Source organism: Corapipo altera, unplaced genomic scaffold (assembly GCF_003945725.1).
Source record: "Corapipo altera isolate COAL_440 unplaced genomic scaffold, ASM394572v1 22b, whole genome shotgun sequence".
NCBI lineage: Eukaryota > Metazoa > Chordata > Aves > Passeriformes > Pipridae > Corapipo > Corapipo altera.
The window spans coordinates 1,276,029-1,348,117 of NW_020884876.1; the positions used below are offsets into that span (position 1 = coordinate 1,276,029).

At 39.4% G+C, this 72,089-nt stretch overlaps 2 protein-coding genes across 2 annotated transcripts; both read right to left on the reverse strand.

Moving 5' to 3' along the window:
• Positions 1-2,727: 2,727 nt before the first annotated feature.
• Positions 2,728-22,069, reverse strand: LOC113943642 (tyrosine-protein kinase TXK-like). Its single transcript, XM_027635721.1, is given in 16 exon segments — positions 2,728-2,796; positions 3,996-4,153; positions 4,606-4,724; positions 6,736-6,800; positions 7,718-7,934; positions 8,650-8,704; positions 8,707-8,823; positions 9,788-9,862; positions 11,041-11,168; positions 12,565-12,644; positions 13,452-13,506; positions 14,182-14,247; positions 15,300-15,505; positions 16,334-16,436; positions 16,658-16,706; positions 20,310-22,069. Coding segments are annotated over 16 exon segments (1,578 nt in total). The 5' UTR covers positions 20,326-22,069.
• Positions 22,070-22,174: 105 nt separating this feature from the next.
• Positions 22,175-55,219, reverse strand: LOC113943720 (tyrosine-protein kinase Tec-like). Its single transcript, XM_027635899.1, is given in 18 exon segments — positions 22,175-23,263; positions 26,582-26,739; positions 27,076-27,194; positions 28,234-28,298; positions 28,822-29,038; positions 29,203-29,374; positions 30,151-30,225; positions 31,180-31,313; positions 31,857-31,936; positions 32,099-32,153; positions 33,894-33,959; positions 34,869-35,050; positions 35,518-35,558; positions 36,869-36,997; positions 38,493-38,574; positions 39,576-39,677; positions 54,900-54,971; positions 54,973-55,219. Coding segments are annotated over 18 exon segments (1,893 nt in total). The 5' UTR covers positions 55,039-55,219; the 3' UTR covers positions 22,175-23,185.
• Between the last annotated feature and the right edge of the window lie 16,870 nt (positions 55,220-72,089).

The following is a 72,089-nucleotide window of genomic DNA, read 5'->3' on the forward strand; positions in this document are numbered from 1 at the left end:
AATAGGGTTTCATTACTTCTTAGTTAACGTAGAGGATACTGTGGTTTTATTGGCCAGATTCAAGCTTCAAAATCTTTGTAGTTAAAAACAGGTAATGTAAATAATAAAAAGACTGAAGATGGAGTTTTTATTACAGTTTATCTGTTAACAAAAACTTGAATTGCTTTTCATTGTGAATTACTCCATTTAAAGAATAACTGAAGAAAATATTTACACTAAAAAGAGAAAAATAATCCCTTTCCATAGCTTGTGGCCCCTTTATTTGCTTATACAGTCATCACTGTGGTATGACCAAATGGGTTATTAGTAAGAAAAAGCAACCAGTCCAGTTCCTGAATTAATATATTGGCATTTTTTAAAGACAGGTAATATAATTCCTTTGAGAAGGGTCTGGACATTATAAGAACTGTTGACAATCAATTAACTTGTACCGAGCAAAAATTCTGTTATTTTCTACTGGACCTGTCTATCTGCTTTTATACATAAATAACAACTACTAGTAAAAGAATGTTATTTTCTTACAATGTCAGAAAACCAAGTTGATGCTTATTTTCATGGTGTACAGGAAGTCTGTCATGTTAAGAAGTAAATTACTGATTAAGTTTTTGTATAAAAAATATTTGCTGTAAGAGATGTAATTTTTTAAGTGTTTATATTTAGTTATTAGTTTGGAATAACTGATTTTTTAGTGAAATTATGCTAATATTTCTCTTGTAATAAATTATTCATGGCTTATATACTAAATTATCTGTATTTTTTAAACAAGGGATAAAAATTAGTGTAATTCATATTTTTAAACTAGAGAAGAAAACCTGAGCTGATGTATTAGGCATCTCTTTCTCACAGGCAGTCACAATGGAGAGTATTTCAGCGAGTTGTCAGGTTTTCCAGGCAGTGAAATGAAGGACATTATATAAAGTAATTAGAAGTGTTTTGGTAAGTAGGGCAAATGATTAAGAACAAGAACAAAGAAGCCTCAGAGACAATACATTGCTATCAAAATTATGGCTTTTAAATGCTGATACAAAACAAATCTTGGCAGCTGCTCATTAATTACCATACCTCCAGACAAATTAATGGGCAATTAAGTTCATTACAAAGCTGCACTGACTAAATGTAGGTAGGTCAAGAAGATTTGAATAGGTTAAATAATCTGTCCGAGTTTAGAAGGAGATAAACCAGTTATTAGTTTCTATAGAAATCTGTTCTCCCATCTTCCTCTAGCTGCCTTTCCAGCCACGCTTGAAAGAGCTGTGATGTAAAAAATTTTCATCCCAAAGAATACAGATTCAAAACCTCAACCTCTGCTCATCAGAGTTGCATCCTAGAGCTATATGAGGAATTACATACTTCTAGAAAACATCGTTCTCTCACTATTTAAATTCCTGCAAAATAAAACTGGCAAGTGTGTTAGAAAACATCCTTCCAGCAAAGCAGGTTTCCCATAGCTGACTCCTTTCTGGCAGATTTTAAAATGATGCTGAGGTTCACAACAAGGCTGGGAGGCTGAGCAGGATCCAGGCTGGTGGTGCATCGGGGAGGAGTGCTAGTGGTGATGTGCCTTAGTGTCTGCAGGGCCTCCCTGTTTGTGAAGCTTTAGAGTGGCAGGAGACAGGGGAGTTGGTCTGAAAACTAAGTAGCACTGGAGAGAAGTGTCACCAGACCTGTACACACAAATTATTGATCTGCATTGCTCCTCGGGAGTACCTAAACAAGGAAAGTAATTTCACTTTCTGAAAATACATTTCAGTTTGTCAACAGTGTGGGTTTTTTGCAGAGATATATCCTAAGTGCTGGCTCACAGAATCTCAGAGTTCTGCCTTTTTTCCTCCCATCCATAATACAGACTTGCTCAGGTTTTCTCGTGTTTGATCAGGAAGCATCAGCTAAATTTTTACGAATGCTCAGCACTCCTACAGCCTTTGACCAGATGTTTCCTTTATGGAGGTGTTATAGTGTCTCCTTCTAACCTTTACTGCTCTTCTAGGTCTCATTTTTATCACACAAAATTTTGTTCTAAAAAAACAGCAGACATCTCTTTGTGGTCAGTGACAAGGGTGGCTCTTGCTGTTCACCCATTTTTGCCTGTCTGAATACGGTTAGAATTTGACCTAAGCTCACAGATGCCACGTGGACTAAGGTGGCCTACTCAGTCTTTAATTATGGGTGTAGCTGTTCCGGGAAGTAATTACACTGTAGATACCTGACCTTTGTCCTGTAGACCTTTCTTGCTGACAATTAAGCACCAGTTTCACTGAAGCATGTTCTAGTGCATTTTCATTTGTTTACTGCCAGTGTGATGATAGCAGCTGTTAAATTTATCTGAGTATTAATAACAGCCTGCTCATAATTTTCCCAGAGCCACCTACAGAAAGATTTTATTGAGAAGTGGAAGCCTGGTAGGCAAGCATTATTGGCTCTGTGTATTATACCAGCGTTTCAAGGATGGGTGCATATTCACCATGGGACAGCTCAGTGAAAGAGGCATGATCAAGGTGCTTCGATTACATAAACAGAGTCTAGCTGCTTTTTACTGCACGATACTGCAGTGTATTACAGATCAACTTGCATATGGCAAAACCAGTTTTACAAGAGCTATTAAAAAAGATGCCTCATATATTATTCAAAGGCACCATGTACTTTATATCGCAGAGACAGTTTGAAATTTGCATTACTGGCATGCTTAATGCTAACCTTTCAGTAAATATATTGGTATAAAATCTGTGATTATCTCATCTCTGTTAAATCTGTAAGGGTCACTATTAACTCTGCAAAAGTAGGACGTCCTTCAGGTTTCTGAAAAGCAGAGAATAAACTTATATTAGCAGATTGGTCAATTATAGTACCAGACTTCAGAAGACATATAAGTAAGTACATATGAGATACCATTTTAAAATTACATTTTATTTTATTAATACAGAAGAAAAGATCAAGTTTGTCATCTGAGAGAGAAAAATAATCTGTTATTCATGACACCAGCAACATGAGCACAGGCACTTTTCCAAAAATTCCTGAAATTTCTCTATACTTGTTTCAATTCTGGATCAGAATTCCTTTAGGATTTCCCCCTGCAGTGGGTCTATGGAAAGCTCTACCTCTCAGGAAACCATGATACTTAGGAATGTTTCCTGGGTTGTTGAAAAAGGATCTTCCTGGATGTATTATTTGATGTGCTGCAGCTCAGTATAGAGCAAATTCCTACTCCTGTGGTAGACAGAGGGGACAACTTCTTCCCCATCCTCTCTCTGCTGGATGGCATCCTGATGGATGTTTGCAGTAAGCAAGAAAGCTGGACACAATTTAGATATTTCTCTTAACCTTTTTTTTACTTAGGGTTTAGAAGTTTTATATAGAGTTAAAAGGTGAGCGATAAAGGAGCAACCTCATTTCCTGTAGAGACTAGAGAAGGAGGAACCTTAAGAGATTAATCAGATGGAGAAGTTGATGAAATTAGTGTTTTGATACCAATATAGGAAGACTAGGAGCAGGAGAAACAGAGAAAGAACATCAAGTACCAATTCAGCTTGGAGAGGATGGAAGGGGTGCAGCCTAGAAGCTGAAGTGATGTACAGAGATACTGATGTACACCTGAAAAAGAGAGTTCAAAATCTACATCTACTGGGCATATCCACTTCGTATATGGATGTGTTAGGGTCAGAACAGAGCTAGAGAAAGCTACGCACGATACAAAGGAGTGAAAAAGGTATCACATTGGATGCAGTAGAGAAGCAAGGCAATAGTGGCATATTCAAAACCAGGGATGGGCTAGACCTATTGAACTGATAGTGTGCTTTATATTTATTAGCTGCAACAGTCAAAAGAAGCAGAGGCTTGAAAACTTAGGTGTGATTTGTAAAAAACGTAGTCAGAGACATGGAAGATTTCACAGACGTGAAATAAGGATTTAATGCCTCCATTTACTAAAAATGGCTTTTATATCCACACTGACAATTAATAATAAAATAATATCACAGGGGAAAAAAAGGGCAACAAACCTCGTGCCAGCAGCTGTACCTGACTTTGTACGCAGTATGTGATGCCAAATGTGGTCGATAAAGTTGGTTACCTTGAGAAATCGCATGGACAACTTTAGAATTGGACTTATTTTCAAAGGGCATTTTGCCTTCTGTAAAAATTTCCCACATCAATACACCTAGAAGTGAACCAAAATATATAGTTTAGGACAAAACAAAAAATGCCAAACCCACAACTTTTCAACATTAGGAGAACAAAAAACACTCCTGATCTTTTGTGTGTTGAAAAATGCATGAAAATATGGGCAACATGAACTGGAGACAAAACCATTTTCAACTAATATAATTCTGCTCTCTTTTAAGTCAGCTAAGGTTGTGGTCCATGAAACTCAGAGGAATATACATTTGGTTAATGGGGACTTACGAAGAATGCACATTTCAGTGCAAAACCTAATTTTTAGGCACAGAGCCTTTCTATTGAAAAACATACTAGTCAAATACAAGCAAGATTTAAAAATGGGAAGTACTGCAGCTTAAGATAGGTAGCATGAATAAAAAGTTACACTTTCCTAAATCACATTAGTAGTTTTAGGGAAGCACAATATGTTGCACATGCACCTAATCAACTCACCGAATGACCAGACATCTGATTTCCTGCTGTATTTTTGGAAATGAAGGACTTCAGGAGATGACCATTTGACTGGAAACTTGGCACCTGAAGAGCTGATATATTCGTCATCAATGATGTACCTAAAGAATAAGAGGAAACTTCATATATTTGAATGAGTGACATTTCCATAGAGGGGTTATAATTTCATAAATATACAATGTCAATGTAGAAACAAGGAAATGATATCACTAATTTAGTATAAAATGCACACAGAAACCAATACTGAAAGCTATGCACTTAAAGTGATTTCTGTTTAAATGAATGATTTGGATTGTTTATGTTGGAAGAAAATATATTGATACCATCTGTAAGACTGACAGGATGGTTGTTATTGTCATCTTTTGAGTGTATATTGATAGGACACCATGGGCAGGAAAACCAGCAGCAATAATTAGTCTTCTTTTAACAGGATCCATTTTTCCAACCACTCGTTCCACACAAATACTACTGTTACTGCCCATTTTCACAGATGTAATATCTAGGACATTGTTACCAAAGCAACACAGAAAGAAATGTTCATCACATTTGAGGCAAAAGTTTTTGTAGGGGCACTAAAGTAATTTTTTTTGCCCAGGCTTATAAGAGCTAACCTCCCAGATAAGATGAAATTATGTGTCTAATGCAGGCCTTTATAGGGCAACACTTTAAAAGGTTACTAGTCTGACCCCTACACACTGACAAACTCTGTGCACATTTTCTTGGTATTAACATTCCTGAGCCCACAACAGATGGGCAGTTCTCAGGGAAAGCATAATGCTTTATCATCTTTTAAAGCACCTTTAGCACCTTTTAAAGGAGGTCACTTGAAATAAATAATCTCTTTGCCTCGTTTTCTCATTTTGGTGCAGGCACAGAAACATGGGAGGCTACTGAATAAGGAACATATGAAATACCAGCACAAAATAACCTGTAGAGGCAGTTGTGTGGGCTCTGAATAATTAGGCTGTGTTCCCATCACCTCTTCACAATTTCCCCAGAAGAGTGAGTACCTGTCCTAGAGCCACACCACTGATCTCCACTTTTTGGCAACAGTTCAGGTCCATTATTCTTAGGCTGGACCTGACCGCCCCTTGGTCTCCTACTGTGTTTTCTGACTCATTTGGATGAGTCCAAACCCCTGATACTGATCTTTATCCTTTTGGAGAACAGTGCAACCATGGTACAGGACAGACCTTTGAAAAACAAGTATTTAGTTATGAAGTGCTAGGGTGTTGTAAGCCTGAGATTAGAAACAGGAGGCAAAACCAAAGGGAAAGGTAAACAGCATGGCTGTGCTGATCTTGTGATTTGTAGCCACAAGGTAGATGTCCCCACCACCTCCTATTCTGAACCACTCACTGCCTTTCAAGTTCATCTGCCTCCTAAGTAAGCTGATTCATTCTACTAATCCTGCAGAAAAAACAGCCAGTAAAACTCGAAAGTGGAGAGCTTTGTGCTGGGCTTGCAGGAGTAAAGAAGGAAGGAGACAAACTCTTTGGGTAGCAGTCAGTCATTTGATCAGCTCAGCTATAAAATATGGCATGTCCTCTGAGAGAAGACTGTGAGGGCAGAGCTATGTTTCTCTGGCCAGTGCTTGTCAGAATACAGTGTGCTTTCTTTCCCCACTTTGGCTGCTGCTATCACTAATGAGAAAAACCACTTCTCTGCTACAGCAGCATGCATCACACTTCCTGACCACCCTCCCTGCATCCTGCCCTCCCTGCGTCTTACCACAGCTGCCTCAAGAGCTCATCACCAGTTCCTGGTTCTGTCCCTAGGAACCTTCTGTCTCCACCCTGCTCAGAAAAGTCGGGGGAACTTCTTTCTTCAAGCTTCTGGCAGCCCTGTGCACCCTGGGCATTTTTCTGTCCATAAACAACTCTGAAGGTTACCCGGCACTTTGTTTACCTGTCTTGCACTCACCAAGAGCAAGAAGAGGACACAACATCCAGTTCATGGTACATGGTTAAACAATATTACAATTTTTATCAGAATTCAAAAATTAACCGTTGTTAATTAACCACAGTGAAGCAAGCAATGTAGTTAACTCAAGATGATGCTGCAGCTGTCTGAGAATAGGTGCTCATGAAACCTGTGTCAACGGCCTTGTACCTCACCATGCCGAAGTCGGATACTTTAACAATGTGCTCTGCATTAACTAAACAGTTTCTTGCAGCCTGGGGAAAATGAGATAAACATATCTGAAATCTGTGCTTAAGAGTTTTAAGAAAAATACAGCAGTTGATTTTATTTCCTTGAGCTCATACTGTTTATATCTGGAAGGAGATTAGTGTATTGGTCAAAAATATGAGTGAATTTCTGGCTCTGAGTCAGTGAACATATTTCACTACTGTGTAGTAACATATACATAGCAAATATGAGCTTAAATGCATGTAGTATGAGTTGCAATATGTTCACATATGCTTGAATGGTGAAAGAATTTTAGGCTGCAGTCTAGTCATCCAACCAGGTATTTTCCTGAAACACCAGCACTAGGACACTTAGTGTGAATTTTTAAAAATGTTTTTGACTTTTTCATTACAGAAATCAGAAATTCCTTGTAAATTTTCAAGATTTTACATTTCTTCAGGCAGCTAGATAGGAGAGCAGGAAAATTTCCTCTCTGCATCCAAATGTGAGCATGGATAAAGTATCAAGAAGTTCAGAAACAAGCTACTCTCCTATGATTCCCTGCCCAGAGGACAGAAAAGTCACTCATATATCCCAACATCAAAGTATGGCAGCAGGCAGCTGAAAAAATATAAATAGAAAAAGATATTCAATTTTAAAAAATCCTCGTTGTTGCTGATCTTTTGTATTGCTGTGATTTTGGATCACTCTTCTATTGGGATGTCCTAACACCAGCCTGCTCCATGCCAATATCCCAGTTTTCTCTGATCTCTCAAGTGTTTATTCCAGTGGTAAAAACTTCTTTTTGTTTGAGCTGTCCATGGACAAAAGAACAGCTGAAAAGTTTTATTTTGTCGTATTAGATCCTGCAAGGCTGAAGTCTTACATAGTGTCCCATAAAATCAGTGGCATATTCTTTACTGCAAATGTTTGTCAAGAACCTCAGAAAACCTGTTGTACTTACTAAATCACGGTGAATAAAGCTATTTCTTTCCACATATTCCATCCCTCCGCACACATCCTGGCACATGCTCAGCAGCACATCTCTGCCAAGTTTCCCCCGCCTTTGCCACAGGTAATGGAGCAGGCAGCCATTTTCCATGAATTTAGTCACAACATAGAGAGGCTTGTGATGTGTGCACACTCCGTAAAGCTGGAGCAGCTTTGGGTGGGAGAGTTTCCTGTTTAAAATTGCATTTTAGACAGGCTAACATTTGTCCTTGGCAGGTAACTAGACCTTTGATTCTCATGATAGTTTTGAAAAATACTTTCAGTACTCAATAAACAGTATCCAATTCAACTGGCTTCAGAGTTCTCCCACTACCTAACACATTTCTGTCTACAACTTCCTCCAAAAAGTTCACTCTGTGAATTCATAATTGTTCATCAGTTATATAAATGCAGTGAGTGCAAAGCTTGATTTGGATGATGTAAAATGGAAAGGTCTAGTTATACCTGGCTTTCAGGCAGGGGACATGACCCTACAAGGGTTCTTCTTCTCTGGGCTTTGCCAAGACCTTATCTGGATATTTCCCTAATTTGCGAAATTTGCAGATATGGTAATATAGTTTCTCAAAAGCTTTAGTTAGATATAAGCTCTGCCAGTAGTCCTAGAGACACTGAATTATGGATGAAAGAATAGTTGTAGGAGTACATTTATTTATCAGAACATTTACTCCCCATTTTGCTCCATAGCACAAAGCAGTGAACACTAAAGAAAGAGTCTGGTGATAGGCACAGGAAGTATCTGTATCAGTTTGGTTCAGACCTTTATACCAGTCTTTCTCTCCTGCACATCTACCATTGCCACCAAACTGCTTTGTCTATTTGTTTAAATGGACCTAGGTTATATTTATTTCTTGGGCAACTGCCAGATATAATAGCTTTCGTACTTACATCATCAGTTTGGCCTCCTCCATAAAATCTTCTTCAGACATTACACCTTCATTGTTTTGATGGCAACCTTGATTGTTGCTCTGCATTTACCGAGATAAACAACTGCAAACTGCCCACGCCCAAGTTCTTTAATGAAGATGAGTTTAAACTCAGATGAGTTTAATCCCCACTCCTCTACAAAAGCAACCCAATATGTTACAAGAGTCAGTCCAGTTTTCCAGTTGGCCTCCTAACTGTGCTCCAGGAGACATGCCTTGCTCTTTGCAGTTAATGGATGCAGCGAAGCATCACACTTGTTCATCAGCTACAGCATGAGTTTTAAATATCTGAAAAATTCCACTTGCTCACATATGTTTAAATGTGTTATTTTACAGCTTTTAGAATCTGATCAATGCTTAAATTGCTTAATGTAGGAATGTCTGAGGCAGGAAGATAAGGCAAGTGTTTAGCTTTGGTTGCACATGAGAACTTTTTTGGCATTATGATAGGTGATGTTATTAACAGTTCCAGATGGATAGTATAGCTACAGAAATAGTTACTGGCTGCTTTTATTTTAATAACCACTATAGTTTTACCCTTCAGAAATATTAAGGCTTGAGATTCTTGGAAGATAAAAGATACTCAATTTTGGAGGTTCCTATTGTCAGACAGATTGTATAAAATTCCTGATCTATATACACAAAAGTGGCATTTATACCTTGTTTGATATAATACCATGTAGGATTCCATTCTTATTTCTAAAACTTGCAGAACTGACAAAGAAAATCTTCTCCATAAATTCTATTCATTTCATATTTCAACTTTCCTAAGCATTTAAATAAACCAAATAGCCTTTTAAAAGCTGTTAAATGTCTATTTGAGTCTTAGGTTCACTTGGAAAAGTCCAGATAGCTCTGAAATGCACTGGTAGTTGTATTAGAAGCACAGCAGCCACTTAACAGGAGCAACCGAGTCAGATGTCTAATTTGGTACTGACACCTTACAGGAAATTAGTTTGTTTCTGGTGAATATGTGTCTGTTTATGTGTTTCTTATTACCAAGGCGTTTCACAGGTACAGTTTAATTATAGGTGAATACAATCTAAATTCTTGCCTAGGTAGATAGCTAAATCTCCTCCAAGAGAAGATAAAAAATTTACCATAATTCAGTCCTGCTGTTGCTGATGAAGAACATCCATCTGATCCAACTGGATATCGAAGATGTGTGATAAGACCTGTAGGGAATAAAACAACAATACTGTGTTGACCAATTACTTAATTTTTAAATATACTATATCATATCTCTTCTCAAACAAAAATATTTGGAATCTGATGTACATTTCTTATTTCTTGAAGTTACTTTTTCTTACAGCTTCTTCAGATAAAACACTACAGTAGAAGAAATGGAGAAAGAATATTCAATAGGGGTCTGATTACAAAAAATCTATACTTTCATAAAGCCAAGAGTTATAGTATTGTTTGTTTGTCAGTGTGACATTAGTAATCCTAAATAAATGAGTTCTAAAATACTGTATTACCCACCTAAGTGGCATCTTCCAGCATGATGTCTAAGGTTTGTTTCCCATTGCAAAAAATATCTTCATGTCTGTCATTCATTTTCTTTGCATTCATGAGCCAGTACTACCAGTGAATACATCTCTTACCAAGGATTCTCTGTGTTCATTAATTCTTCCCACTGTTACTTTCAGATTCTTTTCTGCTACGTTTTTCCTACAATCCTCCTCCCACCAGCAGAGGGCTCTGTCCATTCCCATATTCTTCTTCTCACTAGTGCAATGGATGTCTGTGTGTTTTCTCATCTTCACTCATTCAGAATAAAACCATTTTATATTGTATTAAAATTATGGGCAGAACGAAGGTGAAGGATATTTTTCATGCTAAAAATTATAAAAATCTGCCATCAGCCAACAATTAGATGTAAGATGCAAGCCAGCGTTGAGTCCTTGTGCTTCCTAATTCTGCCTTTGATTGTTTGTGATGTAGTTTTGCGTTCTTTTTTTTTCAAAATTAGTGGAATGCTGCCTGCTGATGCACAGCATAGCTCCTGCTTTTATTAAACTGCATGCATACAAGTTCTTGTTGTAGACAAGGAAAGAATTATGATCAAATTTCATTCAAGTCCCATTCAGTCAAATATGAACCAAGAGAATACAAAGCAGGCTTCTAACTTTGTTAAATTCATTTAATACATGTAGATGAGTTTGGTAGTTTCACTTTCCTCTTTGGTATATGCACACTACAGCTGTGACTTTGGCAGAAAGGATACAGCTATATGTGAATTCGTTAGAAATAGAAAAACTTGTGTCTCTTTTTACAGGAAACTATTAGACAAGGAATGATTTCCAATTTCTTGAAGTCCAGTTACAAAACCATATCAGCTCACATGCATTACATGCAGCATTGTGTTGATGATACTCAATGAGTTCAAGAACAGATGAAAAAAGATATTTTTCTGCTACATAATACTGTCCCAAGGGGTTTTGTTTAATTTGATAATGTAAAATATTTACATTATGACTTCTGAAATCAACAAAGCATTATAATTTTCAGTAAAAATAATTTATACTATAAATCTGCTAAAATTTGAAAGCATGGTAAAATCTGTAAACTTGGAATATAACTCAAAATGGCTATGTGTAGCTGGGATACTGTTTCAGAGGAAAAAAAAGACTCCTTGAATGGATCTTTCTCTGAACTTTGGCAGATGTTTTTTATTGCCCAATTATTTACCCGTATATCTTTGCATCCATAAAAAATAGCCATAGTGTTTAACAGATATTCCTCCTAATTTAGCACTTATTTGAATATAACCTTTTAAAATTAAAGTGTTCTTAATTACCTGTTTTCTCCCAAAACTTAAAAATATATTAAAGTGTAGCATGAGATTAAATTTTCCGTTATACTTCTCCAAAGGCTCTTTATTGGAGCTTTTATTGGATACATTTGCTTTTCTGTATTTCTTCACATTATCTGTCCTTCTTGCTTTCTGTATATTTTACTCTCCACCTATCCCTGCTTTCTGTGACACTCAAAACTAAGTTAAGTTTGCATTTCAGGCTGGAGGTGGTTGCTGAAGGTTAGTACCCTAAATTGTGGTCACATGTTCACAGCAAGCAAAGATTAGAATACAGAAACATTATTGAGGCACTGTCAGAAACATTATTGAGTCTAAAAAAACTGTGAGCCTTTCCCCAGCACAGAGGGGAGGGCTTACCCCACCTTTCCAAGAAAGGGATGGAGGGAGGAAGAGGGTGGTGGTAACAACAATGCCTTTGCCTTGCTCCTCTTGTCTCTGGCTTGCTATAAGAGATAGAGAAGGAAAGCAGACACAGTTGATGCAGGAGGATGTAGGAGGGCTGATGAAAGGGGTATACAACAGGTTGACATGGGATAAGTCAGTGCTGTAGGTGGTTGCTACTGATATGGGAAAAAGTGAGTCCTGTGGCTGTTGTCTGGCGAGTAAGACAGACTGCACAGTAAGGGGATGAGGTGATTTTAGGAGACAAACAGGAGAAGTCAGGGGACAGCAGAGTCTGGGATGAACTTACAATGCACAGAGCCTGCAGAGAAGGAAAATATTTTGGTGCAGTGGCCAAAGGTTCTCGTGGTGTGGTATGGTAGCCATGGCACTTCATGTTACATGGGTGAAATGCACAGCTCCCACAACAGATTATTTGAGGATTTCAGTGAGTGCAGGTAATCTTGTTATGACAGGACATTTGTGTCCTGATTCCCAGATCCACTGCCCACCATCATCTTTTCTGCACACAGAGTAATTAACTCTGCATGAACACCACTCCAGTGGTTCTCTGCTCTTGTGCACTGCATGCCCAAACTACCCAATTATTCTGAGGAGTTTGGGAGAAGCTTTTCCATCACCCCTTGATTCAAACCCTAACCATTCAGAGCAACTCACCCTTTACGCCGTGAATACATGGACAGCATAAGAAGACTCTGTCAACTTGAATCTCTGACAACAAATGCACCTTCTTTGGACTGAAAAGAAATCTAGGTATAGTTATTTTCCACTTTTGAGATTGAATAATCCTTCCTTGAGATGCGACTTGCAGCTGATTACCAAACTCTGTGGAATACCTATGACTATTTGAGAGGGAGATAAAGCAGTGGAGAACATGAATGGATAGCCAGGTACATACTGGAGCAAAATTAACCAAGGGAAAATACTAAGTGCCATGCAATTTCTTGGAGTTAAATAATTTAGGTGAATTATACTCTTCAGTGTGAAGTAGTGAAAATGCTTTGATTTATTAAAAAATCAAATTACACAAATCACTAGAAAAAAAAGTACTGCAAAACAGTTCTGTCTGAGATGTTTTTCCCCGGTCTTTCTTGTCCCAGGCCTGTGATAGTCCTTGAGCAAAGACCTAATGAGTTTAACTGAGCTAGGCACCTTGGTAACTGACAGGGGGTAGAATGCAATAGACATGGTTTACTCTGAATATAAGGAAGATGCAGTGGTTTTGTTAACCTCTGCTAAGCTCACTAATTTGCTTACTACATGGATTTCAGTCTTCAATGTCTAATGCAAAAGACAAGCACAGTAAACCACAAGTAATTTGATTTATCTAGCATAGAAAATCTGCATAGAATTTGCTGGGGGTACAATTTAAAACTCTGTGAATAGTCTGCATTCTACACTTACTCCAGAAAGCTTTCTTATTTTAAACTACTTTCTCTCTTACAACATACAAAAAGATTTGGATTCGACTGTGATAATGCTCTTGATGCCTCTACTGATAGATCTTCCTAGGTATTGTTAGCTCTGTGTATAAGCTGAGTTACCTTCTGGAGCAAGAGAAGTTCTGCCTGGCTTCTGTTTATGTTTTTGCAGTACCACCTGCGACAAGGAGATAACCTATCCTTTATTCAGCCAGTAAAAATGAACGTTTGCTTTGTTTCACAGCTTAATAGTTACATTATTCCAAGTAAAAAAACCTGTCTAGAACTATAATTGTAAATAAACATCTCTTAATTTGGAATGACTTTCTTAGACATTTTTTTTTGGAACATCTTTCCCTGATTCACTGTGATTAAATATTATCTCAAACAAAAGAAACCCCAGGGAACATTTATGCCAAACTGTGATGAAATTTACAGTCCTGGATGATGTGTCAAACCTTTCTTCTCTACAATTTTTCAGAATTTTACTTTTCTCTCCTGTAAATTAGATTGTAGTAATTTGATCTAGCTCCATGGTCACAACAGGCAAAGATCAGAATACAGAAACATTATGCATTGAGTCTACAGAAATAGGAAGCATCTAGGTTCTGACATTACAATTCATGCAAATGAACATTGTTGAAGTACTCAGTAATTTTACAATCTCTGAGAAAATAGTTCCAAATCTAAACACTTAATTCATTCTAAGAATAATGTTTTGCTACAAAAAAAGAGAGCTTTTGATAAACAGATGTTTGTGTCTGATAAAGATTGAAGGATTAAGCATTAAAATATATTACTGCAATCAATTTTTAGAAATGAAAGCACAATTGTAATTTTCAAGGGTACTTACTTGTACATTTCTAAATTACTTTTCTTGTTCTCAGTAACATAGTTGCTGGGAATTAGACCTTCACTCCTGAAACAACATATAGGGAATAATGTTCTAGTATGGTGTAAAATATTAATAGGATAAAGATATACATCATCCTTTTGTTGAATTACAAGGGTTCCTTATACTAGTGGCTATGTTGTTAGACACTGAATCCCAGCATAGGAACTGAGTACAAATTTGAGTCCTTTCATCCAGGCACAACCTTTTTGCTCCACAACTGTGGATGGCTACTCAAATGAAAAAGCCAGCTGAGATAGGTATTTATTGAGTGCTGAGGTCAGCATGCTAATAAGTCAAATCAAAAGCAAATTTAGAAAAAGAATTGTATTTTTTTTGAATCAGAAGCCACCCTCTTCATTTCTGGCCTATACAATGCTTTTATATGAAGAAATATAAAGTGTGTGCTTGCTTGTATATACAAAACACAATCTGTATACTTTCGCTAGAAATATGAGTTGAGAAAAAAGCATTTAAAGTATTTAAAGGAGAAATTTGAATGGAAAGGAGATGGTTATTATATAACATATAACCACTCCCAACATCAGAGTACAAGATACACTGAAAAAAATGCAAAGGAGAAAGGGGAATAACATGAAACAAACATAAGTGTGAAAAGGAAGTGTGAATTGAAGTTATCTAGCTCTCTAAAATACCCAGGTATTTTGGACCAGAGGTTTTATTTCAGGCACATCTTCATGATCGCTATCGTTTTACAAAGTGTTTATACACATACACTCCATTGTAAAACACGAAGTATAGAAAGCTGGATTTGCACATGGTTCAGAACCCAGTTATTCACATGGTCCTCAAACACCCTTATGTTGCTTGTGAAATTACCGAGTCTAGGGCTTAACTCTGAATTCCCAGAAGATTCTAGATTCCCTGTCCATTTCTGGGATGCCAAACACTTCTGAAAGCCTGCCCAGTCAACCTGTGTGCCTCCTACATAGCTGAACACTTTCAAACCTGTCCCTAAATTGTCTCACATCTCGTTCTATGTGCCTGCATTTGCAGAGGTTGTTTTAGGCTTTTTTCTTTCTGTGTAGGGAGATTGAAATAGATGCCCACTCTCTTACCCATGTTGGTCTCTCGCCTTCCACCAGTGGGGATCATACTGTTCAAGGATAAGGTATTCTTCTGACTTCTTTAGAGGTAAATCTGAAGGCCCTCTAGCAAAAAAATCACAGAGTGCAATAACTCTGGGTTTCTTGGTGTAGTCTTCCAAGGCCTCGGCAGGTAGAGGAGGTAACAGCTTGTTCTTAAACTGCAATTGCCTCTTGTGCTAGAGAAAAATAAAAGTATCTTTCATAACTAGTCTTTTCTCTCTACTATTGTTTGCTTAATTCTCCTGGTATTATCATCATGGCTAGGCTTCACGAACGAAGATTAAGGAAGGCTCTATCCACATTTATTACATTACTCTCTCAGTAAATAAGAGGAACTCATCATGGTTGTTACTTCCTCTTGTTACTTCCTCTTTTGCAGAAGCAAAAACTATAATGGAAAGTACAGTGAATAATAAATAAGCTATCTACCTAATGGGGGTGACTTCTACACAGTAGGAATGCTGGGACAACTCCTCAGCTGGTGTTAAAGCAGAGCAGCATTAAAGTTACAATGTCTGGAAATTCAGTCATTTGTCTGGAGAATCAACACAGAGGACACTGCAGACTTTCTTAGTAAGTTATCAGAAGCTTAGCAAGTTTTCTTTTGCATCAGGGGAGGTTCTAACTTAGCACTCAGATATGATTTGAAGACTCAGATTAATTCAACTTAGATCTAGTAAAACTGAGGTGAACATTTCACATACCAGCTGAGCAAGGCGAGCTTGCATCTGCTCATCAAGGCAGTCCCACCCTTTCCATCTCTGTGACCCAAACCAAAAAGTAGGAGAAAGAACCACCTTCTTCATGACAGCAAGCTTGGGAAACCTCACTGTGACTCTGTATTTACATCAGTATGAATCTTCAGTTACTTTTACTCTGTAATTTTTATGCGACGAAGTACCTTATGTGCTTAAGTTAGTTCCTCCCCTGCTTGCTCTGGTACTGAGCCAGTGTATGTCAAATCAGCTCAATTCTCCCTTTTCACCTCCCAAAACATTACTTACCCTGCACTTCCAAGTAGATGCATAGGAAACGTCTGGTTGTGAGGCTGAGTAATGGATCTCCAGGCCAGTGTCAGGATCCAGGTTCACTTTTGTTCTCTTTGCTCTGCTTTTGACAAACATGAAGCTTTTATGTGAATGCATATCTATAAATATAAAAATATCCAAGGACATACATGCCTTCCTTCATTAAGGATATTCAGAGTACAGTGTCTTTAAACTTCTGCATATTTCATTCCCACTGAAAATAGAGGGATTTTAAGAAGTCCTTTATGAATAGATATTCTGATCATCATAATCACTGAAAAGATTAAGCATTTCACATACCTTTCTTGCACTGTGCAGCAGCAGCAGAAAACAGACTGGATGGTGTGATCTGTGAACAAGAACATTTTCCATATTTTCCGTGTTTCTGTTTGTTCACAGAATGTACAGAATTAAGAACTACCATATGTGCTTAGCCCCACTATTAGCTCTGTCTTCCTGTGAGATATCTAGCAAATATTAAGGCTGAATTTGGAGCCATCAAAGACAGCAGAGCTTTCCTACTACCCACTGTCTTCCTTACAATGTCTTAGCAATTATGAGGCCACGTGTATGATTTAAATCATCTTACTAAATCAGCAAAAATAAAATAAAAAAGAGACCTTGTCAGTCAGATTAGTACTGATCTGACTGATCACACCACCCTGCACAAGCTCCATCCAGTGCAATGAGGGGGATGAGAATCTCATCAGGGACAGAAAGTGGAGAACTGTCTGCTTCAGCACTGACATAGTTTTTAGATCATTCAAGCCAAATACAAAATAACACTTGCATGACAAGCTTTTCTTTATTGCAAGGTTTATTACAGGAGACACACTTCATTCAGTTCTTTGAAATAAAACTGATTTTCTGTTGCTGACATTAATATAATAAATGCATTAGCCCAGGTTTAAAGTGCTGACAGATATATGCTTTGCTCTTACATATCAAGTGTCTTATAATCCTGAGAAAAATACACTGGATACATCATCACAGACATCAGACATTTAAAGAGAAACCAATCCAATATATCTTGTATGTGCAGCAGGGAGGATATGATATTAAATAGGTCAGAAGGCATTAAGAAGATTAGAATGAGGTAAATAAATGGTTCACATCTCTCTGGACTTCTGCTACTCAGACTGAGACCTACTTTCCACAATCTATGTTCACACAGCAATTTGAGCCAAGTTGTAGCAGTTATGGTCCCATACTATTTCCTTCTACACTGTTGTTCATCTCATTTCAACATGAGCAAGACAGGATGCTAAACCAGCAGGTAATTCCTTTCTGCTGGCTCAGCTTCCTGAACTGTCTCACCATCATGCATTGCCATGGGCAGGTGGAGGGCAACAGCATCAGCAGGACAGGCTCAAGCTCTTGTATGCAATGTACAGTCTCTTAAGAAGCATGAGAGTCAAGGCTGGAGAGACAAGGTTCCTCTCATATTCAGTTGTACTAACAGAAAATAAACTTTATATCCCACTCCAGTGTGTCCTATTTTTCTCTGCCACAGAGATCGTAGTTTGCAAAGAGGCCTCAGAAAGTTACTTGAAATAGGCTTCCCAAGGTTTCAGAATTTTGCTGCTTTGTGTTTCACATATTTCTTTGTGTGGTCCCATTAGTCTCTTCCACTTTATTTGGTTTTGCCTTCTGGCATTTTTGTGTTGTTGATCCCAATGACCTAATGCAGCCTGGAATAAACAGTGTCTCTTCTGATGCCTTGTGAAACTTTTTGCCAGTGCCTGTTACCAACTGAAAAGCCAAGTGTGGTGAGACTATGCATCCTAGCATTCAAAACATTAAGCAACCTTACTGCATGATGAAAATGTAATTATTTTCTCTATTAAAGTATGTAACTTAGTAAATCTTGCACAAATAAAAGAAGTGAAAATCATAGAATCATAGAATCGATTGGGTTGGAAAAGACCTCCGAGATCATCGAGTCCAACCCTTGGTCCAAATCCAGTCCATTTACTAGATCATGGCACTCAGTGCCACGTCCAATCTGCGTTTAAAAATCTCCAGGCATGGTGAATCCACCACCTCTCTGGGCAGCCCATTCCAATGCCTGATTACTCTCTCAGTAAAGAATTTTCTCCTGATATCCAACTTAAATTTCCCCTGGCGGAGCTTAAGCCCGTGCCCCCTTGTCCTATTGCTGAGTGCCTGAGAGAAGAGACCAACCCCCACCTGGCTAGAACTTCCCTTCAGGTAGTTATAGACGGTGATGAGGTCACCTCTGAGCCTCCTCTTCTCCAGGCTAAACAACCCCAGCTCCCTCAGCCTGTCCCCATAGGACTTATGCTCCAGTCCCTTCACCAGCCTCGTTGCTCTTCTCTGGACCCGCTCCAGCACCTCAATATCCTTTCTGAACTGAGGGGCCAGAACTGAACACAATACTCAAGGTGTGGCCTCACCAATGCAGAGTACAGGGGAAGGATCACTTCCCTGGTCCTGCTGGCCATGCTATTTTTGATACAATGTCAGATATCAGACTGATAAGACCAATTCCAGTTCTTAGTTGGAAGAGACCTGTCTCATAAGTGTTTTGTTTAGGACTGTCTTTAAAGCCGTGGCACAGTTTCCCTTAGACTGTTGCATCCTGTGAAGAACCTATCATATGGGAAACTGGTGAGCCTACAGTAATCAGAAGACACCATCAGTTTTTTTTATAGAAGTTCCCACTGACAGCTCTGCAAAATGCAGAAATTTAAAATACCACCGCCAGCTGACAGGGACAATTTTCTTCAAAGAAACGAGGCTTAAAAGATATGAGTAATGCAGTTTATTTGCTGCATAATTTTCCAGTGTACATCAAACTGTCCCTCAGCTGTTTAAAACTGTGTTTCATAAACGTTGAACACTGTGGGTGAAAAAATTCTTGGGTTTGTTTACTTCAGCCAGTGACATGAAGTTTAATCAACGTTTACGAAGTATTCAGTTATTTGTAAAAAGGAATATGGCATTTGAAGGCTTGTTTGTTTCTTCTAATTGAAGCTGAAAGCTAGTCCCATAAGAAGAGAGAAGGCATAGTGAAAACACATCCTAGCCTAATACAGTCCCACAACACCCACAGTATGCTTTGGGCTGATAACACTGTCTGTATATGTGGCCAATTCCCACACTTATATACATACTTATATACATACAATCTTCAGTACTAACTCACTTTAATTGGCAGCTTCGGAGAAGTAGCATCAAAGATAAAAGCAACAAGTTTAGAGATCAATTTTTATAATTTGGATTTTATCATTTTATTATTTCACAGTTTCTTGACTTTTCTTTTTCTGAATCACTGTTTCTCAAAGCACTACTAACGTTGAAAGTGCTGTAGTCCATGTCTAAGGCTTGCACTCTTCTAACATGTTTTGCAAGAAACTCTTGCTCTTGCAGTGAAGCAGCACGTTAATTGTGTTCAACACTACAAACTCAGCTTCACCCATCAAACCCAGATCTTTGCTGTAACACATGGTGTGCCTCCTGATCTGGTCTGTCAATTTTCAACAGTACTATAAAAATCAATAATCTGATAGAAAGCCACTGTACAGTTTGCTTCTAAAAACAATTTAAAATACAAGCTTTCAGCTTTTCATGTGTGCAAGCTGAGGCTTTGTTTTATCTGTGAGTTAAGTCTGCACTGGAGGAAAGAGAGCTTTAGTTCTACCAAACTTTTTACACATGTCTATGCAGTTCCTGCTTTTAAGAACTGTATGTGGAAATATCTATCAGTATGTAAAAGTAGTAGTTGCTTTGTTGAATCCATAGTACAATGGATTAATATTTGTGCATTAATTTTGAAAGTCAAGACAAGCAGTCTGAACAGAGATCACCTTAGCAGTGCAGAAAACAGGTTCGTATTTTTACGGTAATATTTAAATACTTAATTGCTAAGTACAGTGCTGTTGTACAAAACAAAACTGCAAGATCAAAACATGCAGCCAAGTTTACTTACAGGTAGAAAGAATCATTTCTGGTTTATATTCAAATGAAGATGGAAACCTCTCTTCACGAGCTGTGCCAGTGAAACAGCCCAAGCTGAGCTCTTTGCTCTGATATGAAACATGGTAAACCACAAGTATTGCTTGACCACGCCTACTTACCTTTTATTAAAAAAAAAAAAAGCCCCAGAAGGGGGCCCTAGAAGGAGAAAAAAGTGACTGCTTTCTATTAGCAAACATTTTACTGGAAAAAAAAAAGTTATTAAACTGTTATCATAGGTTCAAGTTTTTCTTTTAAAAAAAGGATAAAAGCCACAGGAGATGTAAATAACAGCATTTGGTTCTGTTCAGATGGATTTTTGACACCAACATTTGAAAAAAATCAGTAACAATAAGAAGGGGAGGAAGGACTGAAGTTGCTTAAGGGTGAGTGAGCTCATCCAGAAGAAAGGATGGTACAACATTTCAATCTGCCTTTGAATACATCAGGAGTCAGCAAGACAGCTACCTCCAAAGGCATTCTGATCCTTTCTAAAATTAGCCACCTAAGGCTACATTCAACTAAAAAAGTGCATTCATTGATACAGTGGGTCCCTCAGAGTTCCTGACATCCTAAGTATCAAATCCAAAAGCAGGTAGGCAGAAATTATACTCAGGTACTGTGAAAAGGCAGGTGAAAGTGCTGGATTTGGAGCACTCCCCCCACTGAGAAAACTACTGCCAGAAGTCCACATAGTTAGGGTGTGTTTTATCATACAAGGTAATGATAAGTATTTAATTACTTTAAAGAAACAGGCTTAAGGTTTATTGGAAACTATTCATCTCCTGATTTTCTTATGATTCATTTGTGTTTTAAGAGAACAGTACTTACTACTGTGAAATTCTTCATTATTTATTGTTGAAAGTGTTGGCAACACCATACTTTGTAGGATCACCATGGTGAATGTGGGGTTCAAAGGAGTAGTTAGGGAAGGAAAGATGAGCTTGGCTTACATTAAATGTTCCACATCGTTTTTTCTACTACATGTAGAAACCCCTAGATTTTCCCTCTTAACAATACATGCTGTTGATACTGATTGGGGAATGGCTTGGACTCAAAAATTTGACAGATTGGATTGCATAGTTGGAATAATCTTCTGAGACTTTTTCATTAAGAAAAAAGAGATAGACATTTAAACCTTTTCTGACAGTCTGTAACTTTTCAATGGAATACTGTGAGAAAAAGAAAGCACTTCTTCCAAGAGAGAGGAGGCTTCCTCCTTCTGAACATAAAGGTTTAGGCAAAGCAGTGGAGGGATTTAAGCATCTCCAAAACCGATTACAGAAATACTCAAATGCAAAAATGATAGAATGCATTAAGCTAACTATAGTTACCTTTAATAATTTGATTGGAAATAAAGTCCACCGTACTCCTCTCTGACTACTTGCAAAAGAAATTAAAAAGGTTTTGTGCAATATATTTCCTATTACACATGGCACAAGAGTACAAGTAGCAAAAGAAAAAGAAAGTGTAATAGAGCTACTCAGGAGGTAGCTACAGCAAAACTGGAGTGTAAATACTCCTCATATCCACTTGCACAAAGTCAGATTAACTGAAACAGGCTTCAGCAAGGCTGTGGAGACACTGGTTTCTAGCAGAGGGGACATGGCAGGTAACTTCTAAAGATAGTTCAGGCATTTCTGCACTTAACATTTCACCATGGCCAAATTAATTTAAATATATATCCATTCTACCATTTATGTATTTAGTATAGAGTAGTATACACACAGAAATATACACATACATGGATTATCATAACACTATAATCATGTGAACAATGAGTTTGACTTCTGATGTACTGACAGTAAATTATTTGCTACAAATTAAGTGGTCCCAAACAATAGTTAACATTCAGTTTATTTACACATGTGTAGTATGACATTTTTTTGTTATGAACAGAAGGGTTAGATCACTCTATGTACAGATGACAGAAGAGCTCTCCTTAAACACACTTGAAAATTTACTTTGTTTCATTTACAATCCCACATATAGAGTTGTGTATTCAAGTGAGGGTAGGTCAAATTTAAAGACAACCCCCTTCACTTTATATAAATAAATGCATTGAATTTATATATTTACATTACATACAGCATATAAATTATTTTATAATTAATTCAAAACTTGGTACTATGGTACACTGACAGCCAGTTGTGCTGAGTCTTGGACTTAGTTTTCATTAGTAACATCAAGACTAACCATGGGAGGTCTCTGGTTGACCAAACAGCTTAGAATGACTTTGGAATATCCTGGCTCAGTTCTGAAGCAAGGTTTTTAGAGTGTTACACTAAACTGAAGACTGTGCTCACAACAACCTACTATGTGCAAATGAAAGAGGCATGTTTTGTCTTCTTGATGTGCTATAAAACACCCATCAACTGAGAAAAATAATGTTTCTGGAGAATCTCTGGAAAATTTTCCATGTCAGTAAATAGTAATTTATAGATACCTTCCATTTTTAAGCATGCAAATCACTACTAATACTACTGTCTGTGTAACGAGAAACTCAGAAACGTGGACTGTATGTACATGAAACCAACCCACTAAATGCAAGTGAGGCTCCTGACCTTTGGTCACATTGTTTCCCTCCATAAAGAGTTCAACTTGCCAGCTAAGCAATGCTGACTTTTCAGAGGAAATATAGAGATTGTTAATATTGCTGAAGACACTGTGCTCATTTCCCAACATCACATAAAACTCTCCTTTGTGCTTGAGTGGATTAGATGTTACAGGTTCTCCACATTGTTTAGTGACACCCAGCAGCTTACAGGATCAAGCTCTTTAAAAGAAATGATGTAGCCCCAGCTCTGGAAAGTGGCTTTTTTTCTCTGCTTATGCTGCTGTTATCTTTCTTCAGAAAGCATCTTCCCCCTCTGCAATCTCAATGATCGCATGAAGCAACTCTTCAAAAGTTGGGCGTCCCTCTGGTTTCTAAAAATAAAAAGCATGCACAGAAAAAGCATGATCAGAAATCAATAAAGTTTTGTTGATTTTGATAAAATATTGGTCATGATATCATTCTGTGGCAATGAATTTACCATTTCATTAGATATGAAATGCAAAAATATTTCCTTGTCTGGATTTTGGATCTGCCACCTAATATCAGTAAGCAACACCTTTTCTTTATGCTTTGAAAAAGCATAAATAGGTCTTGCTGGACTACTCTTCATATAGTTTATTATTTTGCATAGTTCTACACCTTTTTATTTTTCTTCCCCATCCCCACCTTTCCCCAATGAACAGCTCCAATCTTTCTTTATGCAAGTTTTTTATGCTCCTAAGAACTTTGAGTGTCATTCTCTGATGCCCCATTTACATCAATTTTATTTTTAGACCTCCAAAATGAGACCGTGTCACAGACTTACACAAAAGTATTTTTCATTTACTCTGTTTTCCATACAGTTCCTCAATGTGTTTTATCATCCTGTTTGTTTTGTTTATTTAAATATTGAATCACCATCCATGGAAGTATTTAAAAGACATGTAGATGTAGCACTTACGGACATAGTTTAATGGTGGACTTGGCAATTCTGGGTTAATGGTTGGACCTGGTGCTCTTAAAAGTCTTTTTCAAGCTAAATGGTTCTATGATTCTAGGACTGTGGCAATACACTGAGGTAATCTCTTTGCTGACTGCAGGAGCAGCTAGACAGACAACATTGGCCAGCTGGATGATAAAAGAAGAAGAATAAAATACTAAGGCAAAAATATTATGGTCCTGAGCCAGCCAGAGCTAAGATTAGTGTGTGTGAAAAGAAAGACAAGGTCAAGCTGGAAAGCCGCTTGAGGCATGATTGTTCTTTGTGACCGAAAGCAGTCACATGCACATGTGCTGATAAAGAAACATCTGGCCTGGCTTGATAGCTCTGACCATAATATGTTTGCTTTAGTATTTTATTCTTCTTTCATCATCCAGCTGGCCAGTGTTGTCTGTCTGGTTGCTCTTGCAGTCAGCGAAGAGATTACCTCAGTGTATTGCCACAATCCGAGAAGCTGACCTTCCTGACACAGTTAATTTCACACCTCCTGAGTGCCTGGATAGCTTGCACTTTTCCTCCATTTAGTTACATTTAGGTTTGTATCATCTGATGAATTTTAAAGCCTGAGTATTCATTTCAGTCTACAAACCATTAATAAATTTATTAAATGAGGACTGAGGTACCTACAGTTAGTCATATTTCATAAGAAAGATTGAAAGAATCTTGCCATTACTTGTGCTCTGTTGGTGATTTGCAAAGATCCTTTCTGTCCCACGTAATGACTGCTTAGATTTTAATGTTAATAACCCTTTCTGAAATGAACAAATTTTTAACCAATTTGTGGATGTTCATATAAGTCCTATAAATACATTCAAAGAGCATTAACGATAATAATAATAAAAGCATTAGCAATAAATTATCATTGTTTTCCTGGTAATTTATTATTCCATTTCAAGCTGGTTACCAAGTACAAACAAAATGTAATGTTCTGTAGTTTCCTCGCTCCTTTGAATAGCTTTTTTGAATCACAGACATGTCTGTCATTCCACAACTCTCTAGGGCACTGTTGCTTTTAATGTATTTTTTGCTGTGTAAACCAACTGGTTCATAAGTTTTAGATCTCCACCAGTTGGTGCAGTAAGTAATTGCTCTCTATTCCAGCACCTTCTTCTCCAAGACAAGTCTCAGAGAGTATGTCATCTTGATTATTTGAAAAGAGCATTTTTTCCTCAGCTGACCCTGTGGCAAGGACTAACTGGAAAAAATTAACAGAATGGATAAGGTTGGAAGGGACCACAGTAGAGTCTTATGAACCAACCTCCCTGCTCAAGCAGGGCCATCCTAGAGCACATTGCGCAGGATTGTGTCCAGATGGCTCTTGAATATCTCCAGTGAGGGAGACTCCACAACCTCTCTGGGGAATCTGTTCCAGTGCATGGTCACCCACACAGTAAAGTTGTTCTGCCTCATATTCAGGTGGAAGTTCCTGTGCACCAGTTTCTGTTCACTGCCTCTTGCCGTTTTGCTTGGCAACACTGACCAGAGCCTGACTCCATCCTCTTGGTATCCTCCTTTGAGATACTTATAGACATTGATGAGGTCCCCTCTGATGTCTCTTCTCAAGACTGAACAGTTCCAGCTCCCTCAGCCTTTCCTTTTAAGAGAGATGCACCAGTCTCTTAATCATCTTTGTCACACTCCACTGCTCCAGGAGCTCCATGTCTCTCTTGCCCTGAGGAGCCCAGAACTGGACACAGAACTCCAGATGTGGCCTCACCAGGGCTGAGTAGATGGGTAGGATCACCTCCCTTAACCTGCTGGCAACACCCTTCTGAATGCACCCCATGATCCCACTGGCCTTCTTGGCTGCAAGGGCCACTGCTGGCTCATGGACAGTTTGTTGTCCACCAGGACACCTAGGTCCTTCTCTGCAGAGCTGCTTTCCAGCAATTCATCCTCCAAGCTGTACTCATGCATGGAGTTATTTTTCCTCAGGTGCACAACCCTGCACTTGCCTTTATTGAATTATGTAGCTCTCTACACTCTTGGTTTCCTCGATTACTCTCTCAAAAATAGAGACAGCCCATTAACTGCACCTATCTTCTTAGAGATTTTCTGTTTCAATACTACAAAAGCTGTTCCATTCTAATTTAGTTTCTAAAGTATTAAATTTGAGTTAGCTGCCCCTTTGACTTCTGTGAAAATTGTACATTCAGTATCTTTCTGGGTTAGGAAAATTAGTAGTAGAGTATATTTTTATCTTTCCTTATAAACGTTGAAATTTGTATTTACATTCAACTGCAAGTTAATCTTTACTTCCTACAGAATTCATAATCAGGTAATGAAATATTCCTTTAAAAATATTTTCAGTCATTCTAACTTGGTTCTGTAATGACTAATAAACTGAGGCAATACAAAATCAGATTCTCCACCTCTGGGCCTTTCTGACCTTACTTTTTTTGGTAGCACTATTTGAATGCACATATAATTGCTATCAGCATAGATTTAGCAATTACTTAATTTTGTTACTAAATGCCTTTGCATACTTAATCTGACAGTTCATTTATTTCATAAAAATGTCTTCAGTGTTTTTTCTTATCACAGTTCTAGTTCATCTGCAAACCAGGAGGAGATCTTTGTCTTATGAATAAACACACGAATAGCTCAGAGAGCTGGATACACTCAGAATGCTGCTTTAGAGAAGATTAACTACTGTTGCTAGATTGACCTTTATTTCAATTCAAAGACAAAAATATTAAAAAGTATATACCTCCTGCCAGCACATCATCATCATTTCATACACCGGCTTACAGGCTAGTTTGGGCCGATACAAACGATGTCCTTGGCTAACCATTGTTACCACTTCATAGTTGGAGCTTTTTTCAAAGGGCATTTTTCCTTCTGTAAATACTTCCCACATTAAAACACCTGGAAAAAAATTAAAGAAAATAAGAAAAGTCTTACACATATGTGTTTATTTTGAGCCCTGGACTTAGAATTTCTGATAGATAAAAAGTTTGAGATCCATATTCTAGAAACTGTTTACATTTGTCATTACTGAAAATGCCTTATTCTAGTAGCACAGTTTTTAATAAATAACAGTACTAAAGGTGTCTGTGGAACTTTATCTGATTGTAAAACCATAGTAAATGGTTTCTCTCAGTTTCTTCTCAGTTGTCTGATTCCTTCCCAATAACTGGAGCTTAATGGCTATAGATAAAATATAAAACTAGTGCTTTCTCTCCATGATGAAACATTTCTTACCAAATGACCAGACATCTGACTTGCTGCTGAATCGGCTGTAATTAAAAACTTCTGGGGGGCACCATTTCACAGGAAATTTAGCCCCCGAAGAGCTTGTGTATTGGTCATCAAGGACATATCTAAAAAAAAAAAAAAAATAATGCAGACATATCCTTCAGTCAGCCTCCAAATCTGCAAAAAACCCTGAGATGAGCTCAACTGCTTAGAGCCCGGTGCTAATAATACCAAGGTGAGGGGTTCAATCCCCCTACAGGCCATTCACTTCAGAGCTGGAGTCAATGATCCCTGTCTGAATCCCTTCCAATTCAGAATATTCTGTGGTTCTGTGAAACTATAATTTAGTTTTGGATTGGAGTATTAGAAGCTCACATTGCCACCTAATGGCCATGATTGTTAGCATCACACAATAAAAACAGCTTCCCTGGGGCAGTACTAAGGCTTAAGTCAAGACACAGTTCATTTTTCATATAACCTCAGAATCATTTCTTGTGATTTATTAGCTACACAGGTCTAAGTTGCCTGCAATTTAAACATCTGCATTACGAGAGAAAATGAGGCAAAAGCAGAAATTTCTTGTTCTTTTTTTCGCCAGCCAGTGTGAGTTCAGATGTCAGGGGACTTGCAAGCTTAGCAGCACAGAGAGGTGGCAAAAGCCAAGAGCATGGTCAAACCATGGTGCTTTAACACCCTTCTTGGAAGAGCTGCTCCCCACCACTGCCTCACCCACACATCACCCACGCTGTGCCAACAAGGGCAGGAAATTAGCCTCCCCTCCAGATCTCAACACCTCCCAGCCCTTCAGCTAGCACAACGCAACTCTGAACCATCTACCCCCAGAAGATCTGAAACTCACTGAATAGCCTCTTACTGACATTTATTTACCAAAATACAGATTAACCATTACTTCTGCTGTCTGATAAAAGCTCTAATATGCCTTTTTTAAAATGAGTAAGGAAATCAGCACATGATCACCTACAAAACAAGTTTTAAAGACACTGAGAAAAAGAAAAAAAAAACACCAAAGGTTGTTCCCTAGAGAGGTCAAAAAAATCATTTTTGCAAGTAATTTTGCTCAGCCTGTGTTGCCTTTGGGCTAAATACAAGGGTTAGGTGAATTTTTCCAAATTCCCATAAATATGTTGGCACACTCAGACATACCTTGTCATTCCAAAATCTGACACTTTGACCACTCCTGAGTCACTCACTAAGCAGTTCCTGGCAGCCTGCAAAGCGAATGGTTAGAGTTGGATGAAAACTTACAGTCTTTTGCAGACAAATTACAACAATATTTGTCCTCACTGCAAGTTCACACATTTACCGAGTTCAGTGGTGTATTTTCACTATAAAAACTACATGTGCATCTCCTCTTGATAGTACTATTTTGACAACTAGACCATTTTGTAAAAAATCACCAGAAAAAAAACTATTACCTCAAGGGATTCATGAGTGGTGAAAATGGCACCAATACAGAACAGAGGCTATTACATTAGCACAAATAGCGACTAAGTCTTTATAAAAATTTCAGACAGATTTTATTCCATTTTCTTGGGAGAGAAAAATGTCTCATCATTTTCTGCACAGAGCAGTTTTAGAGACTTGCTTAGACCCTAAAGAGCCAACTTCAGCCACTTAGAACTTTCTGCAAGAACAAAAGTAGTTGTTTACAAATAGGCTGTTTCAAAAAGGAATAGTAAAGTTCAAAAATAAAAATTTCAAAGAGGAGTATATTGCTTAATGGGATGTTACCAGGTCTCTGTGGATAAAGCTGTTTCTCTCCAAGTACTCCATTCCCTCACATACATCTTGGCACATAGTGAGCAGGATGTCTTTACTCAAAACTCCCCGTTTTTGTCTCAGGTAATTGAGAAGGCAGCCATGCTCCATGAACTCAGTCACGATGTAAATGGGTCTCTGTTGTGTGCACACACCGTACAGCTGAACTAATTTAGGATGTGTTAACTTCCTGAAAAGATTGAGATCATGTCATTATTACTTCCTCCACACAGTGCTAGCTCTCCACCCCACAAAACTGCAAAAATACCACCTACCCCAAGTGTTTAATTTATAATCAGTATCTGGCATCAGAGACCTAGAACTGGAAATAAAAGTGCCAAGCACACAACTCACATCATTACTTTAGCTTCTTCAATGAAATCCTCTTCGTACATCGCCCCTTCCCGTATTGCCTTGATGGCCACTTTATACTGTGCCCTCCATTTCCCAAGGCGCACTACTCCGAACAGACCACTCCCCAGTTCTCTCATGAAAGTCAGTTCCGAGGGATTAATTTCCCATTTTTCTATTAAAAAAACCAAGGAACAGCTAAGGAACTGGTAGGTGATAAGGAAGAGGAAAGGGAAACTGGATTAGCAGCAAATTAAGGATTTTAGGGAGAACACATTAGAATTAACTTGAAAACCGAACACTCCTACACCTCACAAAAGAAACAAATTTTTAGGTAGACATGACATATAAGGAACTTCTGACCAACACAGAAGCCAAAATTCAAACTTTCCCCGAGGCCAGCAATTATATTCTGATATTTTCAGTCGATTTCAACAAACTGCCACCATAGAAAATTGTGCCAAAGTGTAGAAGCTGCTCACATCTGAGGTGGCACATTTAAAAAAAGCTTATTGCAAACTTACATTTTAAAAAATTAACCCCTCCACAAAGATCAAAGGTCCAAGACGGAGTCAGAAGTCTAGAGGCTAATGAAGGAAGTAAAGGCACAGACAGCTCTTTAATCAGACAGAGCTCAAGGTATCCACAAAAGCATGAAGGAAGATACCGAATTCCCCTGGAGCACCAGTGACACGCTCTGCCTCTCCTCACTGCTCCCCTTGGCACCACACACCTACAACCAGCTGTGGTGCCTTTGCATACTGATACTCCATGCAAGGGCTCAAAGATACACCTGGACCAGTGTAAGTTAGTATAGCCAATCACAGTACAGAATTAGACCTTTTCAAAATGTTTAGAAGATATTTTAGCATCTTAACATAAAATCATAGAAAATCTTAACAATAAAATCATTAGAAAATATATGTATAGATGAATACAACACGCAATCACCATAGCTGAATCCTGCTGTTGTTGGTGCTGTCGTCTTCTTTGGGGTCACTGGGTAACGCAGCCTGGTAACAAGACCTGAGGTTCAATGACAAGACACAGTTTACTTCTGAAATAGTGCCAGGCAGCAACTCGGCCACTTGTTCACTGCAGACTCCAACACTGATTAACAGTCAGCTTATTATTATATACAGCTTTGACCGTATTTTCTGTTATTGCATTGTCTTGATTCTAAGTGGTTGTGAGAATTACACAAACCCTCACTACATCTAACTTGTTGCATCTTCTTTACTGGTGAGAGATGGATATGGATATATGCATACATATTTGTGCTTTACAGTTATGCTGGCACCAAAAAAGGCTGAGAACACCTTTCATAAAGCAAATCAGAAAGATTATCTAAAATGCACAATGTTACTTGATCATTTCTCTTTCAGACATATAAATCCCACATGTTTCACACAGGGATTTTATATGTCGCATGTTGAATTAGCTGAATATTCTCCTAAATATATTTTCAAAACTTGACACAACAAAAGGAATGAAGTAATTAAAAATATGTAGAAAAATCATTTATAATAAATGAAAAGTGGGCTTGTGTTTTTGTGGTATATTTTTCAAAAAGGCATTTTCCAGAATATCATCAGGAAATGCCGGGTCATCAGAGTTTGATGTAAAGATCTGGAAACCCTAGGTTATGAGGAGCTGATAAAGGCACTATATGGGGCTAAGTGAATAATTCCTGACTTGATACAGTATTCTTCTGTTACTCTGGGGACAGTAACATATCTGTACATTTTTTTATATATATATATATTTATATGTGTATATATATATATATACACACACACACTTTTACATAAAACCTTTCAAATTATTGTCTGCATTGAAATAATGTGAAAATACAGTGTTCCATGACTTCCCTGGAAAAGAAGGACCTATAAAAACCTAAAAATTTTCATTAAAACCCTAAAATGCCTCACTCTCCTTTCCAAATCAACCCTAAGTGACAGAAAAATCCAGTCCATCTACCTGCTGCATTATGTTGATGATACTCAATTATGTCTGGAATGGAGTTAAAGAGATGTTTTTCTGCCAGGTAGTACTGCTTTGGTGATGTTACTGTTTCTTTTATATGATAATGTCTTACTCCTGATGAACCTTCCCTGGAAAAATAATAACAATAATATAAATTAATAATAATATATTGCCATTTGTTGTGACTTTTTTAAGAGGAGCGCATTGACTAGGAAAACGAAACTGAAAGGGCCCACAGAGATGCCCAATGTCACACACTTTGAGAACAGCTTGAATGTCAAACATCCCAAGCACTGGTGACTCGCCTTCATCTCAATGCTCAAAGCAAGTTGAAGATTAACCCAGAATAGGTTAATTTTCAGCCCGGCAAGCTCCCCAGTCCAGCTCACACACCTGACACAAACACAGGCTGGAAGGAGGGAAAAGACCAAATAGGCTGAGAGAGAAAAACTTCCTTCTCTGGGTAGGGGTTTAGGTCTCCTCTGGTTTAAACCAAATGTGGCCTAACCATGGAGTTGAGAATTTCATTTTAATCACCCATCTTTTCTATCACATCAGCCCTTGTTTCTTTATTGAGTTCTTTCCTGGGCTTTCCCCCATCCAATGGATTTAGATACAGATACAAATAGATTCGGGCAAGACAAGGTATGCAGAGCAGAACAGAAACTCACCCTCCAAATTTTGTATAAAGGGAAACTGTATACAGGCCAGGTTGACTGGAGTCTCTCACCACAAAACCACCTTCTTTATCCTGAAACACAGGCACGTTGACGGTTTTGTAAAACTGCTTTTAAGCTACGTGACTCTTTTACTTGTTCTAGGATATGCACTTGCCAAAATAAGCCTCCGCTTTAACAAAAGAAGCTATTTGAAGCAAAACACACAGCTGATACTGCAAGGCTGCTGTGCTCACCTCATTTCTGAGGAGCTGTTCTGCCTTGCTTCTGTTCAGGTTTCGGCTGTACCACCTGCAACACAACATCAGTAAATAAAACTTCTCCAAGGTACATGACTTACTTAAAAAGCTTCTAGCAAAGTATTATGAAGCTACAGATTCAGTAATTTTATGATTAATGAAGATCAAGAATTCAACCTTTGACAATGTGTAAAAATCAGTGTCTATTACACTGTGCAGTTATCCCATAAAAATGCCCTGAAACAAATCCAGAGAGATCCCACAGAAGCCAATAAAACTCAGGTAACTGACACACATTTTCAGAAAAAACATTTTTTAAACATTCACAGGTTGATGGCAGTAGTTGCTGTGAACAACAATCTGAGGGCAGGCTGGCAGCCCTGAGGAAGCAGCTGCCTGCACACTGGTGAAGCCACCTGTGGAGCTGGCTGCTAGACTGCTATGTCATTCAATAACTCCATGGTTGTGGGCTTCCAGGGAGAACCCACCTAGCAAAGAGGAGGCTGAAATTAAGTGTCACAGTTACACATCCCTGAGCTCTGTGCTGAATGGGCAGGTTAAAGCAGCCACAGAAGCACCAACATGTCAGTCAGTCGCAGAGAATATTAAAAAAAGGAAAAACAGGCAGCTTGCAAATGATGTGGTGCAACCATTTTGAGCTATGCTGTCATGGTGGTAACCAAGCAGGGAAGTGGCACAGCAGCCTTTAATCAGATTCTGCCTGTTCCGGAGATAGTGGTTTCTTGCAGTTGGTAGATGACCTGGAGTAATGCTCCCTGGATTGCGCAGTGACTCAGAATTACGGCCCCAAGTTGGTAAAAGCACAAAGTGGCTGGACCAGATAAGGCAGCCCAGTTCCTTCCTTCCCTTTCTGCTAGCCCTGAAGCCCAGCCTAGAGCAGAGCAGAGGTCTTATCAAGAGTCTCTAAGATGAGAAAGCAACAAAGAATTCCCTCTAGTGAAGCTGAGGGCAAAATCCCAGACAAAATTTCACCTTCTGTCAAAACACAGGAGTAGGAGCCATATGTAGCTGAGAGTAGAGTTTTGGAGCTACTAATGCAGTTTTCTAAACTGATTTAATTATTATTTTCTTAGAGCTCCATTTTATCTACAAGTTATTAAATACGTTGTAAGTTCTCAGGCACAACAGTTTATGCTGTACTGACATTTGAATATCAAGAATAACAGGCTCGGATACTTTGGTGTTAAATTTTATCCAGATGTTCTTAAGTAAGTGTTCCATGATTAAATATCAATGGGGAAAAGCACTCTTTTTTAAAAGCTAGACATCTATAGCTGTTAAGTACATACACTGAGACTTAAAATGCACCAAATTACATATTTTCTTGAAAATTTGAGCTGCCTTCCAAAATCTCTTATGCTTACTTTGAATGATTTCCACTGTTTTCTGCTCTACTATCTTACTGCCACAGACTTTGGATAGAGATGTCACTTTAATATTAAAACAACATTCAGCACACTTACAATGGGTGAATTTCCTTTTAAGTTTTCCTTTGTCTACCAGAGAATTAGGAGGGCTTTCTTTGCTTTAACAGTGATAGCCTAAGTACTACATGCCTGATGGCCATCTCATTGACTTGATCTTACATTAAAAATCACAACATAATCAATGAGGAGAATCTCAAAAAAATATATGCCTATTTCAATTGTTTAACCTCTAAGTTCTATCATATGTAAACAATTGCTTCCAAAATGTTAAAAATACATTGTCATTCTTGAAGCATGGGTTTGACCTTATGACATTCCAAATTTTAATGCAAATATTCACTTACTCATATTGATCAAGGTTGTTGGACTTCTTTTCTGTTACATAGTTGCTTGGAATATATCCTTGTTTTCTAAAAAGATATATGATATATAATCTGAGCGAAAAAATGTGAAGTTGCATGCCTAGAAGACAGTGTTTCATTCTGCTAATAACCAGAGGTCTCTCAATACAATTTATATACTACTGACCCACCCACTCTATTACTGATTATGCAGAAACTAATTTTCCACAGCAGCATTTCCACATTCACTTTCAGCACTCCAGGAGAAGTGACATGGGAAGCAGAAGTGTCCAACAAAACCAGCAGAAAGGGTGAAGGAGAGTAACCCTCAGCTGCTCTGTCACTTCTGCACTCAGAAGTCCCAGTCAGTCAAGGGAAATATGTTTTGGAGCCTGCCATAGGCTGATAACTCATAATTACCTGTACCACAAGGCAACAAGAACCTGATACATATTGAAGCATGAAAACTTTCATCTTTAAAACAACAGGGAAAAATTTTAATTCAGGGAATGTAAAGTTGTAGTCATTACAATTGTAACTCTCGACTCATTCAAAGACTGTCTCTGAAGATACAGTTATTAAATAAAACTATGATGATTATTCAAATCTGGAAGTCGGAGCCTGCTGAGTGTTAACCATATTGCTCCCTAATGAGATGGTCCTCAGGGAAGCAGGAGTACTGTACCAGTCTAGCAAGGTTTCACAGGATGGCTGGTGCCTTAATTGGGAAACCATAAAGTCAGATAGAAAACATAACTGGAAAAGCATCCAGTTCTGCAACTGTCTTTGCACACAGGCCCCAAAACCTATCGAGTACCGCACTTTTTAAAATTGGTTTCTGTGTGAGAATATATGGATGAGATTTCAGGACTGGGGTCCAAAGTGCAGTTATTTGTTGACATATAGTCAATATGAACTACTACAACACGGAAATAGCCTTATGAACTTTATAAAAAAAAATAAGGAACTCGTGTTTACCCATATTTGTCTCTCGCCCTCCACCAATGAATGTCATTCTTCTCAATCACTGTATATTCTTCACCTTTCTCTAATCTTAAATCATGATGTTCTGTAGGCTCAAAGTCATACATTGCTACCACTATCTCCTCCTCTTCATTGCCATTTTCTTCAACTGGAGGAACAGGTGGTGGAGGCCTTCGCTGAAAACAACACAACATTATTATCATCCCACTCTGCTCCATTTTTCCACCCCACCCACCTTTACCATCACACCAGTGCATCCTGGAGGCAAAAGCTGGGATATTCCTGAGTTGTCCCAGGGAGGAGCTGTGGTGGCCCAAGGAGGCAGCTGGATGCGTGGCAGTAAATCACGTAGGTGGGTGGCACCTATGGGGCTGGTTCGTGCTGCAGCCCCGCAGATGTCAGTAAAGGGCAAAACTGACTGGCATTTACTTTTTGGCCACATCTTCCACCAGCAATACAGACACAGTTAATAGATACAGCTAAATTTCAATGGGATTTTTTTCACCCTGTGACAGAGCATGATGCCCACTGATGTGTACAGAAAGAGACCTTTGCTCCAGAATATGGAAAGAATCTCAAGAAATGTAAGCACTGTTTCAAAAAGCAGCAATTATCTATTCAATATTTTAAAGACTCTACCTACCACACTTTTTTCTGGCATTGGAGAGGACAATCTCACTACATCTAGGAACAAAGCACAGAAGAGGATTTATGTCTATCCATTTTGCTATAAATTTAAAAATTAAATAAAAGGTTTAAATTTCAGATAAGGTTTTAATACCTCAACAAGCCTCCAGGATGGCTTAGAAAAGCAAAAACAACTCCAATTAAGCAAGAGGAAAAATGATTAAATATTCTTGTAAAAACATCCTAAATGAGCCAGCAGGTTGCATTCACCACAGATTCAGCAAAGTCTGTGCCACACCACAGCATGCCAAAGAGAGCTTTGAACTGCTCTTCTAAAAAAATAATATGCCTCTGACCCCTGCTTTGCTAAACAAGGCATAACAATTGTATTTTTTTATTACATCTCTCTGATTCAGAAGTATTTTTCTCCTGCACTGCTTTTTTCAGCAAATACAAGGTTGAGCTGTATGTCATGCTCTAAATTTTGCTGAATAAGAACAGCCATGAGCCACTGTTTATGCTTTAGTCTTTTACTGCAACTAAATCCACAGGTCCCCACCCACTACCATTTAAGGCACTGACATAAGAAATCATTGAGTGCCACTGATTTAAATGGAAGATAAGCAATGGCTCAATTTCTTTTCCTACTATGGAATTTTCCTTAAACTAAGGACAAAATAATTACTATATCCTTTGTAGGACAATACTGCAGTGTTACAGCAGTGCATGCAGGAGCATCCACTGTTGAATAACCAGAATCTGCAATTTGGATGCTGGAAGCTGCACATACCTACAGAAGTCACAGCTCATCCCAGTTAATACTGGGACATTTACAAACCTCTGAGCATAGGAACATTTACAAACCTCTGAGAAAATTCAGTCCTGTGTCTGTAAAAACATTAAACCTTCTTGTATTGTTTTTAGCCTGGTGTAGTAACACCGAATGTAATACAGGTATTATTCTTTCACATGGGTAAATAGAGGTTTTAATAAATAACTGAAGAGCTGACAAGATTTCTGGCTGAATCTTTTCTACCATCAGGTTTTATCCTCAGTATGAGATAAACACTTGGTCAAATAAGTTTTAAATGGGAGAAACAAATCAAGTGAAATGCAGCAACCTCAATGATTCCTTTCAACTTTCTGTAAACTTTTTTTTTGCAAGGACATTTTGCTGGTCTTTCTATTTTTTACAAAATGCTTGGAAATGAAACAAACATTTTGACTTACTTTATGCACAGTATCAATGATTGAATCTGCTCTATAAATTTGCCTAATATCCAGGTTATTCAAGTGTGATGACAGTATCACATAAAAAAGCAGAAAAATATGCCAGAGCAACTTCATATGAAGACACATGTACTTACTGTTTTCAAAAAGATTGTATTTTTCACAGCCAGGAGCTAATTTTTCTGTCTGTCTGCAGCACTGATAAATTCCCTCTGTCCAGAATTTAGGATGATATTTTACCATTATATTGCTGTTGTTCTTTATTTCTACAAGAAGAAAAAGAACATACAATGAAAGATACAAAAAAAAAAGTTTACAAGAGGGTAATTTTTAATACGTATTACAATATCTTTGCCCTTACTTTAGCATTGCTTCTCTTAAGCGCTTTCTTACAAGTTTATATGGAGGTGATACAACAATCATAGAGGATATTTTTAGGGTAATAACATAACATTACTCCAGAAGGGAGTGCTGTACTCCCCACCTACAACAGCCATCCCAGTAGGGTTTTGGGGCACCCATGAAAGGAGACCCAGGTGCCCATCTGCACCGGACAAATCATTCAGGCAGCAGTGAAGGCACTGGGAGCTCTGCCTGGTCCTTTATTACTGCTGCAAGAGTCTCAAATTCCTCTACAAACAGTGTTCTGGAGGGAAAGATAGCTGACATTTATCTCTAGTCCATGGCACAATTCCTGAGTTTGGTTTGAAAGGCTCCTTACCCCCATGCTATGGCTTGCTGAGTTTCAGAGGTCACTCCTTGACCTGTGATCCCCAGCCCAGAAATCATTTCTTATTATTTTACAGACCATCTGTAATTAATGTGAGCATCTGATGGTGAAAGAGAGCATTAAGAGGCTCATGAAAATAAAGCTTTACTCACTGTGATAGAACTTATCAGATCACATAATTTTAAATGACCCACAATCTTGTCTAGCTACATCCAAACAAAACTTTTGAGTGATGCCATTAACTAGTTTGGACAAACTTTTGGATGATTTACTCATTGTGCAAAACCAGAGAGTCAAATTCTGATTGCAGCTGGACTTCACAAAATCAAACCAAATCAGTCTGGATGTTTGATACTCCCAGTGCCTGTTATCACACTCTGTGTATGCAAGCAATGAGCTGGCCTAATAAGAAATTATAATTGGTGGATATAAGCAACAGAAGCTCTAACATTTTATTTTTATAATTTGCTGGGGGTTGATGCTGGCCAGCAGCTAAGCATCCATGCAGTCACTTGCCCACTACCCCAACCCAGCAGGGTGGGGAAAGAATAAAAAGAGCAAGAGATAAAAACTTGTGGCTTGAGATAAAGACAGTTTAATAACTGGAAGAAAGAAAAACCCAAAAGGCAATCACTCGCCATCTCCCACAAGCAGACCAATGCCCAGCCAGTCTCTGAGTAATGGCCAATATGGAAGCAAAAACACCCAATCCCTGTATTCCTCTACCCCAGCTTTATGTTGCTGAGGACAATTTTATATGGCCTGGAATATCCCTTCGGTCAACCCAGTTCTGCTGTCCTGGCTGTGTCACCTCCCAGCCTCTTGCCCACACCCAGCCTACTCACTGTGGGGACAGAGGAGGAAAAAGGCTGTGCAAGCACTGCTCAGCAGCAACTACAACATGGTATGTTTTCAACATTGTTTTGGCCACAAATCCAAAACACAGCACCAAGTTAACTCCAACACATCCAGACAGCTAAAGCAAAGGCATCTGCCTATGTCAGATGTTACGTATAAGCAATTCCCATTACCTTCTTTCAGGTTCCTCACCCACTGATCCCGGCTTTGTGCGCTCGGTGCAAAAATATAAAGCGTATTAGCGTCATATACAACCTGAAGGGAGGAAAGAAATAATCAAAATACATTTACCTTGTAGTATTAACATCACCTTGTAGTATTTCTGCCTCAGGAAACAGAGGAAACAGAACAAGACTAATGACTATTGTATTTGGCAAGATTAGTGTATTGAGGCACAAAATGCAGAAATTGGGAAAGGTTATTAAGGTTTATTATTCATATATGATGCTTCCAGGAGAATAAGGAAGGATTTTGTAATAGTATCTATCTTGACAGCATTCCATAAAATGCTTCACGCTTTGCTTTGTTCATTCTTCACCATGTGTTTTCTAAAAACAGGTCAATTCAATCATTATAGCTATTTAATAATCAGACATCCTTTGTTCCAGCCATTTCATAACTCCCTGCAATTCTGTACTGCTCTGGGGTGACTCTTCCTTTTTTTTATTTCACTGCTTGTATTGCTCTGGAAGAAAGGGATCAGAGTCCCCTCTCCAGCAGTGGAATTCATCCTCATTCCAACTATTCCCACTACAGTAAAGAGGCACACCATCCAACCCACCTTAGTTTTCTTTTTCCCCTCTAAGCAATTTGTTTTCTGTGTTTATTTCCATTCAATTCACAATGAAAATAAAAGCAACAAGTTTTATCTTGATTTTCTTATTTCTATATAATTTAATGGTAATTAAAGTTAATTTAATGTGGAAGACTGAAGACAGAAAATGGGCTGCCAGCTTACTTGTTTTGGAGGATGACCAGGACTTTCCAGTCAAAACTCAAGCAGAAAGGATGGTGAAAAGAAAAAGACCAAGTGTATGAGGCACAACTCCCAAGGGAGGGGACTGCAGGGGGAGCAGAGCTTGCTGGGGATGGGTTTTAACCACTGATCCTGAACTACCTCCCACCAGTCCCAAAGAGCCAGAAAATAGGCTCAGTATTTAGAAGTGACAGCAATTTTAAGAGAAGTTACATCCAAATGACTTGGTACTGTTGAAAAGAGCACTGTAATTTATATATTTTATATAAAAGAAGCTTACCTGAAATGGGTATTTATTTTGACAGGGAATAATACCATCACTTTTTACAACTTCTACACATTTAATCCTTGAAATATCCACAGATCCTTTTCTGTACTTCTTCTATAAGAGAAAACCAAAAAATATTAGTAAAAAATAACAAATTTATTTAATTTCCTTTTCAGCAGAGACTTCTTGTTTTCTTTTCCATTTAAAAATTGATATTGTTTTAGCTGCAGAAGTCATTTGAAAAATATCTCTATAGAGGATATAAATACGGTTGTGAAAGTGCAGAGTGAAGTAAAACTGCTTAGTGAAAAATACCACTTCTTCATATAGAAAGTTTCCAATCAGTTGTAATCATAGGCTTAATCTACTCTTTTTTACAAAAAATAACTTGAGTACAGAAGAAGGAAGAGCTTCCCTTTGGCTGATTTTAAATTATGATTAAAACTGGTGAAGGAAATAGGTGCCAATGCATCATCTCATCTGGTCACTCTGTTGCTGAAGTGCTACCACCATTTGGTGGCTACTGCTATGTTTCACCAAGTTTCCAGAGAAACTGAGATGCTAAACAGGCAATACAAGTCCCTGATGAGGCAGGAAGCAGAAGACAGACATGTCTGGGCCAAGCTGGGGTCTGTATTGAAGGAACTTCTTCGACCAAGGCTAGCAGAAGCCCAGAGAAGCAAGGTTGAAAGCAAAGACATCTGAGAAGATTTAGGTCACCTAAACTGATAATTATGAACATTTTAAAGAAGGCAAGGGTGTTCGGCAGGTGCTGCCCAAAGCATAGAAATACAGTGTAATTCAATACTCTGGAGAGGCGGCCCCTTGGAAGAACAGCTCATAATGGGAGGGGAAGTGTACTGGGCTTTAGCCTACACTGAAGTCTCTAAGGAGACTGTATAGTGCCACCTCTGACTTCCGGGAGAGCCAAATCTCCAATAGGAGAGGAAGTTTCTTCTGGAATCTGAACAAAACAAAATCATTAGCAGCTCATGACTGGTCCTGAATTAACACATATCAAAAGTTTTGATTTGCAAAGCACATCCAAAAAATATCCAGTCCAGAGTATGGCTTATGAAAGATTGACACTGTTGACACAATGTGGACATAATCAGTAATTACTGAATTATTTGAGACATGCCAATCCGTACTCAGCTGCCCTCTTCTCTCCCAAGGTTGGAAATTTCAGCCCAATAGCAGAAGTCTGGTACAATCATAAGCAACTGAAAACACAGTCTTGTAAACAGAGACAAAGAGCAACTACAAATGTAGCTGTCATAATTCCATCATCCTAGAAACATGATAGTTACTACCTATGGAAGCTTGATCAGCATTTAAAATGCATTTAGCACTCTGTCTCTTATGTAGGTTGTTGCAGAGAAAGCATGCATGGATAATTCATGCCTGTCATGGTCAGCATCAGGAAGAATGACAGGAGCTAAGTTCAGATAAAGCTGTAGCTGTTACTTAACGCCAAGAAAACCAACACACACAGAGGGACTGGGTTTTCTTTTTATGGTGAGGGTTTAATTAACCATAAAAAAAAAGTCAAATCATAAACATTACCATGAGCTGTACTACATAGATATATCATGTAATGCTGAAAAATAGTTTTCATCAAGTATGCAACACTGGATGTTTACATTTTAAGTCTTCTGTTTATTTTATGTGGGTCTCTTCCAACTCAGGATATTATATGATTCTATGGTATCCCCTTACTTGAACACTGACTCCCTAAAGTAAATCACACATCCCTGCAAAAGCCAAAAACTGAGTTGCTGAAGTCTACAACACTTGGTACAGCAGGCAGCACTACCTCTCCCTTGGTGACAAGGGTCACTGTAGCAGGTTTGGCAGTTTCAGGGCTGCCAGATTAGCCAAGACTGAACGGGAGGCATTCTCAGTAAGTGCTCACTCAAACAGAGGATACAACTGCCAGGAAGATGAAGGACAAGAATCCAACTAGATAATCATCTAACATTTGCAGGGATAAAATAAAGGAAACCCAATGATTTTAAACACATCATTCTTGTAATTGTATTTCCTAAATCATCCCTTTCTACATATTTATGATTTAAGATGGCTCAGTTTGCTTCACCACAAGATGTTGAATTAAGCCACCTCAAAGCTGACTCACAACTCAATGCCACAAATTAAGCCTAACATCAGAGAAGATTATTCTTTTTTTGCGTATTTTATAGATTTTCAAAAAAAGCTTACATATGTGAAATTAAATACAAATCTACTGCTCCAGACATGCTTCAGATTACATCAGGAGCAACAGTTATTAATGGCCACCAGCCTTCAAATTGCCAAGAGTGAAGCTCTGTTTTAGCTCAGCATTACTCACTAAAGAACTATGAGGCACCAAAGCAGGAAAGGATGACTCAAGAAAAGTGCTAGAGAGACCACTGCAATTCCTCTCTCCTCCCTACTTAAATGATTTCCCTTTGTAATAGGACACCTAGCATACCATCACTATGTCGCATTTATTCTACGAGCCAAATGCCTTGCTCTAGACCCAGGCAAGCAGCAGACATGAAATGCAGAATTAAGGGAGAGCTCAAGCCCTGAACCAGTTGGGAAGCAGAGGTGCAGGCACGAACCAGCCCTGAGTAATCCACCCAAACCACTCTATCCAACAAGTGACCTCTGCTACAGAGGCAGAATTAGTACAATGGTTAATGATGCAATGCCAAATTCTAGGAGGCAGAACGACATTTTTAAAGTGGTGTTCTTTGGAAGGTGGAAGATTGCTAACATAGTAGAAAAACGTTAGGTGCACTGCAGAAATAGTAGTATTTCACCAGAACATTCGTGTATGCTGTCTCCACCTCTTTTCTGAAGATAGATATACACCTCTAGAGGGAGGTCTATAGAAGCAAATATGGTTAGAACAGTAATAAAGGTATAAAAATACTATATCGCAATAAGGATAACAAATAGGTAAAATATGTGCTCCAAAGTCACACTAAAGGTTGGGGGTTTGTTGTGTTTTTTTTTTAATGTACCTGCTTGCTGAAAATAACAAAAGGAAAGTGACTATATAGAAACTACTATACAAAGCTGGTCAAAATGCCATATGTATTTCATATTTGCCTATACTTCAAAAAATTGATTTACAGTTTTAGAAGCCCTACTCCTTGCTCACAATGGGAATGGTCAGTCCAGGCATTAAGTCTTGGTTCCATGCAATCCAAACAGAATAAGCTATTTCTATTTTTTTTAAACATATAAACCAGCAATATTAAGAAATCATAACACTAGACCTATGTTTTCAGATATGGAACAAACATACCATTACACAATTCCTTAAAAGAAATAATCTAAGAATACAGGAAGACAAGAAATATCTAAGTGTTAAATAAGTGTACAGTCACACAGCTGGTCCTCTGGACACTTAGGATTACTCCTCTGCTGATTACAGCAGCTTTACAGTTTAAGAAGCCCATACCCTCACTATCAGATAAAAATATTTCTTCCTCTTTGCTGATGAAGATATTGTGCTGCTTACCCTCACAAAAGTGTGTGTGTGGGGGGGTGTTAAACAATACACAAAGAACATTACATTTGGAAAAAAAAAAACCTCAATGAAAACGTGCAGAAGTTAGCCCAGCTGTCAAGAGATATCACGATTTGTCTCCCCCATGCTGTCTCTTTCTCTCTTTCTCATTGCTGTTCATATAATTTCTTTCTCCCGTGCTTAGCCCCATGTAGGAAATCCTGAGGTCACCAGCATGTGACCCATGGAACTTGTGCTCTCAGAGCTAGAGCAGGTCACAGCTTTACTGACATCTCCTTTTATGGAGCTGCTCTACAACTTTACAAAACCTCGAAAAGCCTGGCTAAGTCAACACTGCCTGCAGACAGCTTCTGTGGCAGAATATTTGGCTCCAGAGCCAAATGTAAGGGTATTTTCATTTTTGGTTTTTGGTCGGGTTTGTTTTGTTGTTCTAGGGGGGAGAGGTTGGGCTTTGGGGGTTTTTTGTTTGGTTTGTCAGGTTTTTTTAATAGTTGCCTTTTAGCAATAAGAAGCTCTGACTGGACACTGCTGCAGTTCACTCTTGAGGCAAGCAATTCCTGATTATGCAAATATAATTACTGTAGCTAGGTGTTAGATGGCCACATTTTCCATTCCCATATTTTCCATTGTGTCAGAGGTGTTAAAGAACACTCTGTCTCCTTTCAATTAATTTTTTAATATTCTTTTAAGAGAAGCAAGTATCAAATATTTCTATTTACCTTTCCAAAATGGCCAGAATTGATACAAAAAGTGAGAGGTGACTACTATTCTGATCTCGTTTGACCTGATCCAATATCTGACTCCTGAGAAGACTTTAAAGGGGGAAAAAAACAATCAAACAAAAAAACCCCACAAAAACACCTGTCTTGCAAATTAAGAAACTGAGAATCCGTTACCATCATCTGGCTGCTCAGCAGATGTCAGCCACCAGCACTGGAGAGACTGAAAAGCACAAAAATGAATTATCCATCATAGTACTGATGCAACTTCCTAACCATGACTATAATACATTTTCTGTAATTTACTCTTCTGCAACCGAGAGGCAGTCAGTCAAATGTACACAACTGCAGTTATGATACATTGCTGCAGCCACATAAGAGTAATGGACACAATAAATCAGCCAGGTCTCCATCCATATCAGGCCTTAAATAACCTACAACCTTCCAGCTGTCAAAGTAACCAGCACATCTCTTTAGGTTCTTTCAAACAAATCTTCTCGCCTTGGTTTTCTCTGAAGTCCTCACAGAGCTCTGAGTCTGCCCAGCGTAGTTGTAGCATTTCTGCCCTGTTTTTTCCCCTCTCAGGGCCACTGCTCCTTCTGCTGGGTAAGTGACATCTTGCATTCAGCCACCCCCCTAACACAGCCTTCATGCTGTCTGAACACTAGACTTGGACAACTCAAGCCAAAAGGAGAGGATACCCAAGTTCACAGGCATCAACAGGTGAGTGACCAGAACACAAGAGAAGACCCAAGATGTCACCTAGTCAAGGCACCAGCTGCTTTATCTACTTTCTCAAGGTTCAGATGATGGACTCCACAACTACAGAGCCAAGAGGTTTTTATATGTCTTTGGAGATTCTTGTCCATCACCACTCTGTGCTTCCAACAGTTGCTGCTCCACCAACCAACCCTTCAACCAACTCTTCACCACTGGCTTTTGGGAACCTTATCCTTCCCACTGTTCCTATTCTTGAATCTCACACGTAGGTCCAAATCTTCCTTGAAACTTACTGCCCTAAACCAGATGCAGCACTGCAGCTGACGCCTTACATCTGATTATAAGGATCATAGAATCCTTACACTAGACCAGGTAGCTCAGGGTCCCATCCAACCTGGCCTTGAACACCTTCAGAGATGAGACATCTACAACTTCCCTGGGCAACTTGTTCCAGTGCCTCATCACCCTCACAGTAAAGAATTTTTTCCTAATATCTAATCTAAACCTACTCTCTTTCAATTTGAACCCATTCCCTCTTGTCCTGTCACTCACATGCTCTTGTAAATAGTCTTGTCCTCATCTTTCCTGTAAGTTCCCTTCATGTACTGAAGGCTGCAATTAGGTTACTCCAAAGCCTTCTCTTTTCCAAGCTCAGCAATCCCAATTCTCTCAGCCCTTCCTCGTAGGACAAGTGCTCCATCCCTCTTATCAACTTTATGGTTGTCCTCTGGACTCGCTCCAATAGGTCCTGTCTTTCCTGTTTTGGGGACTCCAGAGGTGGATGCACCACTTCAGGTGGGGTCTCACCAGAGTAAAGTAGCAGGGCAGTTACCTCCTTGATCTGCTTTTGATGTAGCCCAGAAAACAGCTGGCTTTCTGGGCTGCAAGTGCACATTGCCAGCTCGTGTCCAGCCTCTCATCCACCAGCACCCCCAAGTCCTTCTCAGCAGGGCTCTCAATCTGTTCATCCCCCAGCCTGTATTGGAACTGGGGGTCGCACTTGTTCTTGTAAAACCACATGAGATTCCCATGTGCCCACTTCTCAAACTTATCCAGGTCCCCCTGAATGGCATGAGGTGTGTCAACAGCACGACTCAGCTTGGTGTCATGTGCAAATTTGCTGAGCGTGCACTCAATCCCTCTGTCTATGTCATTAATGAAGATATTAAATAACACTGGTCCCTTTTGCACTTATCCACATTGAATCACATTCTATAAAACAAAAAAAGCAAACAACCAAACCCACCACACACCTAATCGCAACATACCACTTGGATTTCTAGACTTGTTTTTTAAAATGCTTCTTCAAGTTTTATGTCACCTGAGAACTCAGTAAGCTTCTATTCCAACAAAATCACTAGAGAAAATACTGCAATGCAGAACAGGACACCCCAATCAAGACAAGTTTTCAATCTAAAAACAAGACACCAATGCTTATTCAACACTATATCAGCTTCCCATGTGCTCTGCAATCAGATTTACATTAGGTTTTTATAGGTAATTTCTAATGTGAAGTACATGTGAAAATGTGTCATACATCACTGTCAAAAAACCCTTATTGGAATGAAAACACAGGATATCTGCTTCTTCTGTGCTACCCACAAGAGTTGTTACCACATGGCAGAAAGAGCAGAGATGTCTGAGATTATTTTTTTGTTTCTTTGTTGGTTGATGTGCAATTTTTGTATCTTCCAGGTAATTTCAACAAGCCTGCTTTTTCTTGCACTTTTCTTTAAATTATCTTTATAGATTACAGTTTCTCCTTTGCACTCTTTTAAAACTACGTCTTCTCTAGCCTTCTCTCATTTATCTTCCAGCACTTCCTTCTTAACCCCTTAAAGACTGATCCACTCTAGTCATAAGGTAAATATCCATGTCTTATCTGTGTCTCAACAACTACAACCTATGTTTTTCAACTTCACCTATGTCTGATTTTCCTGACCTTTCTTTTGTTAGATGTTATAGAGAACAGGGAGTCAGTACTACAACATAACCAACTTCTTTACAACTTCAGTTTCTTTATGAATTGCTCTTTACAAGTGAGTATCCCCATGCATCTGTTAAGCTGCCCCCACATGAATAGCTTTAAGTTATTTCTCTGACTTGAACAGTTTTCACTTGCCCCTGCTTAAAATTTCCCTAACTGTGACTACTGTTATCGCTTCTCCTGCTAAATGGCTGTATCCATTATACAGGTATTATAAAATTAGAAAAGATGGCTACTTGTATTCTGAGTTAGTATTTTAAATATGGATCTTGTGAAGGAGTTTGAAAAGCCATCATGTAATTTTACTCTTTAGTTTTTCATAAGGGATACAAACACAATATTGCCTATCCAGATGGATATGATAGGCATCATTCTACATGGGATAATTTGTAAATGCATAATTGTGCTTGCTCAACAATATAATTTATGCTGAAAATCACTGTTACAAGTTAATCATTATATCTTTAATGTTTTACACATATACATCTATATAAAAGTGTGTGTGTGTTTTGAGCAACCCACCTGTCCTGACTGCACTTTAAAAATGATGATTCATTCTATTTTTCTGACAATGATGGGGAAAAAACTGAATTTAGTTCCACTGAAAATTGCTAAACAGTAAGAGCTGAACCTATCCAAAGCCATAACACAACTTAGAGACAGTTGTGAAGGTACATCCCCAGTAATTACAGCTAAGGACTTCAATGTGATTCATGTGGAAGTGTATATCCACTTCTATTTCCTAGGTGGGAAACAGCAGCCAACTCACAATCCTCTTCCAGGACTAGACAGAAAAAAATTATTGTGCAAACTTGCAAGTTCTATCTTTCTCTCCTTAAGAAAGCTCTATCATTATGACCTGTGACTTGGAACAAAAAAAGCTCTGTCACTGTACTCATTTCAGAAAAAATCTTACATTAAAAAACAAGAGTAAGTGATCAGAAGCCTTTGTAATGTGGTTTCATTTACATAAAATAATTAAATCACCAACACAATGACTAATGAAATCACCTAAATCAGGGTAAGTAAGTTAAAAATAATAAAGGATAAGCACTATAGGAATAAACAACAGTAGAACGTATCAATATTCTGTTAAAAAAAAAAGTAAGTATCACAGCTTTTTGGAACTCTCTAATGTTGTTACGCTCCATAGGAAATATTTGCGCAAGAGTAGTGTGGCAATGAAATTACACAATTTTACCCTGAAACCTGCAGCTTTACAGTGGGCCCCAGAGCTTTTATTTTTCCTTCCTTAAAATATCACCACAGTAATTTCAATAGGTTCTGTCTCCACTATATTCAAATTACAAGAACCAAACACAACTCTTAGAGAAGAACCTTTTTTCCTTAGGAAGAGACTATCAAAATGAGCAACTCCCAAGAATGTTCAGGTTTTTACTCTGCCTTTTTCATTTATAACCTGGTTGGTTTTTGTTAGTTGTAACACTTCTGCTGTTTATACAAAAAAGTTTTCACACAAGTCTGATCCTGATGGCAAATACCACTACTTCCAGTGAAGACAAGAGCATTCTGCATCTCCCAAGATCAGCTCATCAGAAAGCCACCTTCTACTTGACTGCACAGAAACATCCTTCTAAATAAGACTCTTAACTTTTTCCATCAGGGGCTATCCAATATCCTCTGTGCATCCATTCCAGAGCTAGCAGGTATTGCAGCACTAAGTCTCCCCCATCTTGTCCTCCCTCTAACACCACAGGGACCAGGATTAAGCCTATAACGTCTGAAAGCGAAAAATCCAGGATAAACCATTTATTGCTGTGAACTGTAATACATACAGTAAACATGAGCAAACAATAAAAACACTACAGCTTAAAGAAATTTAGTGTTAATAAACACTCAGCTTCAGACTCATGGTCAGTGCAAGTTGCTGTGGGCTGGAAAGGTTAATGCAAGCACGCCGTGCTATGTGTGGGAGGACAGTAACCAAACCACACACATCAGCACACTTTCAAACTAAAGAGTATCACTGTTAAGCAAGATGAGAGACACAGAGAAATACCATGGTGAAAGGGAACATTCCACAGCTTCAACAGATATGAAGGATACTAACAGTCCACACATTGATAAGAATCTTTGAAATTATAACCAGATCTGTGGCAGTTTTGAGGAAGCACCACACTCATGAGAAACATACGGAAGTTTTCAAACCAACAAATTAGAAGGACATCTCACTTGCGCAAACCAGATCCTTTTAACTGTTCCACTGATGAGAAGTACTTTAACACCTACATTATTATCTTTCCTTCATCTCAAAGAATTTCCCTTGCCTAAAATGCCAACTAGAGCAAAAACCTGTAGTCTGGTGGCACTTTTAAGTTCAAGCAAGATGCTCTGTCAGCATAACCTAACTAAAACTTGTATGAAGTACACATTACTTGCTACGATGGCTCTTTAATGAAGCAGTAAGCCTGCTCCAGTCAGGGCTGTCAGACTCCCCCATCATCTTCTCCCAATTCAGGGATACCTTCTCAACATTCATTGAGAAAGAATTCACAACAGTCAAACTTACTGCCACACAAGGAGAAAGAGGATAAACCACGAGTACTTGGTGGACCATTCAGATGGGCATAGTAGCTTGGGTGCTATTTTTGTGTTGTCTGTCCTATTGATTAACTCAAGAGGAATAAATGACGCTGTTCTTTGCAGCAGCAAAGCCACTCTGCAAAGGAGTGTGTGGGGCACTTGCAGCGTGGGGCACCAGTCACCAGGCATACTGGTAAAGTGGGTCTTCCTTTCAATTGCCACTGTTCAGCTGATGTATTTCAAATTTCAGTGATAACGGGGACTCCTTGATAAACACTAAGGTTTGGTTTTCCAAACAGACACAGAGAAAGTGTAAATGCACCAATCCTTTGAAAATAAAGTCCAGAGATTTTAAACTGAATATGCAAGATACGAGGTCACTTTCAACAGAAAATGGCCAAACGAACCTAGGGCCATGCACATATGCTGCTATTTCCGCAAATGCCTCCTTGGATTTCAAACCTGCAATCCATTCAAGATGAAATTAGCAATTTGGAAAAAGTCATATTAAAACTTAGCTAACTTTTTGCTGCTCAAAAATACAAAAAGCCATTCCAAATGAGATTTTTTATTATTATTATTATTATTATTACTTCATGAAATACTTGATTTTCAAACAAGTAGGTTCACTTCAAAATTGCTTAATTTTGCTTATCAATTTCCTACTGATTAGTATTTTTTGATTTCTTGGAAGAAAATACTTCAGGAAAATGAAAAGAAGTACACCTGAAGTATTATACTGAGCTTTCAAACCACACAAAATTGAAAAGAGATTTTATGATTAAATATTTCAAGTTAGTGTTTCCTCTTTAGAAGACTATATGCCCTTGCTATACAACCAGATTATCCAGAGAAGTTGCACTGCAATCAATTACTCCAGTTGACACCAGTAAGAATAGTGCAGCAGTTCTCAATAGCAAGGGCCAGTTTGTGAAAAAATGCCTACCAGCTCCCACTTTCAAATCGCCATAGTTACTACTGTCTACATAAATGTGTTTAAAGCTGGCTTGGTAAGTCTACAATGCATATTTGAGAACACTGTACATATCTTAAGTCTTTCTGCCTGCAGCGTATTCAGTTTTATAGTACATCTGCATACTCAGAATAGGAAGATATTTTACTTCTTCCCTATTTTTATACATTCATGACCAGTACTCTGTGCTTGGAGACCGATTGAGTTATTTCTTACTACAATGAACTTTTATCTTCATTACAAATGGAACCCATCACATTCAGATTTCATTAGCCACTTTTGCAACATTAAGGAAAAAAATACAGAAAATACTGTTCCCAATAATGACAGCAGCTAAACCATTAAGAGTTTCATGAAACAATATTAACGCAGTTTTTTATACACTTGTAATTATTGTTAGCCCAATATTGCTCAATAGTGCAATGATGGCATTTCCCCAACAGTTACACTTACTGATTCTCAGAATTCATGACCAAAAAGAAAAAAAAAAACCAACAAACAAAATCAGAAGACATCCCAGCTTAAACAGAATATTCCTCTTTACTGACAGTAAAAACTTATCTCCACGAGGCTTAAGGCAAGTTTCTTCCTGATGTATCCTTATTTTCAAGCTTCTTAGCATCCATCTTTTTAACGAACCTAAAAGTGATATTTCTTCAGGTTTTTTATCCAACAGCATAATGCCCAGAAGAAATTAAACCATAAGAGCCAAGGTCCTACTGACTTCCTACACAAAGTAGGCTTCTCATTGCATCAATCATAATTGTAGAGCTTTGCACGGGTGACCTAAACCAGGACTCTCCTTCCCCAGGATTCTGTACTTTGAAATCAGTCTCAAAATTCAGCCTCTTCACCAATTGTGTAGTTATGCTCCATCGATAGTTCACACACCTCCTCCATGACCTACAGTAGTGCAATATTTCTAAATGCAGAAACTATAATTCTCCTTCTCATAGCAGCAGTGCAGTTCCAGCTTCACCGTAGGCACTTTGTACCATGACAGGGAGCCTGATCTGCTTGAAAGCACATATAGAAAGATTTAAATTGGTTATGAGCAAGTTAAAACAAGATTTTAGCCTGCTGCTTGTAGTCATGTTTGAGAGATAATCATTAATTGCTCCAAGTAGGTAATATGGCACTTTGTCAGGACACAGGACAGAAAAAAAAACAAAGAATGCTTCTATAAAGTGCAGTTTTGGTCAAAGAGCAAGTGATGCTTGACTACCAGCTGCAAAGAACAATTAAATCTCTCAGCAGTGTTTACAAGAACAATATTTGTTATGGTTGACTGCTTTCTGTTGCCATAAATGTTCCATTTCTGTTATCAGACATACCAAATATCTAATTCTGTCACCTTATTTACAATCCTGACCAGCCCACACTTTGAGTATTGACTAATCTGGTTAACGAGATTTAGTTTAATCTTGGTTTTAAAAAGAAGTGGTATGATTATTTACATGCCCACAAACCCTGGGGTTTTCTTGAACTTTTTACTGAACTCCCATAGAAGTTAAAATGGAAGAAAATAAAATACTTCAGCTTGGCCAACAACCACTCTGGGAATCATATATTTGCCTAGAGGAGCAGAACTCAGCCACTCTTGGCAGGCTGCTACCACTGCAGTGATGGGATTAAAATGAGGGTGTGGGATCATCTTGTCTTGGGATTTCCATGCTTATCTTACCAATCTGGAGTTTGAATATCGCCAAGCCCGAAATGAGATCATCCTTTCATTTGTCATGTCTTTAAATTCAAACAGTATTCACATTTATTTCAGCAATAAACCCCCAACCATTCAGAGGGGGAAGAATTATTTTGATCTCTAGTAAATTTTTTCCCCTTTATATAAATTACCTCAGCCAAAATATGCATGTCTTACTGTAAATGTAAATTTAATGCCACTGTAACGACTTTAAAAAACCCACAAACAATAACCAAACAAGTGATAAAACCCCCAAACATTTTATCCATTTAAGTTGCCCAGTGACATAAAGGAATAACTACCACTGTGTCACAGAGATCTTAGTCACACAGTAATTTTTTTTTTTTCAAACAGAAAAAAATATTCAGTATACCCCTCTCGGATCAGAGTTCATAATTTTCAAACAATATTGTTAATAAAATAAAATGCTGATTAATGTTTTGAAGAATCTAAAATGAGAAGAACAGTGAAAATAAAAATAGGTTTAGGCTGGAAAGTTATGTGTCATGACTGAGCCAGTCTAACAACCTGCTGATGTCAACAATTGGAGCATCCTGTTCTCCTCCACTGCCTGGCACAGCCTCTGGCGCTTGTTAGATCCTGCACCCAGCTTAGGCAGTTTGCTAACCCAGTGGAACACTAATCCAGAAAAAATAAAACCAGATCAAATACCTTTCTGCTGACCTAGTTGCGGCCTTCCAGTACCTAAAGGGAACTTTCAGGAAAAACAGAGAGAGATATTTACAAGTGAAAGGACAGAGAGGAATGGATTCACACTGAAAGAGAGTGGGTTTTAGATCAGATACTAGGAAAAAATGCTTTACTGTGAGGGTGGTAAGGCACTGGAACAGGTTGCCAAGAGAGGTTGTGGATGCCCTATCCCTGGAAGTGTTCAAGGCCAGGTTGGATGGAGTTCTGCACAACCTGGTCTAGCGTAAGGTGTCCCTGCCCATGGCAGAGGTTGGAACAAGATGATCTTCAAGGTCCCTTCCAACCCAGGTCATTCTGTGATTAGCAATATTTTTCAGAGAGCAGTATGGGTTCCAAGAAGTGCCAGGTCCAATTCAAGTCAATGGGAGAGGTTAGCAAGGCTAGGACATGGATGAGATGAACCTGCCTGTTTCAGCAGCAAACTGATGGCCTAGTGTAGGCGTAATATGTCAGCCCAACTGTCTGTATCTTAAACCAGAACATTTTAAGAAGTTACTGCCTCCTCAGCTGAGGGTACTATGGGCAGCCCTACTCCATCTCACTGCAAACAAAACTGGTAGTTCAAACCCCCTCTCAGACAGATCCACAAGTCAGTCTCTTGGAAAGGTATTTTAGCCAGAGGACATTAACCTGGAGAGGATCAGGAAAGCTGCAAAGGGAAAGCTGAGAGTGGTAACTTCTTAAAGGGTGACAAGTAGACCTGCAAAACCTGTTTGTTAGATTTCTATTTGTTCTGAACATGAGTTGACACAAGATAAGCATGCAAGACATGTTTCAGAGGGCTTCTTAGCCCCCATCTCTTTATTCTCTGAGAGGGAAAGCATACATATCTTAACTCCACAGTCAGTAAAAACACACGAATTCAATACTCCAGGGTTGAACAGCTGGACCCAGAGGGCAGAAAGTCTAGTCGGAAGCCCGTAAATAGCACTGTACCCCAGGGATCTAGTCTTGTTCAATATCTTCCTGGATGATGGAGCAGAGTGTACCCTCAGCAAGTTTGCTGATGACACCAGAATAGGAGTGACTGATACACTAGAGAGTCATGCTGCCATCCAGAGAGACATAAAATGCCTGAAGGGAGGGTGCAAAGAGGACAGAGACAAGCTATTTCCAGCAGTGCCCAGTGTCAGGACCAGAGCCAGTGAGCACAAACTGAAAGACAAGAGGCTCCACCTGAACATCAGGAAAACAATGTTTTTTTTACTGTGAGGGTGACCAAGCACTGGCACAGGTTGCCCAGTAAGGTTGTGAAAACTCCATCCATGGAGATATTCAACAGCCATCTGGACACAGATATTCAACTGCCAGTTGGTCCCAGGCAATCAGCTCTATGTGGTTCTGCTTGAGCAGAGGGCTTGGACCAGAGGGCCTCCAGGGGCCCCTTCCAACCCCAGCCAGTCTATGATCTTGTTCTTAATCCCTGACTGTGTCAGAGAATGACAGCTACACCGACTGCTGTCATCCTGTAGCATGGTGAATTCAGTTCTGGTGCAACCACAAGGTCTGGCAGAGAAACATGCTTAGTAAGCATTAGCTCTCTCCTGTACCCTCTTCTTTCACTAGAGGTAAAACAGCCAACACAGGAGGTTGTAGGGTTGTCTGCATTAAGTTTTATTGTTAAATGGCTTCCCAACATGCTGGTAACAGCATGTCACCTTAGATTTTGTAGCCATTTTAATCCCCTTCAGCATTTCTGACAAATATGGAAAGGAGCCTCAGTTAAGTGGAAAATCGCACCCCCAGCACTAAGGATATGACGAGGCACGCTGGGGGTAGGTGACCTTGATGAAACTGAGTCTGGAGCTCATTTGAAAAAATGCTGGTCTGAGGATTTGCATAGTTTACACTAGTTACTTCTTGTATAACTGAATTTACACAGAAAGTGGTAACAGGGATGAATTGTTTGTGTGGTTAAAGATAAACTATTTCCAGCTTCACTTCAATCATTAGGTTGCATGATCCACTCTAATGGATCTCATCTCTGAGGAACTTGGTCTGCAACGCACTGCTCCTATCAAATGCTCCTCCTGTTCGAATCCAGTTAATTCCCAGATGTTAAAATAATTGCCTTCACAGTAAACACAGCCACAAGCAACTATGATTTTTAAGTTTTTCCATCTCTCTCCCACTTTGTGAAAGCAGTGATTTTTCATCTCTCTGGAGAAAGAAATCAGCCTTGATGACCAGCTATAAATGCTGTTTTCTGTTACTTCTGCCATACAGGCAATGTACTACAGCTCTGAGAACCGGTTCAAATTGACTACCAGATAAGTTATCTACACCTCTGTCAACCTGCATTGTAAATAAGAGAAATGGCAGCTCACGTTCCTTCCCGTCAATGACCATTTCCCCCATCTGCTCACGACAGTATGATATATAGTAGGAAAAAAGTAAATATTATACAAAAGTAAAAAGGAACAAAGGTACTTGGTAGTATAAATCTGTGTCTCCTACCTCTGCTCGACCTTCGTAATATGTTAGCATAGACTTCGTAAGTACAAAAAGCCTCTCTTTGTAGTTTAAGGGGGGAAGTCCTCTTCTTCTGCTGTGATCTTTTAATCAAAATCTCTTGTAGGATAGTAGTCATATTCATTTCAGCCCCTTGTCAGCTCTCTTTCTAGCCATTGAACATCAATTCCTGTGAAGACGAGAGGAATAAATCATTATATCTCTGGAGGATCACGGAGTTGGAGATTTCTGTAGTAAAAAGAGCTTCTACCTGTAAATGAAAGTGCCTGAATATACAGAAAGTTGGAGCTCATTGTCAGCATCTGGAAGTTTACAAAAGTTAATTATTAGACAAAAAAGTTCAGGTTTTGCTCAGCTGAGGTCTGAACTAGCGCATTCCCAGGAAGCCAAAAGCTGTACGTGACTGGGATGAAATAAGGTACACTGTAGCCTATGTCACAGAAAATATGGCTGAGAAGTCTGAAATGTGCTTCAGGCAAACAGGAGTGTACCTTTGTGCTCTTTACCACAAAGTCTTAACCTGCATACAAGTTATAATTGCTAAGGTCTGTGTATGTCTACATGCCATTTGCAAAAGAGTTCTATATATAAAATTGAAGATCATAGAATATCCTGAGCTAGAAGAGACCCACAAGGATCATCAAAGTCAAACTTCTGGCCCTGCACAGGACAGCCTCAAGATCATACCATGTGCTTGAGAGTATTATCCAAACACTTCTCAAACTCAGACAGGTTTGCTGCTGTGACCACTTCCCTGGGGAGCCTGTTCCAGTATCCAATCACCCTTGGGGTGAAGAACCTCTTTCTAATACCCAACCTAAACTTCCCCCAACACAACTTCAGGCCATTCCCTTGGGTTCAGTCACTGGTCCCCACAGAGAAGAGATTAGTGCATGTCCCTCTTCTTCCACTCATAAGGAAGCTGTGACTGCATTGAGGTGTCCCATCAGTCTCCTCCAGGCTGAACAGACCAAGTGACCTCAGCTGCTCCTCATACAGCTTCCCCTCAAGGCCCTTCACTGTCTTTACTGCCCTCCTTTGGATGCTCTCTAAGAGCTTAATATCTTTCTTATATTGTGATGCCCAAAACTGCACACAATGTTCAAGGTGAGACTGCACCAGTGCAGAGCAGAGCGGGACAATCTCCTCCCTCGACTGGCTGGTGATGCTTTGCCTGATGCCCCCCCGGTCACGGTTGGCCCTCCTGGCTGCCAGGGCACTGCTGACTCATGTTAAACTTGCCATCGACCAGGACCCCCAGGTCCTTTTCGACAGTGCTGCTCTCCAGCCTCTCATTGCCCAGCCTGTATGTACATGCAGGGTTGCCCCATCCCAGGTGCAGAATCTGGCACTTGTCTTTGTTAAAACTTCATACAGCTGGCGATTGCCCTGTCCTCTCATTTGTCAAGGTCTCTCTGCAGGGCCTCTCTGCCTTCAACAGCTCCTCCCAATTTAGCATCATCGGTAAACTTTCTTAGTATACTTTCCAGTTCTGCATCCAAGTAATTTATGAAGATGTTGAAGAGCACTGGGCCTAAGATGAAGCCCTGGAGAACTCCACTAGTGACCGGTCATCAGCCTGACATAACCCCATTTACTATAAGCCTTTGTGCCTGAGATGCATCAGTACAGTAATTTTGAAAACTCACACCAATTATTAAAGAAAATTTTCAGACACAAATGGTAGTTTAGAAGCCAATTTAAAAACAAAGAACAAAAGTTTATTTTTCAAAAAATGTTAAGGATATGCCCTCCATCTTCTGTTTAGAAAGACTTCATGCTGACCATCAAAATCAAGTAATTTACTTATAATGGTTTTGGTCGCTCAGTAAAGTCAAGATGCTTTGAAGTTCTACACCATGACTGATACCTGTAGCACAGATGTAGGAGTACATAAAAAAAAAATCTCATCCACAGTTACTTTGTTCGCAAATCTGGCTACAGGGTCCTGCCAGAGACATTGTCAGGCAATCTCTCTGTTCTTTGCAATGATGCCAGCTTAGACACAGTAAACCTTCTCCTTCACCTGCTCACCGCCGCCCTGCTGTGCCACCCTGCCTTGTGCTGGTGCAAGCATTCCTCCCACTGGGCTGGGAAGCAAGCTAGGGAAGGGATCCAACCAGACATTTCATCATGCAGCACAGACAGCTGCCTGCATGGACTCATCAAATGAGGTGGCACAGAGGCAGGAATGAAAGGTGTGGGAGAGCTTGTGGAGAAACTGTTCCAGAAATCCTTTTCTCCCTTTCCCTTTTTTCGCTTTCTACCAGACCTGCCCATGGCACCACCTGGCTAAGCTCTCATATCCCATACTCCTGCCATTTCAACAGCTGGATGTAGTTGTTCCCTGCTTTAAAATATCCTTTTCAATGAATATCTCTGCATATGCTAAAAAAATTACTCTGCAGTTTACATGGAACCATAAAATAAGACCAGGTTAGGATGCATAAGTAAAAGACTATAATTGGACTGGAAATTGTGATTGCTATCAATAATCTCTTTTTGTTATTTCTCTTCTTCTGATATGTATACACACATACATTTTGTTGGTCACATCATGTTGCTGGGAAGAAGGCAAGATCTTTTTTAATAGTAATTGTCTTGAATATATTCTGTAACTACTAAAGCTGTCCAATTCTGACTTATTGCCCTTCTAAAAATAAATTGGCAATCTTAAAGGTAATTGTGGAAGGAAGAATACTACCACAAACTGAAAATACAAGCACTGTTCAAAAAATTAAAAGTCAGTATTAACTTTCACACTAGCTTAATGCACACAAAACTTGAAGGGTTCCCATCACAGGCTCTTCTATTCAAAACAATTATTCTGTTCTCCATAGTAAAAATTCTCCGTTGGCACTTAAGAAAAAAATAATTATTATTCATCTTAGAAACTGTGATCTCAGAGATCCCTAGACTGCTGCACTGGAGAGCACAAGAGAGATGCAAAATTAACTATGATTTCTCAATACTGATAATGCTAAAATATTTCATTTCCCATCAGCCCTCTTTGGTCATATTAACATTACACAAGAGAAAAAAAATCCTTTTGACAAAATTGGGGTTAAAAAATAAAAATATCAACAATGTAATTGGTCAATGTCTGCACCTGATTGCTACATTGAATTAGCCCTGCTATGGAGATCTCAGCAGATTAGAACCAGTTTTCTAGGTCACAAGATCAGCCTTTGAATCTGCATTTGGTCACAGAAAGCTGTTTTGTTTGAGGTTATTTCCAAGTCAGTGGCTCCAGACACATTTCTGTTTCAATAAATAAGGCTCGGGACAACTGCACTCCCACTCATTATTCTGGAAGTTCTTTTCCAAAATTCCAATACTCCATTAAGAAGCCCCTGTAACAGTCACCCTTGCCACTTATCAAATCCATATGTCACTTCTTTTCTTCAGTACAGTTTTAGACATTTTCTGCACACTTCCTCCCCAAATACTCCATTGTTCCCAGACATCCCTCAGAACATGAAGCTGTTTGCGTGACACATTGTTATCTTGTTATAAACAGCTGTGGGAATTTCATGCTGACACCCATATAAACTTTTAACAGTATGACTTCTGCCAAGAACTTGCCCTGTTCCCTGCCAACCTTAGCTACATGATAACAAACATGATCTAATTTGCAGAGATGTTAAAGACTCAGAATTACGACTGAAATCAGAAAGACTTAGATTCTCAGCTTTTTTTTAGGGTGGGAAAACATTCTCAACTTTAAGTATCGAAATACATGCATCAACTTGCACTATCTTCACATTATACAAATATTCACCTATAGAGCCATGAAGTCACCACACACCTCTCTTAAAACAAATGAAAACAACTGTTCAGAAAAATCTGATAGGTCAATATTGGTCAAGGCCCACAAAGTACATTTTCATTTGTACACAGAGCTTCTTAGGCATGTCAGCTTTCCCAGTTTTCACTAGGGAAAACTGAGGCACTAAGTGATGTGGTAAGCTCAGGTGTTTCAACATTATCCATATATCTTCTGGTTCCCACTCCCAGCTCCTGGATTGTGTTTGTTTATTGAAACAATTAGTCACCGTAAGCTGGTTGGATGGTAAACACCTGTAACATTGGAACAGTTCAATAAATGTATGAAAGTCCCAGTGGAAGTTCTAGTAAACAGAAAAGAGAAAGTGCATCCCAATCTGACCAGGGCTTCTCTGACCCAAATATAATAAGTTATTGTCACTTTTTATGAAACAAAGCCTTGTATCACACATAGTCATGGAGGGGTTCACAAGAAAAAGGGCACTCTGAAAAACACACATCACAACAGCCATAAACCAAACACCAACAGGAAACGTTTGTGGCTCAAAACAAAAATAAAATCAAGGTGTAACTGTTTTCTGAGTTTCAACAGCTCGTTAGTAATACTAACATTTCCCCAGGAATTTGGGTCCTTTAGTGCAAAGTCTTAATGCTAAGCTGATGAGCATTCAAGATGCCCATTCTAACAAATCAACATCCCCAGTTTTCTGACTTGGGTTTCATGCATCCTGCACAATAGCTTTTTTCAGATTTGGGACACATCAATTCAAACCAGTAGCAATTCCAGATCTGTATATTTAACATTCAAAACTTATATCCTAGGGCAGTACATTAATAAAAATTATACATTATTCACTAATTCAATTTTTAAAAGTATCAAAATGTCGATTTTAAATATACAGGTGGTGCCTTGTAATTCTGACTCAAATATGTAAGTCTTTCAGAATATTTTTTCCTCCTTCATTTAAATTAATTCAGATAAGTTTGCTGATCAAGGTCATACTGTGTCCCTGCAAATGGCTGCAGTGGGGTAAGTGAACAGGCAACATGAGCTGCTCTGGGTAGAGAGAAGAAACAGTGCAGACAGAAGGAAGAAGAAAGGAGAACTCCTTACCCTGGTTTTTCTGATGGAGCTTCTGTTGCTTTATCATGAAACTACAAACTGAGTTACATGTGAATATTTATGTACATAAGTATTCAGCACAGGCTTATTTGAATAATTACTACTCAGTGTAAGCAAGGGTTGCAAAATATACTCTTGTATTGTGTTTTTGCCCTACATTTAAGGTTGCAAATTCAAACTCCAAAAAAATAAAATAGAACTGTTATTAATGCCTATTTGAAAGGTAAATTTCACAGAAATACAAATGCAAAAGAAATATAACTTAGCAAAATCTGTCATAATTTTAAAATTCAAATTGAGGGGGAAAATACTATCATGATATTTGGAACATATCACATGCCAGAAAAAGCAGAAGTAAAAAAAAATACTTATATTTACTTTTTTTCTCTTTTTTTTTTTAACAGCAGACTCTCAGAAACCGAACAAACTTCTATCATATGCAAGTTTGGATTTTTTTTTAACTGAGAAAAATGCAATTTTGGGGTACTATTCTCTAATGAATTTCAAAATTACACTCAAAGGTTTGCAAAACCTTACCCTCTTTTTGAAAATCAGCCAAACAATAACTGGCTAATTTTATATCTAAGCAAACCCTACAAAAATTAGATTCATATTTGCCTGCACTGAATTTAGATTAAAAAGTAAACACGCTAAGGGGCAACTCAGTGACAACTCTGACTGGAGATTCTGAGATAACCACGTGATGTTACAAAATATCCTTTATTCAGCAGAAACATACTCATGTAAGCACACAGAAGGAGTATTTTACTGCAACTAGAACCAGTTTTCCAAAATTCCTTGGAAAGAGGCTCACTACATTTTACAAAATACAAGCATTTGTTTCCTTTTAGCATTATAACTTAGGTACTTGGGGTAAGTAGAGAAAACTGATGAAAAATGATCGTCCCTCTTAGATAGGGTCAGTTGGCATCAAGGTGGTTCATCACACCAAACTGGAGGATCAACTCATCAACCATCGCAAAAGACAAGTAGAGCCTAAGTGCACAGAACAGCTCAGGAAAAGCAGTAAGAGCACCAAAAGGATTTCCTTCCCCTTACAATGATGATTTAGGAGAATAACACGTACATGTCTCTAAATCATTTATAAACTCAGCTATTGCTCTTTACTTGGATTTCCTGTAAGCAATACACTCCAATTATTACATTATCTTTTCACAGCTTTATAGTGCACCTTCTTCCTGAATAAATTATTTAGGAAAGGAACCTCTGCTTTATGAAACAAAAATTACATTATTACCATCCATGATATAGAAAATATGTTGCCATGGGCATTTTTTTCTTTAAATTATTTAGCAATAAACTTTGAGTTAGCAACCAAATAATGGGATACCACACAAAGGATGGAATGATCAATTTTCACTATCTTCATCAACTTCTTGTATTTTTATTCATTCCTCTAGAGCCAGTACTCACAGCTTTTCTTATTTCTTCCACATAAAGCTCTGTAATATCTATAAACTTGCATTGACTATTTTGCCTTCATTTTATATCATTTGTAATGTTCTTTGCTGCAAGACAGTAAAGCTGAAAGTTAGTTTGGGACACGTGAAAGCAAGGAACAAAAAAAGACTTTGAAACATCAATATTTGACATTAACCCTTAAGAAGGAGATGGCAGACTTTACCAGGTACAAACTCTGTGGCTCAGGTTTATTTTATTCTAAATACAGTGTATAAAGCAGAGTGGAAACGGCAGACTTAATTTTCTGATGACATTCAGCAGCTCTTGCCCTCTGTGGTGCCATCACCAAGACTTCAGGATGCTGCAAGGAATTTGACTGAGCTGACCAGATGAGGCACAGCACAAAGAGATTTGCTTCTTCACTTGTGCAGCATAAAGGTCTGGTGAAGAATATTGGTTTGGTTTACTCGTACAAATACAACTGACACTCAGTTGACAGAGAAGAGGTAAAAGATAAAGTAAGAACAGGAAGGGAAGTTCAGGGTCTGAACTGGGAAGAGACATATGGTATACCATATATATATGGTCCCCCTTACATGTTTATGTACCTTCAAAAGGAAACAGTCCTCTTTATTCCGGCAAGTTTTTCCAAAGTAGTGTTAGAGAGGGAAATGGAAGAACTATCTCCAAACTGGCATGGCATTGGTTTGGAGGAGCAGAAGCTCCAGAAGAGCAGTCTAGATACTTTACTTCTACGCAGACCAAGGCTCCTCCACCAGTATCCTGCTGGCCTGTGGGACTGGATGGACTTTTAATAAAGCAGAGCTGCTGCTTCAGCCTTTTTTCCAAAAATCCCCTGCCGATAAGAAGGGAAAAGAAACAGTAACACCCACTTACTAAAGAAACAGGCAAAGATGAAATTGGCAAAGGAAATGGGCGATGCTTGTGCTAAAGCTTTTCCTAATTCTCCAGGAAGCCAGAGGTTTAGAGGGCTGGAAAAATAAAAGCTCTATTAAATCAGAGGTTGAACTAACTCTCTTTAGGAACCCTAAACCTCACCATCACGTAGGAGGACAATTGCTATTGTACACAAAACTGTAAATCTGAGCAAAACAAATCACATCTATGGGGAAGAAAAATATAAAAAGGAAAGAGATCAACAGTGCCTGAGGGTATCCTTCTTTTTAACTATAGTAAAGGAGTCTGTTTAATTCACTTTCTTCACAATTTGAGTTAGTTTTTTCAAATGTTATACAATCTCAGGTGAGCACATGATCTATTACACAAAAAATAAGCTTAATTTATTTTAGCATTCAAGACACTCTTTTGACATGGTCTAACTAAAAGACTGTAATACATACAAATTATGACTGGCTTTATACACAGGGAATGACTAATACTTCCTCAGTTACTTCTTTTTCCAAACACTCCAAGAACTTTTTTTCCCCTAAACAACTACTTGTTCTCCAGCTACTAAAGAACTACTTGTTCTCCACCCTCTAGACTGCATGGAAGCTGCCCAGTAAGAAATACTCCAATAATAAACTGGGGAATTTCTATTGAAGAAAAAGCTGTTTAGTTGACTCAGATGATGAAGTACTGGCCACATCTCACGTTGACTAATGGATATATTTACCCTCAAAGTCTTCATTTTTAGGTAGTATTATAAGGTCACTTGATAAGTGTTGCTTTTTCGCACCTACTGAGCAACTGACCAGCCCCAACAGACAGTGCTGATATATCTGAAGTTACAGGTCAGAACCCAAGGCAGTAGGTGGGAAAAGGAAATACTGCAAGTTCCCATTTGTCAAGTTTCCCCTGTATCATTTTCACCAGTATATGCTCTCTCGGCTACAAAACAAGGACAAGAGACTGAACACAAAATAAATGACCATTCACATTTCAGCTGAGATGTTGTACTACTGTTCCCACATCTGGCAAAGCAGTGGCGTTCGCAAGGTCAGCATTCTTATCTTATGATTCCAGAGTCTCTTACCCTGTTATGTGGATTGATTTTGGCTGGGGTAGAGTTAAGTTTCTTCACAATGGCTAATATGGGGCTATGTTTTGAAATTGTGCTGATCACAGGGTTGATAATATAGAGATGGCTTTATTATTGCTGAGCAGTTTTAGGACAGAGCCAAGGCCTTTTCTGCTTTTTGTACTGCCACATTGGTGAGGAGGCTGGAGGTGTATGGGAAGCTGGGAGGAGACATAGCTGGATCAGCTGACCTCAACTGACCAAAGGGATATTCTGTACCATACAGCAACAGGCTCAGTACATAAAGCGGGAGAAAGAAGGAGGAAGGGGGGGACGTTTCAAGTTATGACTTTTGTCTTCCCAAGAAACTGTTATGCATGATGGGGCCCAGCTTTCCTGGGAATGGCTAACACCTGCCTGCACATTGGAAGTAGTTAAAGAATTCCTTGCTTTTACTTGCATTTCAGCCACTTACTAATAAAGTCTCCACATACAGGACTGAAAAGTCAGGCTATGACCTTAAAGAATTTTTTTTTCACGTACAGTGCAGCCTAAGCAACAGGGAATACCAAAGGACTTTACTTCACTCACATCAAAATATAAGTATTAATTCAGGGGAAAAGTTTCTTACTGAATCTGTAAATAAACACAACTGAGACAGTGCTGCGGTCTCATGTTCTCCCTTTCCTCTCGCTAATGGAAGGTAGTGAGCATCTCTATCTAGCAAAGCAGCTTGTTACTCTACTCTCCTTGATGTCAGTTCTCAGATGTTGAGCTGTTTCAACTGTTGTGAGTTAAACAGGGAATGAGGGCACTTGTCAGGTGTCACAAGACATTTATTGTCTCAAGGAACAACATTCAGCCTTAAGTCTATGTGACATGCAATGTGGTCATTAATGCTTGATGGTATATAACTCCACTCTGGTTACTTATAGTGAGACATAAGGATATTACAGAAGAGGCATCACCAGAAATTGGGCTGCCAGAATCTACTCCTGTTGAGGTCAAAATTACAAGGAGTAAGGTTAAGGCACTGCAAAGGTAAGATAAGACAGTCCTTTACGGCTAGGTCTCAGGTTTTCATGGGGAGTATCGGCATCACACTGACTTTCAGATTAGTTTCAGCTTAAAAGACGCAGAAAAGGACTAAACAAAATTGAGGGAATTTTGCTGCTTGCCCATTACTTTTTTTTTTAATTGGAGAACTGCAAGCCCCTTCATGCTTGGTGAGGGTGCCCTGGTAGGAAGAGAAAGCCACTGTGGTGACAGAGGAGCCATCTGCAGCCCCTTACACAGAACGAGGGCCCTCCTCTCACCTCTCACTGCTCTCACATCCCACAGCCTTTCACCTGTCATTCTCCCAAAGTTCCCAGTGATAAAACAGACTCCCACAGGATCACACAATCCAATGTGGGTGAGGCCCCCTCTCCTCTGCTCCTCCCACCATGCCATTTATCTGATTTGCAACTTCACCTGCAAAGAGATGCTCATAACTGGGGAGAGGAGGCAGGGAAAACACACACAATTATTCTTTCTGCCAGGATATGGAGCTTGAGCCTGTGATATAGGACACCCTGTAATTCACAGGACAAGAAGCAACCTCGAATACATTAAGAATTTATGTATTATGATTATCTCACCTACCCCACAGGCTAGCACAGCAAACCTGATAAGATTTGTGCACAGGGCTGCCTAGGACAGATTTACAACATTCAGCTAAAACAAAAGGTTATTAGATATCACCTGGGTCTGATGGCAAGTTATGTGGCTATCCTGTGGAGAAAAAAAAAAAAAAAAGATCCTTTTTTTGTTTAATAAACATAAATGGTCAGGTATTTGTCCCAGTCTAACATACAGTGTGCTCACTCGAAGGGTAGGGTCCCAGTCTCCTGCCCAGATGCTGCTTCCTTTCCCCAAAGCCATTTTTTGCTGCCCCACATTCAAGTGGAAACAAGGCCTAGATCTTACAAGTTAGTCAGATCACAGCTTGTAATAGGCACAGGGCTGAACAAAAACCCTCCTGACAGGAAACTCAGCTGTGACCTACTCGAGTATACATGAAGTTATACCCTATGGGTGGCAAAGTGGCACCCATTCACAGATCTGCATGAATGAGAAAAGCAAGAGCGCCAAGAAAGAGTTTGCCTAGGTCCCTCATAGCACACTACAGGTTTTTTTCTTCTTTTTCCTGCATTTGTTTAATGTTGCACAGGATTTTTACCTTAAGAGCTGAAATAGGGTAGCCCAGTTGGCAGCCTGGTGCTTTGCCTAACAAGAGGAGCTGTGACTGCAGACATGGCCAAACACTTCTTCCAGTCACCAGGAGCTGATTTACATGGCTGGCCTCAGCAGATGGGGAACAGCTCTTGTACATCGGCTGTTGGCCAGGCTCAGATTCTCTCAGAGCAACTCCTCTCTCTGCAGCAGGCCCTGGAAAACCATGTCTCCTGCCCACCACACCAAGGTTGGACCACACCAAGCTAGGCATGACCTTCACTGAACCACCCAGACTACAGAACAGTCATCCAACCAAGACGTATCTTTTCAGCAATATCTTTTTTCTCCTAAATGTTTGAGTACTGTCAAAACCAAAGACTGCTCCTAGCTGATGTTGTTCTTCCTAAGAAAGGTAAACCTTGCCCATGATGGACAGATCTACTTCCATGAGTCTTTTTCCCAAGATTTCAAGATCCCATCTGAACACAGCGGCCACTTCACAGTGCTTGCAAGGAACAGATCTCTCCTTACTCCAGCCCACCTCTATGCCCAAGAAATTGCAAAAACCTTCTCCCCTCCCTGCAAAGCACCTCCTACAATGCGACTCATCTCCCCACATGTCAGAAATTATCTATCTGTTTTTCAAGGTTTTATCTCACATGGTATTTTCCCTCACTCTGAATCACAGCCTGTGTGCCTCAGCTGGGGCAGGGGATGACTGAGAACTGCCAGCACTGTAATGGCCACGGGGCAGTGGTGAGTCACAAGCCTCTGCTCCCCAGTTCCTCTTCTGTCTCCCCAGACAAAAGGAATATGTGTCCACCCAAACATTAGTTTCCCTCAAATTGCACAACGCTTGCTTTCCTAATGCTTTTTCCTTTAGAAAATACACTTAGAAAAAAAGACCAGAAGCAGGACAGCAGAATGCTCCTCTGCCTAAGAGGTAGCAGAGTAAACTCGTGATTTGTCTTCAGAAGTAACACCCTCTGTTAACAAAAATACTTTCTTGAGACCCAGTTGACCATTTGTTGAAACACAGGTGCAATTTCATTAGTTTCTAGAGAGTTGTGCCCCCACTGTATCAGTATATCTCTAATGCCTAGTGCTAGCATGAGGCCCTAGCCAGGATAACGAGGGTAAATTGAGCTGATACCTCTGCAGTGGGAAGGAGATCAGTCAGGATGCAGCTGATGTAGTGAGAGTCTTTCCCTTGCATTTTGCATAATGGAGAAAACTATGGGTATCCACAGGTCATTTAATGAACATCATCATTCTAATTTCCATAGTGCAAAAACAGACTGATCATTGCTGACAATTTTTAGCCAAGGTATTGTTAATTGTGTGGAAATAGATGCAACTATATAATAATAAAAATATAGGTAGCACAAATCCAAAAATATATGATACATGTACTTCAGGAGCACATATGTTCTTTAAAATATAAAAAATCCAACACCTCAGGCCTTCTTCACCATGCCAACCTGTACTCCACTCTGTCCAAGTACTGCTTTCCATATCTTTCAATTTTTATTGTGGTATTTCCTTATCCTCCTTCTGCAGGAGAGCCATTGTAGACTGCTACAACTGATTTTTTTGCGTACACAAACCTGCCTTCTTTTAAAGCACAGTTCCAAGTTCAGCAGTGAATAGGTAATAGTTTAATGAAAAAAATTCAAACCATGCCAAAGTAGAAAAACACCTTACACATCAATGGTTAACAAAAGCTAAATATTATTTTCCATGATCTTTGCATTGACAGCAGGCAGTACAGACTTCTATTGTTTAAAAAACAGAACGTTTTGCATATTTGAGGTATAAATATTTGTATGAAACTTACACCATTGCACCTTATCTTCTGTATGCAGTTTATAAGCTAACACAACACAGAGGGAATTAAATCTACAAGAGGGTGCACCTCCATTTGGTGGAGGGGAAGACTTCTTTATAATTCCAAGCAATTTTGTGGAAGTAACCACTTCCCAGTTATTTTAATTTTAATTACAGGATATCATACTATCACGGCATATCTGACAACAATGTTGTTTCAGGGCAAAATGAAAAAATATGGAGCTGATATTGTTTTATCAGCTCTATTATTTTTCTATCTTTTTATCCACTGTAGGCAGTCAGCCAGGTTACTGGATACATTGCAACGCAAAATCCAGAATGCCTACAGCTAAGAATTAAAACGTGACTTAATTTAGGACATAGTTCTAGCTGCCTCACAATCAATAATTTAAAAAAGATTTCAAAGACTTTAAAATTCTATATTAACATTCAAAAAAAAAAGTGGCACTCCTATAAATTTTGAAGGGCTAATAAAATCAGGTCTTGCAGCTGAGAACTAGAGTTCCTTCAAGACAGAGAGCTAACTGGCAGTATGTTTTTGATTTTCACACCTCCGACATTACCTTATTAAAACAAAAAAGGTGCCAAATATAACCATCCTGCTCTGTTTTCAGTGGTTTCAGCAGACAAGCTCACATAGAAATCACTTGGTTCAAAACAATCTTAATATTCATTCAGAAATTCAGAGGAATGTGTAAGGCACCCTTTCATCAAGGACTAAATACAGAGATAAATGTGATTATTTCATGATAAGACATAATTTCTCAATAAATAAAACACATAAAACCTAGAGAAACATGAAGACTGTTAGAGGAGGCTGACAGCAACTGGGCTCTTTCCTGCTGCAGTCTCCTTGAAAACCATAACCACCAAATGGCTATGAGTAACACCCTGTGCTACCTCCCCACCTACAAGAGCAGTACCCAGGAAACAAGACCAGGACACCTGAAGGGCCTCTTCTGCACAGGTGGCATGATCCGAGCAGCACAGCTGGTGTGCCAAAAGGTAAGAGGAGCATGTGCAAAGTCACTCCGGGCAACCTGTCAAGTTAACTGGGAGCTTGTTTGTATGTATGCTGCTTTTGATTGCCCAAAATACTCTAAACATTTATATAACAGCAGTAAGTAATAACCCATTTTCTAGTCACTGGAGGGTTCTGAGAAATTAAAGGAAACTTCACCCTCTATCAAAGGTGGGACAGTCAGATAAGGTACGAGCAACATTCACTCTAAAATAAAAACAAACGCTCCAGAAGCAAATACACACAACACATCTTTTTATCTGCATTTCTGCTACAGTCAGTTTTTCCATCTGCACAAGCTACAGTCTCGCTTATTTGACTCATAAAACAATCCTAAGTATTTCAGATTAACATTTGTCACAGTAAGGTATCCATCTATCCTTCCAAGCAGGGAGCTTGTGGCCATGCCTACTCTAAAAGCTCAGTTTACAGCTCAAATAATTACCGGTTCCAAGTTACAACGGGGGAACAGAAAGGAAGGCTGCAGAAAAGCACCATGCAAGTCCAGTCACTTACTGCACAAGCAGCAGGTATACTGTATCCCAGCACGAAGGACTGTAAGAGCATTCACCGCCAAGGAAGGATAACCCCGCTGTTGGATAGAAAGCAGGGGGCATTATTAGGATGACTGAACTCACACACAAGGCAACTTTTGCCTTGAGATGAGGTGGAATAGTCTTAGCAGAGCACAGTGGTTACATGGATGTAAGGAAAGAGAAAAGAAAGTCACATCAAGAAGGAAATACTCAGCAATGCTGGCTTTCAAATGCGTTTGATAGCCTAGATAACAACCCTTATATTACGCAAATTGCAGCAATTTTAAGCAAAGGTTTAAAAGGCAGCTTTTGTCATTGCTCCCGCTTACAGGTCCCAGTGACACCTCGACGTCGAGGAAGCTGTCCCTCTGCTCTTGTGGCGCCCACACTTTTGAAGTCGCAAACAGCGGCCGCTGCAGGGTGGGCTCCGTGATCCGGCACCCCCCGAGACAGGTCCCTGCGGACTCGGGTACCTGCGCTCGGGCAGCCCCGGCTGTGAGCACGGAGGAAGGAACGGCCCCTCTGCCTTGCGAGGAGCGTCTGCTGCGCAGCAGCCCCGGCTCTGCCTTACCTGGCTTGTCCCGGCCGCCGCCGCGGAAGGAGCCCTGGCGCCGGCGGCGTGGAGGGAGGCGGAAGGAGGGAGAGAGAGAGGCACCGCAGTGCCCCGCTCCGGCTCGGGAAGGCACCTCCTCTTCGTCCTCCTCGCCGTCCCGCCGAGCGCGGCTCCCAGCGGGGCAGCGGCGGAGGAAGCGGCGGGGCGCGGCTCCTGCGCGGGCCCCGCTCCAGGGCGCCCTCCGAGCTCGGGGCAGGTGCAGCACGGCGAGAAGCTCAAGTGAGAAGGTGTCTCACATCCAACGCAGCCGGCGGAAGCTGCCCGGAATCGTGTCGGTGAAGTACAAGAAAAAGGCAAATTACACAGCTCAGTTGCAAACTCTCCCCCAAAATCTAGGTGCTTGGCACCAGCTGGCTTTAAATTGTGCGTAAGCGGTGCTTCGATCAGACATTTCTCGTTCCAAACCGCAGTGAGCGTGAGCGGGGCTGCGGGCTGGGCTACTGTAGGGAGGCGGTGGGCACAGCGCTCCCCCGTCCCGAGTGGGCTGTTCAGCCCAAGGCTGCTCTTCTTTAATGCCCTTCACAGATCTGCTCTTGCCCCGGTGGCCCCCGGGGTGACAATGCCTTCCTTCATAATTATCCATACTTAAAGAGTAGCATCCAGCCACCTCACACCTCAGACACTCATCTACAGCCAGAATAACTGAAGCGGCTTTTTGGACCCATCAGGTGCCTAGGTTGAAATTCAGACTTCAGGGTCTGTAGTGAGATGTCACGCAGGCTGTCTTCTTTACCTCCTTCTTTTTGCCCAGCCTGACCTATAGAAATTGTGACTCTGCAAAACCTCATTGAGAGAAATGTAAAGTTCATTGGAAATACATCTCACACATTTCTAACTGTCAGTCTAGAGGAAAGCAAGCAGAGTCTATACTGCTTGCAAGCAAATTGTTTTGTTGTGACTAGTGCGTAATAGCTGGGTCAACACAGATGTCTTTCTGTTCAGCTTGGAGGAAATGACTTACAGAGTCTTTGTTTTCACTTGGGAGATTTCCTCCAACTTAGCTTTTGGCAGTGTGACCACATCTCCTATGCCTGTCACACTACTTGTGAGCCCTGGGAGTCACAGGGCTGAATCCCTAGTGTGTGGGGCCTCTCTGGTGTAAACATACCGGCAGTCTCCCTGCAGCCGCTTCATGATGACCAGTAGCACCAGCCCTGTCTCACCACCCTCCCTCCCCTCTATATCCACACATTTGTGGTAGCACACACACAAGTGTCCATGCAGACCTCCTTACCCACTGCTACTGATGCAGTCGGTTTGGCAAAACACGCAACTATTGTTTCATTTTTCAAGCAATGGCAGATACAGCTTTCCTCACCCTGTCTCCTGCTCCTGTGGCACAGGGAAAGGGCAATAAAACTGAACAGTTGCTTAAGGAGGGACCTTAAATAACTTTACCCCATAAGTTGGCATTTCTGAGCTCTAGGAAGAACTGTTGTCTAGCAGAGAGCTAGATGTCATGTGTTATACTACAATGTGACAACCAGCAGCAGCTACATTACTCCTGAGACTTCACTCCAGAGCTGCAGTAGCAGCAAAGGGAAAGCAGAGCACATCTCAGTGGTCCAAAGCATGTGCTATTGCCATGCTGAAGGTATCCTTCTTACAAATACTGATCTGGGGATAAACACTTAGGTGTTGATTGGTCAACTAACAGAGCATTTGTGGTGGATGTGTGGATTCCAAATTTGTTTCCAAGCTTTAAGGAGCTTGCAGTTCTCAGTTATAACAATGTTCTTTTTCCCCTCCCACTGTCTTCTACCACAATGGCAGACAAAGACATCAGCAGGACAGTGAGACCAAAGCAACTACAGGATGGCACTGCTTCTGAGGACAAGGGTATGCCTCTGAGGGACTGAAGAGGGTTGGTCACTGCCTGAAAGCTGGGCTCTGACGAGCTGTGCTTGCCTTGGTTTATAACTGCTCTGGACTGGACAGCAGCTGTGAGAGCAATGAAAAGAACTCTACAAAGGTCAGGTGGTAAGAGGATGTGCTTAGCAGCCTTCAGGAAATTCTTAAAGGTACGCTGAGCACATGCATTGAGGAAAGGCTCAAATAGTCTCAAGAGTTTTTGGAAAAACTTTGGGAAATCTTTTCAAAAAGCTGTGAAGAAAGCAGTGCCCGTTGTTCTGTGTGGCTTCTCATGGCCTGGTGAGTGGGGCAGCACCATGCTTTTGGATTTCTACTGCACAGTTTTGGTTTCTTATGGCCTTTATGAGCATGTGGTGTGATTTCAATTTGAGAGACATGACAACCCCTGCACTGTGTCAGAGTTTGCAGAGTTACTTGGGAAGTTTTCATTTTGCAAGGAGTGTCTTATTTTCCTTCTGTACTTCATAAATATCTAAAAGTATTCATCACCAGGGCTACTAGTATGTCTTGATCTAATGTATTTAAAAAGCAAAAGTACTGTTCAAATATTATGCTTCCTTTATACATCTGATTTACAGCCATGAGAGGACTGAACTTTCCATTCAGGGACATGTTTTGGGTTCAGGATTTTTTAAGAAAATCCACTTTGCAGAAAGAGCAGCAAGCTGGAACCATAAATTATTTCATTTATCTAAAATTTCACATGCAGAACTATTATGCAAGCTTGAGGAATGCAAAAAAAGAGGAGATATTTCA